Source organism: Euprymna scolopes, chromosome 10, assembly GCF_053919585.1.
Source record: "Euprymna scolopes isolate OS-2025 chromosome 10, ASM5391958v1, whole genome shotgun sequence".
Taxonomy (NCBI): domain Eukaryota; kingdom Metazoa; phylum Mollusca; class Cephalopoda; order Sepiida; family Sepiolidae; genus Euprymna; species Euprymna scolopes.
In genome coordinates, this window is record NC_136491.1 from 44,875,225 (window position 1) to 44,947,313 (window position 72,089).

General features: G+C 33.9%; 1 protein-coding gene across 1 annotated transcript; it reads right to left on the reverse strand.

The window, feature by feature from the left end:
• Positions 1-4,854: 4,854 nt before the first annotated feature.
• On the reverse strand, positions 4,855-56,422 carry LOC145285962 (ribosome production factor 2 homolog). The gene is made up of 10 exons (XM_080134488.1): positions 56,270-56,422; positions 43,089-43,221; positions 23,645-23,682; positions 20,354-20,393; positions 18,559-18,640; positions 16,309-16,385; positions 9,951-10,050; positions 9,224-9,326; positions 5,593-5,737; positions 4,855-5,062 (listed from the first exon to the last, which is right to left on the reverse strand). Exons 1-10 carry the CDS (start codon positions 56,287-56,289, stop codon positions 4,904-4,906), a joined length of 897 nt encoding a protein of 298 aa, XP_079990614.1. The 5' UTR covers positions 56,290-56,422; the 3' UTR covers positions 4,855-4,903.
• Positions 56,423-72,089: the final 15,667 nt, after the last annotated feature.

Consider the following 72,089-nt stretch of genomic DNA (forward strand, 5'->3'; position numbering starts at 1 on the left):
GTCAATTTATCACTGCCAAGGTCAACTGCGTTTTATCAATTTTGTACCCTTAGCAGTTACTTTTACAGGCTAAAAACCTAATTAAAAATGTGCTTACAGGTCTAAATACCCTATATATCAAATTTCAACTTTAGACCAAATATTCAGAGAGGAGTTTGGCAGGGATTTTTCAAACATACACAAGCTACCATATATTTTATAGATATGCATATAAAAATACTTTCATGTGCTAGAACAGTTTGATCTTGAATTCTACACAATTATGCAGAATGTAGAAACTATGCACAAATAAAATTCAGTGAAATAAAAACCACTCATCTAATAAGAAACCATCAAAAATGAATAAGTAATTAATGCTGGTTTTTCAAAGGAATATGCAAATTAATGTTCATGTAGTCGCTCGCATATCCATGACAAGGTGTATTAAGTTTTTAGAAATAGTAGACTTAATATCAATGTCAGAGCGATAAAAAAAAAAAAAAACTAAAAATAAAACTCAAATTTATAGGTATATCAATTATATATACTTCAACTTTCAGAGGTAAGTTCTGATTATTTACACCATGTCTTTCTGTGATATTTGTGAATGATGAGATCTGTTTGGAATAACAAGGTGTGATATTAATTCACAAACGTAATTTTTGTTTCCTTCCGGGTGTTTGATATATTTTTATTACATCAAATTAGATGTGTGAAACTTTCCAGATCAGTTGTTATGAATTTACACTGCCTATCCCCATCCCCCCCCAAACACTTTTACCTCTTTTAGATTCAAATATTTAAAATTAGACCCATTCTAAATTGATCAAAACTAAAGATTTTATTTAAAACCAAATTGTATTTTTTTTTTTTTTTTTTTTTTAAATTTTATTTCAATTAAAGATAAAAAATGTGACTGTACGAATATTTCAGATTCTAAAAAGCTCTCATAAGATATTGTACTCTGTCAAACCAAGAGGTGAGAATTCGGAATATAATATTAAGGTTAGCAATTAATTATAAAAACAATACTTGAATAAATTGTTAAAAAAATTTATATATCTATAATATAAAGCTGAACGTCTGTGTGTGTGTGTCTGGTCACGAATAGGCTCCTATATGGTTGACTATTTTAAAAAACTGATTACATATAATGATAGATGTATCGAGGATCAGGAATGGGTGTTTGATCTTGCAAAATGGTGGTTCATAAAAATTCTGGGGTCTACGTTCGTGCCTGGCCCCCAAAGTATAGAAATAAAAAAAAAAATGAAAAATAAAAAAAGTTTACAAGGGTTTTTGATATAGATGTACATAAGAATACTTTGATAAGTATGTTTCAACTTAAATAAGGATGGTATAATAAAATTGTGAGGTCTGCGTTCACGCCTGTACTCCATGGAAATAGGGCACAAAGATTAACAAAGACTTTTCATATCTATTTGCATAAGTATACTTTGATAATTATGTTTCAATTTGAAGAAATATGGTATAATAAAATTATTGGGTGTTCATTCGCGCCTGACCTCCATAGAATGTAAATATGTCACAAAGTTTAAAAAGGTTTGAGGGTCCACAATAACACCTTAACTTTAATCTTAAATAAATAAAAGCTAACGTGAATTATTTTTTTAGTTGAATCATATTGTGTCAAATAATTTCACCTCATAAATTCACGTTCTTATTAAAGTGAAAGCCAAAAAAAAAAGAAAAAAGTCGGAACTTTAGACAATTCTCAACACAAATTTTGCATAACTGTTTTTTTTTTCCTTCTCCACTTGTACGTGGCACTCTTTTATAAATAGACTAGCAGGGAGTATCCGGCGATGCCCGGGTGTTTTGAGGTAAATCAAAACTTGGGGGGGTAAAATAATTTTAAAAAATGTTTTGGTAGGTGAGTATGAGGGTCGAACCCGAACCCTTGAGGCAAAGTTGGAAATTAAAGTGTGAAAAAGAAACCGTGCGACGTTCACCATTGAGCCACCTCGACATACAACGGAGACACGTTTGAATTTATTTATTTATTTAACTATTAATAACAGGTGGCCACAATAAAAATTATCTCTGCTGCTTCCATTTGACCTAATTAAGAAGGTCAAATAGAAGCCACGCAGTTAACTTTTGCGCCGAGGCAGCGTTTGGGTTTGTTTACCCAAATTTGACTTTTTTTTCCCCAGCAGATGTTGGGGAGGGGGAAACCAGCTCCAAATTGTCCAGATTGAGTAGCAATTGTCTGATATACAAGATTGATCAAAGCTGATTGCTTCTGGACGTTTTTCCCGGCGCGATGCCGAAAAACACGTCCGTTTGAGTTTAGTTTCACTTTATTTATACTAAAAAGCCCAATCAACACGCGATAAGCCAAAATAGCAATAATTTTGTATAATTTTAAAAGCTGATGTAAATAAATCTAGACGCTACATGCATTCTCAAATCCTAGATAGATTATCTACGGCCTATATAAATACTTCTAAGCATGTGCGAGAAAAGCCTTTGTGAGACATACACAAAATGGTCACACACATTTTACCTTTTATATATATATATATAGATAAATAGTAAAAAATAAGAACGTTACTTGTTATCGTGTCAAAAGAAGGAAAAAAATTCTGCTCACGTGATTGTGTCTTTTTAAAAACATTTACATAACCTTTTTATATCTGTTTAAGCTTTTTTTTTTCAGTGTACTAGAAGGAATTCTGTTGACTACAACCCTTTCTGCGTGTTCTTTACATTACAATAGTATAAACCTGAATCCGACTGCGCAATACTACACCGTTCAATACTGTAAAACTGAAATGAAGCTGTTCTGCTTGAAAAGGGCGCCATTTTCTTATTCATGTCGATTCTTTGCTTTAAAAAAACTAAAGTAATTACGTGTTTACTTTTTTAATATCCCATTTTGCTGTTTCGGATTATTTTACTAAAGTAAGTAAAGCTTCATTATTTTACAAAACTTTTTGTTTTTCGATATTTCGTTGATATTATTTAGTAAGAATGTTTAGCAGAAAAACCAACAAACGACTACCCAAAAAAATAAATATACAAGAAATAAATGTTACCATAGTCAATAAAAGTTCAGTTTATGTTTTTTTTTGTTTTGAAATAGTTTTTAATGCTCTTTACTTGAAATAATTTCAGCAAACCGAAATTAAAACAAAATTTGAGGCGATAACTACTTAAAAGAGTTTTTATATAAACTACACATGCCATAATCGAATATTCCTCAAGCACAAAATAACGGAAAACATTAAAATATGTTTATAAATATTCCTTACGTTGACGGAACTCTCTTAAATTGTTAACATAGAATGCTCAGGTGCCCCTTCTTCAAATTGAAAACAGGGCTCTACATTTCAAAATCGCTGCCATTTTTTTATTTTTTTTTTTTAAACCAGTTCGTGAATTAAAAAAAAAAAAATTTTTTTTAAAAATACAAACCAATGAACTTTTCTACCATAAAAGTAACTTTTATTGACTATGGTAACATTTATTTCTTGTATATTTATATTATTATATATAACATTTTCTCTTTGTAAGGAAACATCATTTTGTTTGGTCATTCTTGGCTACGAATGGAAACAAAGTTGATATAAAAAATATATTTTCGCGAAAATTATCTTTACTTTCATCATATTTTGCTTAGGGTAAAATTTTTGAGTATCAAAATCTATTTCTTTACAACCCCCTCCTTTTCATAACCTATCATACTTTCATCAATCAGTCCATTTTCTGTAGGCTGTTTTTGAACCCAGTCAACGACGGGTACTTCTGCTTATATATATATATATATAATAAAGTTGAATGTCTGTGTGTGTGCGTCTCTGGTCACGAATAGGCTCCTATATGGTTGACTATTAAAGAAAACTGATCACATAATGATAGATGTATCGAGACACAGGAATGAGTAGGTTTGATTTGGCATAGTGATGATTCATTAAAATTTTGGGGTCTGCTTACGCGCCTGCTCCACAAAGTATGGAAATAAAAAAAAATTTTTTAAATGCTTACAAGTGTTTTTGATATAGATGTACATAATAATACTTTGATAAGTATGTTTTAACTTAAATAGGGATGGTATAATAAAATTGTGGCGTCTGCGTTCGTGCCTGGCCTCCATAGAATGGAAATAGGTACAAACTTTAATGAAGACTTTTCATATCTATCTGCGTAAGTATACTTTGATAATTATGTTTCAGTTTGAAGAAATATAGTATAATAAAATTATTGGGTGTTCATTCGTCCCTGACCTCCAAAGAATGGAAATCTGTCACAAAGTTTAACAAGGTGTTTTAATATAAATCCACAGAATATTGTGATAAGTGTTTCAGTGTGAACAGGTATGGTATAATAAATTATGGGATTTATCTATTTTATTTTTACTTTGGTTTTGATACCCCCCCGACTTAGAAGCTATCTCTTTACAACCCTTCCTTTTCATAACCTATCATACTTTCATAAATCAGAGTCCATTTTCTGTAGGCTGTTTTTGAACCCAGTCAATGACAGGTACTTTTGCTAGTATATATATATTCAAGTATTGTAAAGTGAAAATCCAACACTTAGTTGGTTTTAAAAGTAAATACAGCTATCAGTGCGTGTATACATACATACACACACTAGCAGAGAGACCTGACGTAACAAGGGCATGCTACCCTTCACCATGGATCAAATAAAGGGTTCCATTAGAAATTCTGTGCAGATCCTCAGGATGGACAGAAAGACTATTTTGACAAGGTACACTTGAAGATGTAGGGTTCACACAGGCTTGAAAAGGCATTATTTCTATTATTACCTTTGGAAAGGTTTGGAAATCGTAAAAATTTGTGTCAGAATATTAAAATCTAAATAAATACTATCCAAAAAAATAAATAATTTTAAATTTGTTACAAAATTTTTATTTACAAAAGTCTGAAACCAAGTATCAAGTTTCTATTTCTCCTTTCTCTAGCTTTCCTTTATTTAAAGGCTTAAAACCTTTCACTTTTCGTGTTTGAAGCTTGCTATAGTCTTGACGCTCCATGTGAATACGGCCAGTCTTGTTACGGAATGGATCGTGAGCAATGTTCTTCGTTTTCTTAATCTGGAAAGAAAAAAAAAAATTTAACTTACAAAAAATGAATACTTTTTTTTTTTTTTTGTTAATGACATTGCCCAGGAAATTTTATACGATTGATAGGTTTTCCAATCCTATGTATTTATTGGCTGTGTGAGCAAAAACACACACCAACACAAACTCTAAACAAGCAATTTTTCAAGCAAAATTGGTTCTAGATGAAAACAAGCTGAGCATGTGGGGAAAAATTCGTTTTGGCAAAAATTTACTTTCACCATGACTAATGTTTGTGTTGACATGGCGCAGTCGCTAGTAGTAAATAAAAAAAATTCCTATGACCGAAAATCAAAACAGATTTTCCACTGATTTATTTGGATTTTTCATGAATTCAAATGTAAATGAGAAAAAAAAATATTTAGTCTAATAAAAATATCACAATTAGCTTTACATTAGCAAATTCAACACTTAAATTATGTATGCAAAACTATACAACCAGAAAGGGGGGGGGGAGTATATTTTCGCTCATATAGTAAAGTTAGAAAATGAGTTCTACTTACTTTAGATTCTTTGGGAACTCTGCAAGCTCTCTTAAACAAATCATCTGATGCTAACTTTTTACGCCTCATTACCAATTCAAATGAAGGTCCAATATTTTCAAGTTCAACCCGTGGAATTTTACAACCAGAATTCTTAAGAATAACCCTGAAAAATGAAATAAAATAGAAAAACATTTAAGAATTGGCCAATAAATACAAATTACAAGATCTATAATAAAGACCAATGTATAATTATGTATACATAAGGAGAGTAGTCTCATAATCCTTGCTTGCCTCGCATTTCATGAGTAACGTTTCTGACAAAGAAAAAATAATTGCTGTTTTCTGGGTTGGAATCTATTCATCTTGCATGAGGGGGGGAGGGGAACAACAGTAGGTAGCTTGGGTGGAGAGAGAGAAAATAAAATGTAAGAGTAGGCAGGCAGGCTAACACGAAGGGGAAAAAAAAGTGAAGTCTTTACTGATGTCTCCATCGTCTGACCGGAAGTTCAGAACGTTCAAATTAAGCAAAGTCAATCCAACCGATACGATGACTTGCAAAAATAGCGATGCAAAAAACAGACTCCTCCTTGTAGAAAACTGCTCAGCTTAGGGTGAAAGAATTGATGTTTTTGGCCAATTTTTTTATATTTGTTGTCCAAAGGGTTGAGTTTTAAAACAATACCGATGTTGTGAGGATTCGTCACCTGCGAGACATACAGATACACACACATTTTGTCTTTTATATATTAGACTAGCGGGGGTGCCCGGGTGTTTGGAGGTGTGTGTGTGTAGAGGGGGGGGTAACCCTGTCTAAATATTATTAAAAAAAAAACACAATGTTAAAAAAATTGGAAAAAAAAACAAAATAGTGAATGAATGTGAAAAAAAAAGAAAAATGAACGGTGAAAAATGGCATAAATAACCCTGTTTCAACCTGCAATCTTAAGATAACAACTGATGACCACATGTTTGGAGATGTTTGTGTGGGGAGGGGGGGGGGAGTAAACTTGTTACATGATAAGGGCTGTCCCCTTTTCATGTAAGTATAAAAATAGAGAGATTACTTAAAATGAAAATAAAATGAGAGAAAGCAGAAATCGAACCTTGGATATAAGTTTTAAAGAACAATAGGTTTAAATGGAATGTCCAGTAAATTGTTAATTCTGATGAAATAAATAATAAATAAACTATTCAATTGTTAAAAAGGATGTGGATAATAAAATATGGGTTAAATAAATTAGATATGTAGGTTGAATTCCTTTGTGAAAACAACAAAGAAAAAAATAGGTTATTGGGAAATCATAATGTCGGAAACGTGCAAGTCGCGCATGTTGGTGGCACGTGAGTTTGGTCACGTGGCCGGATATGCATGGATTTCTCAATATAGGAAGTGAGAGTGGGTTAGTTAGAGTTAGTTAGTGAGAAACTCAGAGGGAGTTGGAGAACGACAGACGATAGTCTGGAGTTTGGAATTCGAACGTCTAGGAAGCGAGACGGTCACTTTGAAACTTAATATGTGAAGCTTTGAATTCTTGGACGCAAAGCCCCCAACCGGTCAGGGAAGAATGAATGTTCAATGTGCTTTTACAACTGCCGTCTCCTGTGTCCATCATTACATGAAAAAGGTATTGCCTATTTATGTGTACAATCTATTTGAAATTCATCATCTAAAAAATATATGTGTTAGAAAGTAAATGTGTCTATTTATGTTATACAAACACTCCCGTTCATACGAACTGTCAAAGCATAATGCCAACTTGTCAATCCATCGGCATAAATGCAAACCTCTCAATTATCAGTCTGTCTATCTAGATATGAAAACACTTTCTCAAAATGTATTTATATGCAATCGCACACATTTATAAACTCTCACTTTCACTTTATATATACCTGTTAATGTCCACATCACTTCTCTAAGAATGTTAATGATCCCATCTCTCACAATATGAATACTTATAAGATGAACTCTCCTAAGACTGTCTATCACTCTTAAGACTCATATCCTTTATAACATGAACAACAAAAGAACATTCATCATCTTAAGTATAATAAGCGAATCGTTAAAATATAACAAACTAAAGAACAAGCGAAGTTATAATCCTGTTTAAAAAAAAAAGAAAACGTTACCTGGGTGTTTGGAGGTGTAAAAAAGAAAAAAAAATAAGTTTGGCTCAAATCCGAAGCCTCGAGACTAAAGCGGAAAAAAGCCTGACACGTTACCCCTACATCAAAGAGACATACAACCAAGAACGGACAAAATTAAACCTTTATAAAAAAACTGCAGGTGGTTTAAACTAATGTCAACGTTTTCTAGGTAAAACATGACATCATTGTCGTAGTAGCAGTAGGAGAGAAAATGAAGGAACAATTTTTTTTGCCACCACTCCTTGTAGAAAGTTTAGGATGAAAAAAATGTTTTTTGCCAATTTTTCGATATTTGTCGTCCAAGATGTCAAGCTTCAAAATGATACCAATCTCATGAAAATCCGTCATTTCTGTCGAAAGTTTTTGCGAGACATACAAACAAACACACACACATCTTTGCTTTTATATATTAGACTAGCCGGGGTACCCGGCATTGCCCGGGTGCTTGGAGGTGTAAAAGAAAAAAAAAAAGCTTTGGTAGGTAGGCTCGAACCTGAATCCTTTGGGTTAATAGAATGAGGACTTACCCGCCACGCTATGATGGCAGAGATCTGAGAATGTGAGAATTAAAATCCTTAAAAAGTTATGTGACAGGTGCATGCTTAATGAGGTCAAACATCACACCAGAGTGAATTAAACGTTCCTAACAGCACAAGTGGCAGGTGCGTGCAGAAATTAATTCTGCACTTAATTCTCACTGCAGGATAGTTCTTTTGAGTTTTTACCCAATTTTGTCGGTTTTGTTTCTCCAACTTCTTTATTAGGGGAGGTTCTAAATGAAAGCAATTGTCTGATATGACGGTGAAAACCAACATTAACCAAACGTTCATCGCTTTCTGGCCGTTCCTGGCCTGTAGCCGAGAACCGCTCATTAGTTTCACATCAGTTTTGCTTTTATACAAAAAGGCTGAATCAACACGCGAGAAACTGAAATAACAAGAACTGTGTAAAACACGATATAAATAAATTTAGATGAACACGCGTTCGCAATTCGTACATATTATGATCTATACTGTATATAAGAAGTTCTAAGCGATTAAGCCCCCTAAGGAGCCTGGCAAAAAAAGCCTTTCTTGGACATACAAAAACTTGCACGCCTATTTTGTCTTTTATTAAGATTAGCAGGACCCGTTAACAGGCGTTGCATGGTGGATTGGTTGTTTGTTTTTGTTTTATGGCATATCAACCCTTTTCAGGTTATTTAATGCCGAATCCAGTGATTTTGAAGAAAAATTTTTTAATAGAATTTTTTTTTTTTTCCAAGTTATTTTCTATTTAACCCATAGTTGGGACCCTAACAGGTATTACCACACTGGGTCAGAGTGGACCTGAGAATAATGACAAAGGGTGGTTCCACACTTCCCAAAGCCTGCAAGCTGGGGCCTCACCATCGGATATAGTTTAAGGTTATATCCAGGACCATGCATGGTGGAAGCCTGCCTCCACCAAGCATCAAAAACGGTTTCATTTTAACGAAGATCAATAATAATGCCAGAAAAATTACCTGTAACTTCTGATATAAATTCTGCCATTCATGACAACAAACTGAAGGATATGCTCTAAACCTGTCAAGCGGACAGTATCTATAACAGGACCTCGGAAGAAATCTGGAAAAAAAAGAAAAGATTTACATGTGTATTACAACTTGAGAACTATCATTGATCTCAATATACAAAAAAAAATTTCTTGTCAAGAATTCCACCTATATTAAAACACTTATGTTAATAAACAAAAATCTACATAATGTATGAAGCCTTGACGACACACAAAAATATCATATTCCAAAAATCATGCAAATTGTTGTTAAAGCAGTTTTCATTTTTAAGCGATTAATGGGAATCTGGGCATAATATAAATCTCACAAGCTTGAATAGTTTTCTCCCTTCATTATGTGTTTATTAGATTAACTCATAAAATTCGATTTTCTTATTTAAAAATAAAACTAGACTAATTTATGTGATTTTTGGGACATGAGGTTTTCATTTTATCATGGCTACATACATCATACATTACTTTTGTTTTTTAATATAGGGGAATTCTGAACAAAAAAAAAAATTATAAGAGAAACAAGAGGAGAGAGAGAGAGAAACAAGAGGAGAGAGAGAGAGAAAGAAACAAGAGGAGAGAGAGAGAGAAAGAAACAAGAGGAGAGAGAGAGAGAAACAGGAGGAGAGAGAGAGAGAAACAGGAGGAGAGAGAGAAAATGGAGGAGAGAGAAATAAAATTTTTACCGATGAAGACATTTTTCAAGCGTTTGTATTCTTCATCTCTCTCAAATGCTTCTCCCGCAAACAGTAAACATGGTTTAGTTTCAGCCGGGACTTTTGAGCCCTTATAAAAAAATTTAAAAAAAAAAAAAAAAAAAAGAAATTAAGTGAAGAAAAAAATTTATGTATTTATGTGTCATGTAAAATAACCAAAAATTTATTTTAAAAAAAAATGATCGAGTAGAGGATTAATTCCATGTAAAAATCAATTTTATCCTAAGTTGCAGTTTCATCGTATTGTTCATTTTTACTTGCTTAAATGAAAGAATGACGTCTCTCCCCTGCTTTGATAACTTCTGCTGTTTATTAATGGAAAATTGAAAAAATAAGATAAGACAGATGTTTACTTGTAATAAAAAGTTCTACAAAAGCTTCTACTTTTTTCTTTCTAATTTTTGGTTATTTTTCAAAAATTATTTGTTTTTACTTGAAATATGATTTTCAATTGTAACTAATAGTACCTATTTACTATGCCTCCCCACGGGACAGAGTTAGACACCAGGGTCGTTTTTTAACGTGGAGAAAAGGTACAAAAATAAAAATTGTCTCAGTCGTGAAGGATTTCTCCTCCACCGAAAGAGAACAAGAAATAGAAGTGCAGCATCTGAAGAACAGATACTACACTTTGATTTTGTTTATATATTTTATTGCTTTTAAAATTTTGTAAATACAAAAAAAAACAAAAGATTATCAAACAACAAAATTAGGCACAAGGCCCTACAAGAAATTGGGGAGAGGAAGGGTTCAGGGTCTTTGTGACTAAAGTGATTAAAAAGTAATAAATGTAGACTTTGGAGTCTTACTCTTGACTGGCAACATTTACCAAAATACCTCATTCACTCTATGGATCTTAAACTAACTAATAAATCCCCAGCGTTTAAGAATCAAAACTATATTTACAATTAATAAATAGTTGTCTGTGTGTTTGTGTATGCATTTTTTTTTTTTTTTTTTTAAATATATTAATTTTGTGTGTGTGTGTGCATGTGTGAAAAAATAAAGTTCAATTTCATTGGTAAATAAAAAAAGTTTTTGAATTAAGAAAAGGATTGCTCGTGGAGAGGGGAAAACTAATTAAAAGTGTTCATATCCAAAACAAAAAATAAATCCTACTGGGTTGTTAGTGAGACCCCCCTGTACTAATCTAGGTGACTAGACCCCCCCCCCACTGTTTTCCGGGGAACCGAAAACAAGCAGGGCGATCCCTAATGGGGATTGGGGAAAATATCTTAATGGCAGTGGGAGAAAACAAAGCAACGGGTGGAGGGGGGTTGGAAGGTGACCTCTGAGTAGGGGAGTGACCGGGAATGTTGAAAAAGCAAGGATGTAGCACAAAGGGGATGGGCAGAATCAGAGGTTCTCTAGTACCAAAAAATAAAATCAGGAACAGGATCTCATTTATACCACCAGTCAAGAGTCTTCTTAAGTTTTTCTTAGCTAGAACCTAAGCGGGATGGGTTCCGAAGGCCCCAGCACCGCCCGTGCCATGCTTAAGGAGGGAACACGTATTGAAACCTGGCTCCTCGACGGATGCACAAACTAGTGCTGTGCACCCACCTCTTGTCAAATTCCACTCTAGGCAACCTCCTCCAATCGCATCTGATCTTTACTTTAAGCAGATGCTTAAAGTAAACGATCAGATCCCGATCCGGAACAGATGTCCCTTCGCGGACCAACTTGAGGCGCGTGATCCAAATCACCATGCGCGCTACTGCCAGGATCACCAGGACAACCATTCTTTCCTCCCTGGGGAACGGCGGCTCCATGTTGTACACAAAAAAACCTTTGTCGAGATCGAGCGGACATTCGGCATTGATGCGAGCCGTTACCCCCTTGACGTACTCCAATAAGGGCTGGATCCGGCTGCAACTAAAAAACGCGTGCCCGATCGTTTCGGGCTCGCGTTCGTCACAGCGCGGACAGAAGCCGCTCATATTTTCTTTATACCGGCAGAGTTCGTCGAGAAGGGGCAGCGCGTTACGGACCAGTCGCCAGGTGAGGGAAAATTCCGAGTTGTTCAGAATCTCCCGTCCCGGCGCCCAACTCCAATGAGAACGGACAACCTCCATCGACCATCCCATCCGCCTACAAAGTGGATCCTTCGCGGTCCCCTCCACTAGCTCCCGATATAGTTTCTTTCTTGGCTGATCGAGGACACTGGTCCCCGGCAAAGCTCTAAGAGCGGTCTGGCATTCGGAGAAGAACTTAGACTCCCCCCTCGGTCTACGACGACCTTCTACCGAGGGGTTGGGTTTGAGATTGGGAAACGAGTTCTCAACCACAGAGACCCAAGGAGCGTCTTCTTCAAGCGCTGACCCAGGCCTCCCTCGCTCGGCCTCTGGACACAGACCTCTCTGCAGACATAATGCTTACCATCGTTCCACAATAGTGAATCGAGGCGCCCTTGCAAGCGGGTTAGTCGTTCTGCAGGGAGAGGAAGTACAGACAATCAGTAAAGGATGAGCGGAAAGACGTGTGTAGCACACGCCTCCGCCCGACCCTTCAAGGACAATTTCCTTCCAATCCAAGTCTTCACCGACGATTTGACCTTGCCATATACTTCCGACCAATTCTTTTCCAGCTGAAGTCCCGGTCCAAACCAGACACCGAGAATACGGACCGGTCCAGCTGAAAATACCTGGAAGCGAGTTTACCCCGGTCCAGGCCCCCAACCGCAGGCCGACAGACTTGCTGCGGTTGAAGATGGCCCCTGTGACTTCTTCGTATCGAGCGAGCGCCTCGACCACCGCTTGAACGTCCGTGTGGCAAGACACGAACACGGTGACGTCATCAGCGAACGCGGAAACCCTGGCTCGTGTGCCTCCAGGGAGGGCTATTCCGCGCAGGACTGGTGTACCCGCCTCGTCCCTTAACTTGCGAAGGAGGGGTTCCAACGCCAGGACGTACAACAGAGGCGACAGCGGACAACCCTGACGCACCGACCGAGAGACAGCGAATGACTCCAACCGCTTACCGTTGATCTGCACCGCTACCATCGGCCTATCATACAGGACAAAGATCCACTTGCGGAAGTCCGGATTAAATCCGGCGGCCTCTAGCACAGCTCCCAGGAACCGATGGTCGACCCTATCGAATGCCTTGGACTGATCTAAACTGATCAGCGCGGCTTAGGCGTCGTCTTCTGTCCCCTCTATGATCGAGCGTATCAAATGCAAATTGTCTTGAATCGATCTCCCCTTCACAGCATAAGTCTGGTCTGGTTCGATCAAGTCAGTGATGACAACCTGCAAACGATTCGCAAGAATCTTTGCCAAAATCTTTAACTCTGTGTTTAGCAGAGTCAAGGGCCTAAAATCGTCAAAATTTTCCACCCCACCATGCCGTTGACCTTTCCTCAGCAATGTGATCACTCCCTTGGTCACCTGTCCAGGGATGGAACCCTGAGCAAACCAATGGTTGAACATATCCTTCAGAATAGGGACCAACATGGGCGACAGCCTCAAGTAGAACTCGTAGGGTAAACCATCAAGCCCCGGGGATTTGTTGTAGCCGACCTGCTTCAACGCAGTAATGACCTCATGTTCAGTAACAAGACCATCACAGCTAGCCGCCCGAGCCGCCGTGAGGCGGGGCGAGTCAGCCAAATAGCTGCCAAACTCCTCGACCCTGAGTCCGGGTAGTTGGGTGAAGCGCTCCGATAGATGCTCCCGAAACCCCTCGCAGATCTCCCGAGTCGAAACTAGGGCGTGTCCTTCCAGGTTATGTACTTTACGAATGTACCCGTCCGAACCGCGCCTTAAAGCAGCCTTACGCTCAACAGCGTCAACATTCACAGCCTCGTTGGAAACTTTCATTAATCTAGCCCTAACTACTTGACCTTCATACCGCTCGCTAGCCAAGCGGCTGAGGTCTTGTTTAGCTAGTGCTACCTCTAGTGGATCCCCCCCCCCTCCACCGCCCGGGTCAGCTTATCCTCTAAGCGCTTCTTTGCCTTAGCCTTATCTAACGCGAGGCGTTGGCTGTATTGGACTGAGAAGCGCCTAATTTTGGCCTTAAGACTAACCCACCACTTACTCCCTGTAACCGCCCCCACTAAAGCCCGCTGAATTAAATCGGTAACCTTCAATCGGTAGTCCTCCAACTCCAACAAGGTGCTGTTGAACTTCCAGTATCCAGCTAGTTTAGGCCTAGCACTTAAGTTCAACCGGGCCTTGTCCCGAAGGCCAAACTAATAGTAAAGAAGAATGTAAATATACTTAAATACAATGTATGTAAAACTCCCTTTGGGAAGGGCACCAAAACCACACATTTTTCAGAAGCTATTTTGCCCCTTTACTAATTTGTAAATGTGTAGTGCAACACGTTTTGTTAGTGCAAGTGAATGATGGACATTGCAATGATAGAGGTTTAGTCAGAGAAAGAAGAGGGGGGGGCAGAGAGCTGAAAATATCTAATCAGCAAGCCCCCACCTCTTCCCCAAACTGAGATTCTCTTTTTTAGGAAAAGTCCAGCTGGGATCACCTTATCACCTTTGTAAGAAAAATAATATCCAGGTTTATTTGAAGGTAAGCCCCAAGAATGGAGACAGTTTTAGATGTTATCTTCAGTAGAGGTCTGGAGCAGCTAACTCCAAGGTAAACAGTGATCACTAACAAAGGACCAGAACTAGCAAAGAATGAAGATATCTCAGGAGGATAGAAGAGGCCCCACCCCTCCTCGGAAAAGGAGGAGTTGAACATTTGGAGAGTGGGCAGTTGATTTTCTTGAGAAACAGGAAGAGAGTGACTTTTAGTGATCCTCGAGAATAGGGAGTCTATCGTGTAGAGTTAGATTGGTGCTTTTCAGTTAGCCGAAATAGAAAGGAAAGTATCTCCTTTCTGCAAATTTACCATTCAACTTTGGTGAAGTGAGTGCCACTTATTCAGAACAATAACCATTGTTGCTTGTGTTATGTTGACTAATTGGACTATTATTCTCATCTTGGGCGTTATTAGCACAATGTTTCGGTCGCTGCAACCTTCTTCGGGTGTTGAAAACATGCTTCTTTTTCTCTACTAAGAAAAAGAGGGTTGGCTCTGTATTACAAGAATCTGAACCGTGGGTTTGAGGGTGTGACCGTAGATCATAAAGAAGGTTCAATCTTCAGGGATCACTAAGATATTTTTAAAAAGCCTTTCCTATGCATCAATTTTTCGGGATATCTATACTGATTGTTAATATTAGTGAAAAAATGTTTTATGAAACAGAGGATCAATATCCATGCATAATTTTTTTTTTGTTTTTTGAAGTTATCTCCCTTGGGCTGGGCATATGTCATGTTTTCTTTTTTTGTGATTCCAATTAATCAACATAACACAAGCATTCAAATCTCATCTCAAAAATTCAGAATTGCAATAACCATTGTTATTGTTTATAAATTGGACTTCTTTGTTCTTTTGTTTTGGACGGAGGACTCTTAATTGCAGCACCGATTGGAGAATCAGCAAACTGAACAATGGAGACAATTACGACCAGGTGAGTGCACACATGCATCTTCACATCTTTCATTTAATAATGAAAAGGTAAAATCTCACTAATATAAAAAGAGTGAATCTTTTTTTTTTTTTTTAATATATAAAACTTCAAAGTCAATATTGTTACATCATCTATTTGTGTATCGTCTATGCATTGTAGTTTTCAAATAGATTGCCTGCTTTAACAAAATCAAAATTAGATAAATTTCAACTCTAACATTAAAAGATAATTTATCAAAAATTCAAAAGAAAAATCACTTTTTTTTTTTGTTTTTTTTTTTTTAAAGAAAAGAGAATTCAGCATTCTTAGAAACCAAATATTGAAGGTTGGCAGTTATATTTTCTTAGTTTCAAAAGAAAATTTGTTTATTTTCTGACTTTTTTTGCATAACAGTATGACCAATCATTGCCCAGGACTGAACGAGAAAGCCAATACTCTTTTTACATCTATATTAGTTTATTCTCATTTTTGACATCTTATTTTATTTTGAGGGTGGAATTGAAGTAGGTAGTCGAAGTATGCAAACATGTGCAACATGTTTTGCTAGTACATGTGGATGGCAGATGGTGTAATTGTTAGCTTCTTAGCCAGAGGAAGAGGAGGAAGACAAAGAGAATTGAAAATATCTCTGGTCAGAATCAGACCACCCAAGAGATAATCTCTTTGTTTGATAAATTAAGTGCTGCATTTAATGAGAAAGTCAAGCTGCCCAGTTAAGGGTGAAGGAATTAATGTTTTTAGCCAATTTTTCGATATTTGTCGTCCAAAGGGTTGAGCTTCAAAACGATACCGATTTCATGACAACATGCAATTGCCATTTAAAAAATCATTTCGGAGATATACTTACAACATGTTCTGCAATGGATTTGAAGTCAAGAATTCCTAATTCAATCATGTCCATCACATGGTGGTCAAACATGCGACCTAGAAACAAGAGGAAGAAAAACAAAGACAAAAATTGAAACAACTAAATAATGCCGCAGTATTTTTGCGACTGCATTATTTCGACAGTTATCTTCATCTCAGTTGTTATTTTCACAACGTTTTAGCATAAAAATTATCAAGTTTGAAAAGATACACCTGAAGAAGATTAGAGGTTACATCGCCTCAAATAGTGAGCATAGGATGAGAATAGTAGTCTGAATGATAATTATGTTGATTTGTGACCCTATGTGGCCCCCACTGATAGGCTACCAAGCCCAGACGTCGTGTATGTCACAGATTTTTTGTTCATCTTATGACCGTATCGTCATTTTCTCATTGGCGACTGTCAATGAGGATACACGCAAGTCCACAAATAGAAAAAAAAAAAGAAAAAAACAGACGCCAATGCTTCACATATACGTCAGTTGGACTATGCGACGTGTTTCTACATGCTGATTCACATGCATATTCTGTTGAGGCCAACTGCTCTCAGCCATATTCAAAATCCAACTGTCCACCTCAGAGTTCAGGCCGCGGCTAACTAAGCATCCAACTGCCCCCCACCCCCGAAAATATATTCCGAAAATTATGTAAATTAATCAAGTAATTTTATTTTTAAATTTTTATTTTTTAAGAAAATCGAACTTTATAAATATCTAAGCAATGATTTTTTTCATCTGCCATTTTGAAAAATTTTTTGGAAAAACAAAGGGAGATAACTCAACAATTCATAATTTATGTTGGAATAACTATAAATTTCCAATAATTGCTTAAAAATGATTTTCTTTATAAAAACAAAACTACTTGATCAATTTATGTGACGTTTGGAATAGGATATTTTTTGTTTGTCATGAGCATGTATATTATACAGATTTTTCTTTATATTCTTTTTTAATATAAGAGAAATTCTGGACCAGAACAAATTATTGTGTCAAATTTTAATAAAAAATTTAAATTAAATCAGCATTTGTATCAAACTAAGCTTGTCATATAAGATTATCTCCATTATAATTTAACAACATGTTTGTCGTTCAAAGTTTGTGGATTTTAAATGACCAGCAAAGATATAGTGACGAGGATGTCCACATACCCCTCCCTTCCCAAATTTTTGAGTGACCTTGTGCTAAATGTTTTTATCTTTTTACTGTTTGGTTCTTTTTGTAACTCTTCAAAGAAAATAACAGATATATAATTTGAATGAAGTATATAGGAAGAACAGGAAGCTTTGATGGTATTAACACAAAAGAATGAAGGAGAGTTCCTGAGTTAATCGATGTAGAACAGTTACGGTAGCAGGAGAAATGAAAAGGATTTACTTGAGAGAAAGAGGGCTGAATGGAGACCTGACCAATGATAGGTTAGCTTGGAATTTTTAAAAATTATCCAACACATACTACCATGTAAAATGGATGTTACACCAAATATGACAAAAATTCTGACCATGAAAGAAAACTTATAACCCTGAAATTGTTAATCAAAACCCTTACCAGTCAAGAAAGGTTTGTTAAAATTTTACTTATATTACTGTATCTAGGAAAAACAGTGACAATAGAAACATTTTTCAATAGTGTCCTAAAAACCTGCATCTCCATACGATATTAATTCTACATTAATCTATTTTTTGCTACTAGATAAGCAATTATATTTGTTTACAATAAATATTAACCTATTTATTTCTTACCATAATACAAGGTTCAATTTATTCATTCTAGCATTTTTTCATCATATATAAACATTATATATATTCATTTTTAATACTAATGGCTTACACATACAAGGCAATTCGAGGATAAGAATTAATGAGATGGATACATTGTCAATTGAACAGCGAAGAATATTAGGAGAGGATTAAAAATGATGAAAATTTGATTACTTACGAGAATGGCTTATGACAAGTATTTGATGACATTATTTTGAAAATGACCAAGTTGTAGCCAAAGAGAAACAATTCAGTAATAACGTGTTCCACAGTTTTGCTTTCAGCATTTTGAATATATCAACTGGCAACGTGAGCCTTTTCCGGCTACCTACTGTAAATTGTTGGAAGATGTCTGGTTCCTGATCAGTCCTCTACTTTTCAATTCTAATGGAATTTTCCATTCTCTTAATGAAAATTTTCCTATCCACGCAGCTGTCCTCTAAATATTGCTACAAATGTAAGAAAATAACTCACCAATGACGAGATTATGAGGTCTTTTCTTCGAGTGAGAGCCAAATAAGAACAGAGAAGAATCAGAACGGTCAGAGAAAAATTCCTGGAAGAAGAAAAAAAAAACCCTTTAAAACACTTAACATTAACTGATATGAATTTTTCATGCAATATTTACCTTAATCTTATTTTAATGACCACAGTCTTCTTCAAAATTTTTTTCTTAATATTTAGACATTTTTAATTGAAAGAAAATTTTTTTTCTTAATATTTAGACATTTTTAATTGAAAGAAAATTTTTTTTCTTAATATTTAGACATTTTTAATTGAAAGAAAATTTTTTTTCTTAATATTTAGACATTTTTAATTGAAAGAAAATTTTTTTTCTTAATATTTAGACATTTTTAATTGAAAGAAAATTTTTTTTCTTAATATTTAGACATTTTTAATTGAAAGAAAATTTTTTTTCTTAATATTTAGACATTTTTAATTGAAAGAAAATTTTTTTCGATAAATCAACATGTAACATTATCAGGATTTTATTTTAAAAAACTAGCAGCGGGAAAGGGAGAGACTCCGATCTTGATGGTTGTAAAATACGCTTAAATATATTTTAATTCATGCAGATTTCATATTTATCATCACAGTTGTACCGAATATATAGTATGGATTTCAAAGTAAGAAAAAAAATGACTTCGGGGCCATCAGCTAAAATCAAAACATTTAGCGTTGTAGCCATATTCCCTACCATTTAAATAAATCAACCTGACAAATAGAAAAAAAGTTTTAAGATTAAACCACTTTTAGCTTTTTTTTTTTTCTTCCTTTGAAGATTGTAATGCTGGGTATGGGGGCAGCCAAACCAGCTGCCGACATTGCCCCGCTTTTTATTGAAACCAACAGAGAGCTCTTTTTAGTATCCTTGTTGTTCCCTTAAGTGCAATTGTCTGGATCTCTTTTGCGCTTGGTTCACCAGGAATATTAGTTAGGTAGGACTTTGTTGGCAAGTTGAAATGAACATTTTGCCAACTTTTTGTACACGTTATTCATCCACCCAAACGAAGATTTCACTCATTATAAACCATCCTTGGTATATGATTACTAGGACAACAGCATATTCTTTTCATTGTTTTAACTCTAGAGTGTGTATTCGTTGATATCTTATATGATTTTATATAGAGTGATGTGGTTCTCGGTTGATTAACTGTGTTGGATATATACTTGAGAATCAAAGAATATGCTGTTGTTATAGCCCTAATGATTACTATTTCCTGTTAATTTAAGTGTTATGTGACCAGTAGTTTAAGAGTTTCATGGTTAAATATTCACACGCACACATACACATACATACATCTGTTTTATTTATATAGATAAGGATTTTTATAGAATTTCATGAAATCATTTTTATGTTGAACTCAAAAATATATACATATCAAAGGCAAATCTTATTTATTCTATAAACATCCAATCATTGAATCTTAATATTGCAGAGGATGCGATTTAAAACAAAGACATAGTAAGTTCAAACAATTTTTCAAGTAAAATTATACAACAAATACAATGATGACATGGATCTTGTATTAGGAAGTTTTACAATAATATTGTGAGGTCTCATTTGTGCTGATAAAATAACATGTTGTATTTGATGTTTATTTTAGAAATTGAAAAAAAATTATATATAAAAAAAAAAGTAGTTTTGGGAGCATGAGTACCCCAGGTTTACACGACTTCCAGGGCAATGCTGAATTGCGGTGTTGCTTCCAGTACCAAATAAGACTCATGTTAAAATGAATACTAATACAAAATGTTAAATAATTACCATAGAATGTTCACTTTCAAATGGTCTGACGATATTTTTCCTAGAAGAAAATAAAGAGATAAAATTAATTCATGTTCTTTTTTTCCACATATAATGATTATTTCCCATGCAAATATTTCTATAAAATGAAATTACAAAACACTTTGTATTATTCAGACTAATTCTCATGGTTATATTTTTCACATTTTGGCTGATATATCTTCAACATGTACATTTTATGAACTTGAGAGTGTAAATTTTATTCAAATTAACTTGATATTTTTGAGAAATACAAGAAAAAAAAACAATGTACCAAATACTGTTGCTACTCACTGTGAATATACCAGAAAATATGTATCAATTTTTCTGATTCTGATACCATTGAATGGTATAATTTTTCCAATTCCAGTTAATCATCCCAACACACACACACATTTTATATATATATATATATATGTATGTATAAATTATATATTCATGTTGGGACGATTAACTGGAATCTGAAGAATTGTACCATTTAATGGTATCAGAATCAGAAAAATTGATACATATTTTCCAATGCCAAAAACAATTGTTTTTTGTTTTATTTGCATTTCTACAAAACTCAATTTTCCATTGCAGATCATGACGATAAATATTTACAGATATTAAACTACCAGTAAAATTAAAATCTATAGATCCTCCACTAAACAAGTGTATTTTTATGTTTGCGAAAACATATGCAAATATATATTTGAAAATATATGGTAATCAGAAAAGAAAACCCAGCTTCATAACTGAATATTTAGAAATTTCAAAAGAATCAAAATCAGAAATTGTATTGGGATTGGGAATAGAATCGGTAATTGCATTGGAATCATCCCATCACTTATATATATATATATATATATATATATATATTACATACACACTACAAAATATATGCTCCCTCCAGTCGCATATTTTTGCTAGTTCGAGAGGATGGTATTATGATGAAAGAACATACAATACAATACTCACCCCTCCCTAAAAAGGAGGAGTTAATGCCTGGGAAGATATCATGACAACAGAACAGATATTACATTATCCCTTTTTCTACCCGCCCCCAAAGAGAAGATAACCCTGTAGAAGATATGTACTATACTGCCCCTTCTCTCTCCTAAAGAATAAACAATGTCTGAGAAAATGTATCAAGACAAATGAAAATATACTAATGCCAAGGAGAAGGTAAAGTCTGGGAAGATTACACACACAAAAATGAGGCTTGGGGATGACCGACTTGACATGTCATTCCAAAGCCAAGAGACTGACTTTCCTTTTCTGCATGGAACCGATCGATATTATCTTTACCAATCTCATTCTTGACAATTCAGACAAGAGCTATCGTAAACTGAGGGGTAAATCGCAGTTCTTGAAAGAGTGCCGAGTCACACTCAAGAAGCTTCCCGGAAGAAATTCCACAGGAGGGCTGCTGATTCATCTCAACAACTTTGAGTTCTCTGATCTAGTGATTGGCTCAGAATACTTTACTTTTCAATGCTATACAAAACAGTTGTGGAATGGAGGACTCGCTAGAGCATCCCCACTGCAACATCTGTGAAGAAGAGACAGCATACTTCCTTCAGAAGTCATAAATTCCGGTAGTTTGGGGGGGAGGGTATGTCAAGAAGGTGACAGCTCATTCATTGATACAGATCAACCTCTGCCACTAAACGTACGCTATGTAACAGACAATGTCAGACTGGTGTGGGACACGGAGATATGCATGGTGTTTCTCACAATCCTGGCTGTAACATGAATGGTAGTGTGAATGTTGTGCTCGAGAGAAGACCAAGGGTTTGAAACGTTTGCTGATCAAAATCTGATCGCGTTGCTAAGCAACAGCTGAATGTCAAGATCAGATGTGATATAAAAACATTACATTCCTCTGTTTTTGAAAAAAAAAATTGTGGATACAAGTAGTGAGCTCATGTGTACGAAAAAGAGTCAAATACAAGTACACATTCCCTGCATATGTGATTTCTAGTTCTGTTGGATCCCAACTTCAGATAAGCTTAGCCTCTTACTTAGTCAAGTGAATGAGTTATCCCCTCCGGCAACAGAAATCCTCCAGGATGCTCACTTTTAAATTTTTGTCCTCAGCCTCTTTTAAATTGTATTTATCTTGGTAGAACACTACTCATTCTCTAACTTCATCTCTCCCATTCTTTTCTCTCCCACTTCTATTTAGAGAACAGCCTGCTTATTTTTGTATTTTTTTCTGCAAATAAATGATTTAAAGTGTAATATCTGTTCACATCCCAGTAACAGATATTTTATTAATGCTGTAAATTTAAAGCGGAGGTTTTCATGTGAATTAACTCACTTGAAATGAAATTTCAAATGCTTTTTTCATTAATTACTTTAATAATTATATTATTATCGACAAAACTACTGCACATATATATTATATATATATATATATATATATAATTATTTTCAGTCAAACAATATTGCAGTTCACATAAGCCATGAAAGCCAACAATCCAGAAGTTCAAGATTTGAGTTTCACCCTCATTTGGACTCATCAGTTGAACACATCCAAACTCAAGATTTTAAGCTGAAAGCAGTTGCTCAGGTGGCAGGGTGCTTGCCTCGCATGCAAGAGATTCAGGTTCTGAATCTCAAGAAGTCTTGGATTTCCAGTTTGTTGGCTTTCATGGCTTATATGAGCTGCGATGTTGTTTGTCTGTGGAAATAATTATATTTCACATTCTGAAAATTTTAATATATATATAGTCTGTGGAACTGTCTTCCGTTTTCCTGTTTTCCAGCTGACTACCATATGGTTGTCTTCAAGTTCAATGTAAACAAGTTTTTCATGAGCCGTTCCACTTAAGTTAACAAATTTACCGAACTTCCATTACTATTGATTACTATATTGTCCAATTGGGGCTTGATAAGTGGTGATGCCTATGTAAAAAAAAAAAAAAAAAAAAAAAAAAAAAGGTATATTCAAAAACAAATTTATTAAAAACTCTTCATAACATATGCAAATGAGGACTGCAGACAAGAGTTTAAGGTTGTTTATAGAGACCTTAGATTGAGGTGTTGTCCAAGAACAGAAGTTGAGACATAGTTGACCTGCCATTCATACATTTTGTGAGATGTTTTTCAAGATCTTTTATTTTTTTTTAATGAAAAGTTGAAATCAAATTATCAATTAAGAAGCATAATAAACTAAACAAAAAAAAAAAAAAAACTATGTTTGAATTTTACAAATTTGTAACATTCAAACAATGGCAAGGTATCCTACTAAATAATAAAGCAGATACACAATAAAAAGTTACTTACCTTTTATACGTTATTGCATGTGGCTTTTTTAAAATACCCTGTTAGAAAAGAATGTATATTGCATAAACAAAATATGTAAATTTAGCCATTTTTTATCAATGTATGACAAAGCATGAAAAATAATTTGAAAGAAAAAGAATTGCACAAATTGTTATATTTTTAATTATTCTAAATTTAGATTTTGTACTAATCATGTACAACAAATTAAGGCACAATAAATGTACGACAATGTATAACTGCTCCTGCTAATTCTCTATGTGTGATATTGAGACATGACAAATTTAAGCACAACAACTTGTTAATTTTTTTTTCACTAAAAATCTTTGAAAAAACAATTTTTTTTCAGTTAGAAGGAATATTAAAAAAAAAAAATTTGAGTCCAACATTGCAACAAAAAAATGTTCCCTAAAGTTAATAGAAAACATTTTACTTTTTAAAATCATGTTTTTATAGTATATGTTTAATAATTACAAAAAAATAAATAAATAAATAATGGAAAGTAAATATATTAATAAATTATTTATCCCCCCTTTAAAAAAATAAAAAAAATTCTGCTAGTCTGCATAAGAAAAATTAATAATTATTTAAGATTTTTACAAAAAAAAAAAAAAAAAAAAAAAACAGCATGCCAGCCCATCCAAATTAAAATCAGTTGCTTCTTGTTCTTGGCATAAGAATTCTAGGATACTTGAACAGGGTTCATACAGATTTTCAATGTCTATTTTCAAAGTTTTTCAAGGCCTTCTCCAGACAAAATTCAAGTTTTCAAAACAAAATTTGGGATTTGCTTTACAATCCACAGTGATTTAAAAAAGTGTTCAAAAATCAAATATACAGGAAATAAATGTTACCATAGCCAATAAAAGTTACTTTGCAACTTATTGGCATCATTTTTTTTGTATTTTTAAGTGCTTATGATTTCATCTCAAATATTAACTTTCTTTACAGCTTTTAATTTAAATTAAAATATGACTGCCATCTTGCCCATTTTGTTAGGCCTGGCTGACCTCATTTTTGATTCTTCACAATTTTATTTTTTTTTGGGGGGGGGCACTATTGGAGAGTCCCGTCTGTGCAAAGGTTTTTTTTTGGATGAGAGGGGAGTATTTTTATTTATGACGGCCGCCACTACACCTCCGCCACTCCACACCACATAAAATTTTAAGGTACTTGTGCATTTAACGAACCAGATGTAACTCAAGATTTGCTTGGCTTTGTCCGACGCATGACGTCAACAGCCGGATAAAACCGAGCGAGCAGACGAGAATTTTGCTATCAATTGGAAGAGTGTTAAAACGTAAGAGAAACACTGAATTGAAGAAGTTGAAAAAAAGTTTTGTAAAAAGAAGAGACGAAAAATATGAATATTACAAATCTTGCGAACCAGCTCCAGACCCCAGAGACTGTACTAAACTTTTGCCAGCAACGGAAATTGTTGGCAGAAGCGAAAAGGTGTTTCCACTACGGCCAGAATTGCTTACTTGCCAAGAGAACAAGCCTTTCCGACGGTACTGTTGGCGGTGTCGAAATGTAAAATGCCACCGTTGGACCTCCATCAGGATTGGGACCTTTTTCGAAAAAGCAAGACTAACTATCGCATGTATCATAAAGCTAATATATTTATGGGCGTTCGAAATGGCCTCGACAAAAAATCTCCATCGGGAATGTGGGTTACGTTCTTGCCACACAATTGTGGACTGGAAAAATTTCCTGCGTGATATATGCAAGGACTATTTTCTCAGGAATCCGCGGCAGATTGGAAGCCCAGGCCATACGGTAGAAATCGACGAATCTGTTTTTAACCGCAGAAAACACGTCGGCAGATTTTTTAGACCAGTCTGGGTCTTCGGTGGATACGGCCCCGCCGAAAAGGAGGGGGTTCTGGGTAGTGTTGGGACAATTCCTAATTTTTATACGATTCCGATTCCAGGAAAATATTGATTAACGATTCCGATACCAAGTACGATTCCGATTCCTAGGGAATTATTGTTTTGAAATATACCAGGTAGTTTTATACTTATGGTCGGTAGTTCCCAAATATGTTCCCTAACTTTGGAAGAGATATTTTATGTCTACACCGTCGTGTTTTGGTTTAAATAAAATTATTATATAGTAAACTAAACGGAAAAATTAGCAAAATTTATTTTAGAGAAAATTTATTTTACTTAATTGGAATACAGAAAAAAAAACTCCAAGAAAATAGAATTTATCCTTCAGAGAAAAAACAAATAAAATAGAATTTATATAACAGAACAAAAACAAGAAAATTAGAGAATAAATACACACGATTCATTATTTTGGTCCTCATAATTAACAGATTTAATGAATTAAATAAAAAAATATAGCGGAAGAGAAAGAAAATATATACTAATTAAATATAAAAAAGATAAATATTTAATTTAATAATTTATAAATGAACGTGCGTAATGAAAAAAAAACAATATACCACGTGACATGGCGCCGTAGATACAAAATAACCTTTCCAAAGTTAACGACCATATATGAGAAATACCATTAATCGAAAGTTTTTGTGTTTTATACCAAAAGGTAGGTATAGCGAAAAGTTACAATTAAAGGAATTTCAAAAACGATTTTTTGTTTGGCTATTGATAGTTGTATTTGTGACGGCAGTTCTTCAGACCTCCATAATTCACAAGGAGTAGTTAACACTAGTGGTGGGACGATTAATCGGAATCGTTAATCGTAAGAATCGTGTATTTTGGGAGGTATCGGAATCGGAATCGCATCGTTAAAAAATACCTTAATTTTCCGATTCCTTCATTACGATTCTTTTAGTCTGATGTTGAAAAAAAGAACAAAAAAATTCCTGATATTTCTAACCGCAAGAGAGAAATAAAAAGAAACCAAAGAAATTCATTATTAACAGGGCAATGCTTAGTGCCCCTCCCTTACAAGGTTCATTCATTCAGATCGATTGTAATCAAAACTACAAAAGAGTTAACTTAAAAAGAAGTATGCAGGGCTCTACATTGCGAGTAAAAACAAAAAAAAAAAAACGCTTATCTTTTTGGCGATTGTTTTTTTTTACTGAAAAATCTCCTAATAGTGAATGAAAATGCTTTTTCAACTTATATTTTCTTAAAATAAAACGAGCAAAGTCAAATTATTTAAACAGTAAAATGTTTAATAGAACAATATACTTTTTTTCTTTTTTTAAAAGAAGGCTTTTGAAAGAAATATCTCTAAAATGAAATTGATTCCGTTGTATTATTTCGCAAAGTTTTGACAGCAGTCGGTTTCTTTTGAAGTTTCAAAAAAATCGACCCCATACCTATCTCTTCCAAACCTAAAGTTATTAAATAACCCCTTCGTTAATTTAAGGGTAATTAATTCAATTCAGTCAAGTTTTTTTTTTTTAATTTCATTGAAATAAAATCCATTATTTTTTTTTCTCCAGAAAGATAAAACCCTGAATTTGATTATATTAAAAGCAGAATAATATAATCTTTTTTCTAGAATTTTAAATTGAAAATTAAAAGTGTTTTGCGCAGATTTTTGCCGAACGAAAAAGAAATTAATATATATATTTTTAAAAGGTTTTGTGATCAATTAATTTTTATGTCGAAATGATATTTACGATTAATTAAAAAAAGTATTTATAAATAGAATTTTACTAAGGACTTATAATTTAGCAATATTGAACCGCATCAACCATGTGTGAATTGAACACAGTCAACCAAAAAAAATTCAAAAGAAAATGCTGGTTTGTATTACTGTACACATAGATTCGAAAAAGTTGTCAAAAACAAATATATAACAAATAAATGTAATCAAAGGCAAGATAAGTTATTTTTCTACCTAACTGGATATATTTTTCGGGTTTTTATTCAATGTAACATGTTTATTCAGCTCGAAAAGCATACAGTTTTTACTGATGTATTGGAAAATTCAAAATGGCGCCCGACACTCTCTTTAACACGGTAAGTTCAGGAAAAGATGTTATAAATAATAAACTATACAAAATACTGCTAGAAACTCGCTCAATATATGTTACCGTGACATATTTTGACATATATTCGGTGTTTTTTTAATAGTATTTTGTCTAGTTTATTATTTATAACACCTTTTCCCGAACTTACCATGTTAAAGAGAGTGTCGGGCGCCATTTTGAATTTTCCAATACATCGGTAAATACTGCATGTTTTTCGAGCTGAATAAACATGTTACATTGAATAAAAACAAAACAAATGTATCCAGTTTGGTAGAAAAGTAACTTATCTTGCCTTTGATAATATTTGTTTGTTATATATTTGTTTTTTGACAACTTTTTCGAATCTATGTGTACAGTAATACAAACCCGAAAATGCATATTTGCATTTCATTATGTAAACTTTTATACATTGGTTTCAAAAATTAAATTCTATAAGTTTTTTTTGTTAACTACCGGTTGGTACAATTTACCGCCCCATTCCTTTATATATTTTTTTCTTTTTGTCTTTTTTAGCGGATTATTTTCAATTAATTATCCAAATAAGTGACTAGCTTTAAAACAAAATTTAATAGTAAATTATTTGTTTACAGATAAACTGAATTTTCTAATATGGCCCAAAGTCCAAAAAAAGTCTTTTTGAAGTTGATGAAGATGATGAGTTGAAAGCCGTTTGCAAAGTCTGTCAAATTAAAATATCGCGAGGAATAAAACCATCTAACATGACCACAACCAACATGTTAAAACATTTAACTATGAAGCATCCAAATAAATTGGAGGAGCAAAATAAAAAAGAAAAGGAACAAAAAAATTACCAACTAGTCACTCAGAGCAGTTTTATTAGTGAGGGTCGAAATCGCAGTGTCTTTTTTTTTTTGCCTACGGCACCATCTAGGTGTCACTATTTTTTTTAACCCTCCTTAACTTCAAAGAGTAAATACAATATATACAACTAAAAAAATAATTTTTAAAAATGCTGATTCCATTCATGAAAAATTCTTTTAACTAGAAATTAAAACTTAGGTAAAGATAGCTGACTGACAGCAACAGGAGCACTGGTTAACTACTGAAGCACGTGGAAAGGTGTGGGGGTGAGGAAAAAAAAGGAAATTAAATGATGATAATAAATTATGATAACCGTCTTTGAAAGGCACTAAACTCCTAAAATTTACTTCTTTAAAATTTTAGGCGGCACTCCCCGGCGATTTTAAAGCACTCTCTCTCTCTCTCTCTAAAAAAAAAAAAGATTTAATTTTTAAATTTGGGAAAGATATATTTATTATAACCGAATCCCTGTATGAAGACTGGATCTACTTTATTGGACGTTAATTTGTGAGATAAGTAATTTTTCAATGTTTAATATGTTTTTAAAGTTTCAATTATCAATTAAATTTTTTTAATTGCATTTATTTTTCAATTTATTTAAAAAAAACAGGGTTTTAAATGTATTTTTCAAGGTAACAAGCTTCGAAAGAAGTCTAATAAAAAAAAAATCACTTAATTTTTAATTTTGACAACCCTGAGAATTTAATTATTAAAAAAATATTGAAATGTGACATTTTTTTATTTAACATTTCTATTAGTTCAATTAATTTCCTTTCAATAATTCATTTCACTCAACAAACTTCACCATTTTTTGTTTGTTTTTTTTTTAATTTTTTCTGTAATTTTGGTAATTATGTTTGCTCAATTTTATCTAGTATTTCATTTGTTTTTTATAGTGGTATCATTTTTATATGTGTTCCTTTGATATACCCTATTTCCAAATTAGTTTGGCTAAACTTATTCTTCACGTTAGAAACAACGTGTAAAAGCAATGAAAAAGTAAGAAAAAATAATAGGCGTTAACTACTCCTTGTGAATTATGGAGGTTTGAAGAACTGCCGTCACAAATACAACTATCAATAGCTAAACAAAAATCGTTTTTGAAATTCCTTTAATTGTAACTTTTCGCTATACCTACCTTTTGGTATAAAACACAAAAACTTTCGATTAATGGTATTTCTCATATATGGTCGTTAACTTTGGAAAGGTTATTTTGTATCTACGGCACCATGTCACGTGGTATATTGTTTTTTTTTTCATTACGCATGTTCATTTATAAATTATTTAATTAAATATTTATCTTTTTTATATTTAATTAGTATATATTTTCTTTCTCTTCCGCTATATTTTTTTTATTTAATTCATTAAATCTGTTAATTATGAGGACCAAAATAATGAATCGTGTGTATTTATTCTCTAATTTTCTTGTTTTTGTTCTGTTATATAAATTCTATTTTATTTGTTTTTTCTCTGAAGGATAAATTCTATTTTCTTTGAGTTTTTTTTTTCTGTATTCCAATTAAGTAAAATAAATTTTCTCTAAAATAAATTTTGCTAATTTTTCCGTTTAGTTTACTATATAATTTTATTTAATCAAAAACACGACGGTGTAGACATAAAATATCTCTTCCAAAGTTAGGGAACATATTTGGGAACTACCGACCATAAGTATAAAACTACCTGGTATATTTCAAAACAATAAATTCCCTAGGAATCGGAATCGGAATCGTACTTGGTATCAGAATCGTTAATCAATATTTTCCTGGAATCGGAATCGGAATCGTATAAAAATTAGGAATCGTCCCAACACTAGTTAACACCTATTATTTTTTCTTACTTTTTCATTGCTTTTACACGTTGTTTCTAACGTGAAGAATAAGTTTAGCCAAACTAATTTGGAAATAGGGTATATCAAAGGAACACATATAAAAATGATACCACTATAAAAAACAAATGAAATACTAGATAAAATTGAGCAAACATAATTACCAAAATTACAGAAAAAAAAAAAAAAAAAAAAAAAAAAAATGGTGAAGTTTGTTGAGTGAAATGAATTATTGAAAGGAAATTAATTGAACTAATAGAAATGTTAAATAAAAAAATGTCACATTTCAATATTTTTTTAATAATTAAATTCTCAGGGTTGTCGAAATTAAAAATTAAGTGATTTTTTTTTTATTAGACTTCTTTCGAAGCTTGTTACCTTGAAAAATACATTTAAAACCCTGTTTTTTTTAAATAAATTGAAAAATAAATGCAATTAAAAAAATTTAATTGATAATTGAAACTTTAAAAACATATTAAACATTGAAAAATTACTTATCTCACAAATTAACGTCCAATAAAGTAGATCTAGTCTTCATACAGGAATTCGGTTATAATAAATATATCTTTCCCAAACTTAAAAATTAAATCCTTTTTTTTTTTTTTTTTTTTTTTTTTTTTTGGAGAGGGAGAGTGCTTTAAAATCGCCGGGGAGTGCCGCCTAAAATTTTAAAGAAGTAAATTTTAGGAGTTTAGTGCCTTTCAAAGACGGTTATCATAATTTATTATCATCATTTAATTTCCTATTTTTCCTCCCTCCCCACACCTTTCCACGTGCTTCAGTAGTTAACCAGTGCTCCTGTTGCTGTCAGTCAGCTATCTTTACCTAAGTTTTAATTTCTAGTTAAAAGAATTTTTCATGAATAGAATCAGCATTTTTTAAAATTATTTTTTTAGTTGTATATATTGTATTTACTCTTTGAAGTTAAGGAGGGTTAAAAAAATTGGTGACACCTAGATGGTGACGTAGGCAAAAAAAAAAAAAAAAAAAAAAAAAAGACACTCACTAATAAAACTGCTCTGAGCGACTAGTTGGTAATTTTTTGTTCCTTTTCTTTTTTATTTTGCTCCTCCAATTTATTTGGATGCTTCATAGTTAAATGTTTTAACATGTTGGTTGTGGTCATGTTAGATGGTTTTATTCCTCGCGATATTTTAATTTGACAGACTTTGCAAATGGCTTTCAACTCATCTTCATCAACTTCAAAAAGTTTCCATGCAAGACCGTTTTTGGACTTTGGGCCATATTAGAAAATTCAGTTTATCTGTAAACAAATAATTTACTATTAAATTTTGTTTTAAAGCTAGTCACTTATTTGGATAATTAATTGAAAATAATCTGCTAAAAAAGACAAAAAGAAAAAAATATAAAGGGATGGGGCGGTAAATTGTACCAACTGATAGTTAACAAAAAAAACTTATAGAATTTAATTTTTGAAACCAATGTATAAAAGTTTACATAATGAAATGCAAATATGCATTTTCTTTTGAATTTTTTTTTTTTGTTGACTGTGTTCAATTCATACATGGTTGATGCGGTTCAATATTGCTAAACTATAAGTCTTAAGTAAAATTCTATTTATAAATACTTTTTAAAATGAAATTATTTAATTAATCGTAAATATTATTTAGACATAAAAATTAATTGATTACAAAACCTTTTAAAAATATATATATTAATTTCTTTTTCGTTCGGCAAAAAACTGCACAAAACACTTAATTTTCAATTTAAAATTCTAGAAAAAAGATTATATTATTCTGCTTTTAATATAATCAAATTCAGGGTTTTATTTTTCTGGAGAAAAAAAAAATAATGGATTTTATTTCAATGAAATTAAAAAAAAAAAAAAACTTGACTGAATTGAATTAATTACCCTTAAATTAACAAAGGGGTTATTTAATAACTTTAGGTTTGGAAGAGATAGGCATGGGGTCGATTTTTTTTAAACTTCAAAAGAAGCCGACTACTGTCAAAACTTTGCGAAATAATACGTGATCAATTTCATTTTAGAGATATTTCTTTCAAAAGCCTTTTAAAAAAAGAAAAAAAAAGTATATTGTTCTATTAAACCTTTTACTGTTTAAATAATTTGACTTTGCTCGTTTTATTTTAAGAAAATATAAGTTGAAAAAGCATTTTCATTCAGTATTAGAAGATTTGTCAGTAAAAAAAAACAATTGCCAAAAAGATAAGCGTTTTTTTTATTTTTACTCGCAATGCATACTTCTTTTCAAGTTAACTCTTTTGTAGTTTTGATTACAATAGATCTGAATGAATGAACCTTGTAAGGGAGGGGCACTAAGCATTGCCCTGTTAATAATGAATTTCTTTGGTTTCTTTTTATAACATACTACATTTCTCTCTTGCGGTTAGAAATATCAGGAAATTTTTTTCTTTTTTTCAACATCAGACTAAAAGAATCGTAATGAAGGAATCGGAAAATTAAGGTATTTTTTAACAATGCGATTCCGATTCCGATACCTCCCAAAATACACGATTCTTACGATTAATGATTCCGATTCATCGTCCCACCACTAGTTCTGGGTCACTGTACCAAATAGGAACGCGGAAACCCTCCTTCCACTAATAAAAAAAATACATTTTGCCGGGGACCATGGTTATTGGAGGGCTTATAACAAAGTGGGAGGAGAGGGGTATCACCATTTGACGGTGAACCACAGCCTGAATTTTGTTGATCCCATAACACAGGCAACCACAAATCATGTGGAGCGAATGTGGAAGGAAGCCAAGCAACGAAATAAAGGAGAATGCGGTACCAACCGGGAACTTTTGGACACATATTTTATTGAGTTTATTTGGAGGCAAAAGTTTGGTAGGCAACCTTTTGACTCCATAATTAACCCATATAGCCGAAAGCTACCCAGTTGGTAAGAAGGAGCTTCCTATCACAATCGCTACCTCTTCTCCGTCTACTTTGTCGTCTGAAGCCCTCCAAAAGTCTGAGGAAAATATATCCTCCTGAAAAAAAAAAAAAAAAAAAAAAAAAAAGTTGTATATATCACGCAGGGATTCTGGGTAAAAAAAAAAAATCCTTGTTTCTGGCAAAAAAAAAAAAAAAGGGGGGGGGGATCCTTGTTCCTGCCCTCCCCCCCAAATGTTTTTTTATTGCCTTTTTTTTTTTTTTTAGGCTTTTTCTTTTTATTACGTGTTTAACAAATAAAAAATGTTTTTGTTCGTTAAAAACTAAAATAAAAAAAAAAGGTTCATAAAATGAAAATGTTTTTGTTTCGTTATAAACTGAAAAAAAAAATTTACTATTATTTAAAAAAAAAAAAAACTTGTTTTATATGTATTTATTTTGCAAACAGAAAACAATTTTAAAACAAAATACTAATAAAAAAAAACATAAATGAACGGTAGGTTTTTGCTTTTTTACTTATTTAGTTTTGGATGTTTCTAGATTTTACAATTTCATTTTACAGTTATTTTGTTGTAGCGTTGTTTTTATTTTATCGGCAACGCTCGGTTTTATCCGGCTGTTGACGTCATGCGTTGGACAAAGCCGAGCAAATGCTGAGTTATGTCTGGTGCGTTAAATTAGCAATACACATTAAAAAATTGAAATAGCTTAAAATATTTCAATATTGGTATGCATAGAAAGAGCTTGATGAGCTAAGAAAGAATCTTTTTAAATTTTTAAAATCTGATTAAAATTAAGGAAATTATGGCTATTTTTGTGCCTTACACGTTTGGATATTTTCCCCTCTTTAAGACCATATGCGTTTCGTCACATTTTTTACACTACTTTTTCAGTAAAAATGTCGTATCTTTGTTAAAACACAAGACTAAGAAATGAAATTTACTGTATAAGTGTATTTTTGTACAAGGAATCAGAATATGCAACTGAAAATCTCCCAAAGTTTATGGTTTCCAAATAATCTGCAGTAAATGTGCATAAATATGCAGCAATTCCTTAAAAATGCCATGTATCCATAAACAGAAAAGAAGTTGGAGAACTCAAAGTTGAATTGTAATGTGCTTTATGTACAAAAAACTTAAATCTAAACATAAGACCATTTAAAAATTAATATATTGCAATATTTCTTTGGTATTATTGTAGATTTACACCTTCTGTTTAACCCTACTCAACTCCTGACCACCCCTCCAAAATGTGATTCTACCTTTTTAGGAAATTATGTATAAAATGCCATGAAAAACTTTAATGAAAGATAAACAAATTATTTTAGAATTGAATGTAAAATAATTTCCTATTACAGATCATTCTAGCATTTTAGGGCAGTTAACTGTTTTTTTTCTATGGGAAAATATGCATGCTTTTTTTTTTTTTTAAGATGATTATGTGTAGTTTTAAGAGGGTTTCTATGCAATGAGAATATGTGGAGGGTTGCCATTCAGACTTTGAATTAATTGTAGGGCTAAGGAAAATTATGTGTGAACATACTGAAAACTTGACAGAGACAAAGCTAACAAAAACAATATTAGAGGGGGGAGCGGTTAGTTTCACAAAAATTTAATGTAAAATAATTCACCATTTCCTGGCCATTCTAGCATTTTAGGACAGTTAACCAATTTATTTTTATGTGTATTTTTCTTTAAGGAAAGATCTATTTTTTGTTTGTTTGTTTTAGATGCTTGTATGTGGCTTACAGAGGTATTTTGTTGGGGGGGGGCTTGCCACTCGAACTTAGTGTTATTGTTAGGGTTAAAGAGTGTTTTAGGAGGAGACTTGCCACACATAATTTGGATTAGAGGTGAAGTTAAGAGAGCTTTTTTTCAAAGAGAGCGTTCATCACTCATATTTACTGTTAGCGGTTCATAATTATTGGCTTTATATTATATATTTAGTTTTAATTTAATAAGAAACTGCGTTGCGAAATTTCAAAGAAAATTCCATAAATTTGTTGATTTCTATTTTCGAGGTTGAAGGTGTTAATTCCATAGGCCGTTTATACTACGCTGGAGCAGGTTGTAAAAATATCTTTCGCTTAATAAGTAGAAAAAAAATTTACGAAATAAAAAACTTCCTAATTGTAGTTTGATGTGTTTTCTAACTGCTTTTAAAATTTCAAGAATATTGATATAGATTTTGAGGGTTTGTATTACTATACACATAGATTCGAAAAAGTTGTCAAAAAAACAAATATATAAATGTTATCAAAAGCAAGTTACTTTTCTACCTAACTGGATAATTTTTTAGTGTTTTTATTTAATGTAACATGTTTATTCAGCTTGAAAACAGTGTTTACCGATGTTTTGGAAAATTTTGAAACGGTAAGTTTGTGAAAAAGAGTTAAAAATAAAAAAGTAGACAAAATACTGCTAGAGACTCGCTCAATATATGTTACCGTGACATAGGCTGACATATATTCGGTGAGTTTTTAACAGTATTTTGTATAGCTTTTTTTTTTAATTTTTAACTCCTTTTCTCAAACTTACCGTGTCAAAGAGAGTCGGGCCGGGCGCCATTTTTAATTTTCCAATACATCGGTAAACACTGTACGTTTTTCGAGCTGAATAAACATGTTACATTAAATAAAAACACTAGAAAATTATCCAGTTAGGTAGAAAAGTAACTTATCTTGCCTTTGATAACATTTATTTGTTATATATTTGTTTTTTGACAATTTTTTCGAATCTATGTATAAACGAGATTTTGATACTTATTTTGATTTTGAAAAAAAAAACATTTGTGGCTGTTCGCAGTAAAACATTGTTTTAATTCGCTGTTCAAAACTAATTTAAAGAATAAAAGTGCATGCAAGCTATATATCTACAAAAGTTTATTTTGTTTTTTTTAACCATGTTTTTAAATTTGACGAAAAATGTGAGAAATTGCAACAGATTCATAATGCCGAATTGGTTGGGATTGTTGTTATTATACATTCTGAAAACCGAATAGTTCTAAACTAATGTTATTCTGATAACAAAATAGCTCTAATTAAACATAAGAACATTTATATTCATATTTTCATGTTTTTCTTAATTCGTTCTTGAATAAAAATATAAAAATTAAAGAACGAGTGTTTGTTTATACACTGTGCTATTGCTGATTCTACAGGCTGGAGCTGCTGCTGCTTCTAGTAATACTAACTTCATTTGACCAAATTGGAGAAATAGAAACAATTTTTTTTTTCGGGTAGGTCCTTTTAAATTATCAATTACCGCGGTCCTACTCAACATAAAATAATAAAAAAATTGATTTACTTACTACTGGGTGTCCGAAGAATTTTTTTTTCAAAATGTTCGATACTCGGCATATTAAAGTTTTATTTTTAACACGACAAAAAAATGGTCAAAAATATTTCGGACACTTGACAGTATTAAGATTAACACCTCTTCTTATTGATTCCCAAATTTCATGACGAAATTCTACATACAATCACGGTACGGACCTTTAGAAAACAGGGGGGGTCATTACAAAACCTTACCGAAAACGCAATTTTATGACGTTCACATTTTTATCACTTTATTTGCTTAAAACTCTTAAAATATATAATGTACATTCATATTTATTAATTCATTTGAAAGTATATTCATTTCCGAACAAAACAGTAGTAATTTGAAGACTTGAAGTGCTTTGGTTTAAAAAATATGACTATTTTAGTAGAACTACCTTGAAATCTGTGATTATCCAAAGCGTTTTTTCGTCCGTGTGTATTACTAGTTAAATGCACAAGTACCAATTTTAAATGAAAGCAAAAATAGAGTGAAATTTGAATCCCTCTCCACTCAAAAAAATGTTGGGGAAAAAAAAATGTTGATAATTGAAAACTAGGCGGATTATGTCGCTTTATCACAAAACTACTACTTATGATGAAGGGACATAACTCTTATATCCACCATACAACTATGCAAATTCAGTAAAATGTATTTTTTTTTTTTTTTTACACAGGCATCACCACATTATCAAGGCCAAGAGGCCACTCAAGGATAAGGGTTAAAGAGTGTACAGTAGAAATTGGACAATATAGTAATCAATTTGGTAAATTTGTTAACTTATATGGAACGGCTCATCAAGAACTTATTTACGTTAGACTTGAACACAACCATATTGTAGTCAGCCGGAAAGCAGGAAAACGGAAGACAATTCCACAGGCATGCAGTTTTAAGAAAGAAGCTTTGTTCATGGAATCTACGTTTAGGTTTAGGCACAGATAAAGAGTGGGGGGAATTATTGATAGTGTTTTCAGCTACGGTATAACTGGAAATGTTTTCTCAATCATTAAATCATTTCTCTCCGATAGGCTCATAAGAGTAGTGGTAGATGGACAAAAATCGGAGGCCTGCAATAGAAATGCTGGAGTCCCTCAGGGGTCAATCCTCGGCCCAACTCTCTTCCTGATCTACATCAATGACCTCCCTAAACACATACTTAAATCATTCGTTGACATCTATGCTGATGACACGACCATCTACGGCAACACATCAAAGGCTGTAAATGACGAAGTTCTCTCGGATTCTCTCTCCTCTGATCTCGAGCGCGTGGTTCAGTGGGGGAAGATGTGGCTAGTTACCTTTAATGCATCTAAAACCAAACTCCTATCCTTACATCATCAACGCTCTGATCCCCAGCTGGCATCAATTGTGATGGATGGCTCTCGTCTGGGTGAGGCCCCGTGTTTTGACAAGCTTCTGGGTTTGACCTTTACTCCTGATCTGAAATGGAACACGTACATCAAGTCTGTTGCCAAGGTCGCAGGAAAGATGGTGGGATCCTTCTACCGCTCAAGAAGATATCTCACTACTGATGCAATTCTCTATCTATATAAAAGCCAAGTACGGCCAAGGATGGAATACTGTTGCCATATCTGGGCAGGAGCTGCCAAAAACAGCCTATCATGCCTTGACAGAGTACAAAATAGACTTCGTGGTTTAGTGGGGGATGCCCTTTTCTCTACCCTGCAACCCCTCTCCCACAGAAGAGACGTTGCGAGCCTATCCTTGTTTTATCGTTATTTTCATGGCAGGTGCTCGTCTGAACTCCAATCCCTGGTCCCCCCTCGCCAAACTTTCACGAAAAACACCCGTCTAGTTGAATCCACTGTGAAAAATTTCCCCCACTCTATATCTGTGCCTAAATCAAAACGCGGATTTCATGAGCAAAGCTTCTTTCTTAGAACTGCACGCCTGTGGAGCTCTGTTCCGTCTGCCTGCTTCCCTCCGGACTACAACTTGGATGTCTTCAAGTCTAATGTTAACAAATTCCTAATGAACCGCCCCCCTAATTAAACACTTCATAAAATCTCCTCACTAACGTGATGTACTTGCAATAACCCTTATCCCTGAGTGGCTTCTGGGCCTTGATAAGTGGTGATCACTGTGTAAAAAAAAAAAAAAAAAAAATTTAAGATCAGGAGTAATGGTCAAGCCCAGAAGCTTGTCAAAACTTGAGGCCTCCTGAAGACGAGAGCCATTCATTTCAATTGATACCAGATGTGGATCAGAATGTTGATGATGTAAAGAGAGAAGCTTGGTTTTAGATGCATTAAAAGTAACCAGCCACCCCTTTCCCCATTGTACTATGTGCTCAAGATCAGAGGAGAGAGAATCGGAGAGAACTTGGTCTTAGATATGCTACCATAAATGGTAGTGTCGTCAGCATAAATGTCTACAAATGATGTAAGGATGTGATTTGGAAGATCATTAATGTAGATCAGGAAAAGAGTTGGGCCCAGGATCAACCCCTGAGGGACACCAGCATTAATACTGTGAGCTTCTGATTTTTGCCCCTCAACTACTACTCTTATGAACCTATCAGAAAGAAATGATTTAATAATTGAGAAGACATTTGCAGCTATACCATAGCTATAGATCTTATGAAGTAAACCTTTATGCCATACCCTATCAAAGGCCTTAGATATGTCAAGAGCAATTGCCCTAGAAAGGTTGCCTCCGTCGAGAGATTTGCTAATCCTATGAGATATAACTGTAAGCACATCTGCTGTAGATCTAGCAGAACGGAAACCATATTGAGTGTCACTAAGAAGGTTATTTTTGTTAAGATGGTTGATTACTCCTGTATTTAACATAGATTCCAGCAACTTACTCATGACGCAAAGGAGACTTATTGGCCTGTACTGAGAGGGAGATGAGCGATCTCCTGAATTCTTAAATACAGGGCATACTGATGAAATTTTCCAGGGAGATGGGAAACTATTCTCCTTAAGACAACGTTTAAACAGTTTTGTAAGTATGGGCGCTAGTTCAGGTTGAAGTTTTTTGAGTACTATAATTGGAATACCGTCAGGGCCAGTTGCTTTACTAGAATCAAGGTTTTTGATTAGCTTGGCAACATCACGTGCAGATATACATATATCACATAGCGTGTTTTCTGATACAGGAAGAAATATTGGGGGTTGGCGGCCTTGGTCGCATAGGGTAGAATTAGCTGCAAAGTTCTTGGCAAAGAGTTTGGCTTTGTCTGATGCTGACGAGATTACCTCAGGTCCATTGATGATAGTTGGGATAGAGCACATGCTTCTGTTAAGGATTCTGTTTGCAATTTGCCAAAACTGGTGGGAACCAAGCCGCTGCTCTGCTACTTTGGACTTAACGGATTGAGCATACAACTCTCTTGCGTTCTTTATTACTTTCTTACAATGATTGCTGGCAGTCCTGAAAGCGGCTTTAGTTTCCATACATCTATTACGTTGGAAGCAGTGGAAATAGTGATTTATGTGCGCAATGGCAGCAGCACATTCTGGAGAGAACCATGGCTGGCTGTTAGGTTTTTGCTGGAAATTTTTCGAGGGTATTTCTATTTTGTTTTTAAATATTTTTAAGATATTTTACTGGTATATATAATTTAATAGTATTCATCGGTATTTATTTTGATTTTATCTCTCTATATATATAATGAACTCATTCCCCCCCCCCGCCGTGTGATTTTGACCTTAATAGGATTAAAAAATAAAGACATTTCATGCAAATATAATATGCACAAACTGCAGCACAATATCTAAGGTGTGTTATAGGCATATTACCTCTCCACTTCCTCAATAATTTTAGATCCCTATATTTTTTCTGCTGAGAGTTTACGGCCAAAATCGGTTAAACTTAATGGAAGTGGTAAAATCTTTTCTCTCTATTAAATTCCTCCTTCCCCCACGACCACTTACCACCATTGCTGGATCGTTCACAAGGAACAGTTACGAAGGAACACCAGTTTCAGTTTTCTTATTTATGCCATTTCTTTCTTTTTGTTTTTTGGTTTTCCGCACATGTTTTTCCATGAATTTTTGCTTTTTGTTTTTCTGATTTCTTTTACAAAGAAGCTTTACGTTTGTTCGCCGTTTTCTTTTTGTTTTGCCAATTTTTTTTTTAAGAAGTTTAACATTGTTTTTCATTTTTTTTTTTATTAATACAGGGTTATTACTTCGCTTACACACACACAACTCCAAACAACCGGGCAATGCCGGGTACCCCCGCTAGTTTTAAATATTTCAACACAATTTTTTACTGGATATGCAAATTTCAAGACATTTCCAAGAAATTTTCCATATATGTGGATCAGCAAAGTTTTAACAGGACTGAACATATTTCTTCTTTACGCTTTTTTATCCCAAACAAAGCATGTTGCCACTTGGACATAAGGGGCTACAATTTGTGATTGTGTCTAATTGGGAACTGTGGGGAGTTGAGCAATGAGATGTCTGTTTACATTACAATTAAATTTCTGTAGGTTAGTACAATCAGGGAAGCAGGAAACAAGGAAGGAATTACAAAGTGTAGCAGTCCGAGGGAAGAAACTATTAGTGTAGAAGACTTTCCAGCATCTAGGGACCTTAACAGTGAAGGGGTGGGATCTCGCTGCTTGTCAGGTTAATTGTGAGATGTGCATCTAGAGGGCACAAGTGCTAGTTCATCAGAGCACATTTGATTAAAGTATTTGTAAAACAAGCACAAAACTGCAACATTGCAACAGAGGTTAGAGCTTTTAGACTGTGTAGGAGTGAAAGAGTAGAGGTAGAGGCACTAGCCCAGATGTAGCAATAAGACCAAGCATAGGTACGGTGCGAGTAATTTTCTAGCATAGTGGAGGGAGCCCACCTTCAAAAATCTAGATTTTACTCATTCAAAATTGTTTCCAAATCAACTCAGAAATCATAAATAGAATTTTGCCATTTTCGATAGAAAATAGATTAAACGTGATATTCAGTTTATTTAAAACATTTAGTCAATTATTTTTTATCGTAGAAGAGATGCTGGTAGATACGAGCTATGGTATTTCCACAAGGTCTGACTAGTACATATAATTATGCAATATATTTTTTATTTTTGTATTATTCAAATTTTCTACACAATTTTTAAATAAATAAAATAAAAGTTAGGAGACTGTCAGCGAATGTTAGGCACCTCCAATTTCTTGTATAAAAATTATATTAATGTTACATCATGTTATATATGTGACACGCTATGGAGGTACCTAGTGAACATGGTTACACATGGAATGTAACATACTATTATAATTCACTGTTAGCTAGGAAAGTTCCATTATAAGATAGTAGAAACGGCCACATATAACAATTTGTAGTTAAATATTAAAGCAGGGTTCGTACAGACTTTCAAGGACTTTTCGAAGTTTTTCAAGGCCTTCTCCAGACAAAATTCAAGTTTTAAAAACAAAATTTCATATATAATATGATATAATAAACCAAAAAAACTTAATAATTGACAACAGGAAAAGTCATTTTCATTTGCATACAAAACATGTCTGTCGACAATCATATAATCCAGGCTAGTTCATTAATAAAATTCACAATCTTTACTGTATTCCAACAGTATTTGGTACAAGTAAACTTCAGTCTATGACTTGTACACCAATTTTCAGTCTTAATGTCCAACAATTAGTTTTATGCCCCCACCCCAATCTATATATCTATAAAAGTGAAACTGTCTGTCTCTGTATGTGTGTGTACATTTCCTTACCAAACTACTGTCAATTTTCAGTCTACAGACTCGAGATTTGACATGGGGGGGGGTATTGAAATTTGGGAAAATCTTTTTAATCAGTTTTTGGCCAGAAATTTGGCTGTCAAGGGGTCAAAGTTCAACAATTTGACCTTTGAAAAGTACCAAAATCCTCTGCCAATTTTGGGTCTAAACACTTGAAATTTTAGATGTAGGTTACTTGAACACGAGTCAAACTTTTTAATATATATAAATATATATGCACATAAAGTTATGAACAGTACATAGGGCCCGAGCAAAGCCTGGCTGAACTGCTAGTACTTCAAATAGTAGATATACAAAAACAAGTATCTAGTCTAGTAGCATGAAAATGCATTTTTTTTTTTTTAATTCACCAAAAATATCCTAATTATTGTATTTTAATAAAATTTTGCAATATCGGAAGTATTGAGAGATAATATTTCAATGAGGCAGATGCTTTACTCTGCCCACTAACAGAAAATGCATTTTTTTTATCTTTGAAATTTAATATATTCTTGTATACGTTAAACCAAATCGAACTATATAGTTCCATATGTGAAGGGGAAAAAAAAAAAAAAAAAAAAATGTAATTTTATATTGACTGAATATTTTTTTTTGTTTCAGAAATACTCGAAGAGGCCATGAATGTCAAACTGTATAAGTACCTTTAATATCAAAAAATATTAATATTGGAGAAAAAATAAATTTTAAAAAATTCAGAAATTTTTTTTATTTTTTAAGTATGGATCATCATACATTTGTGCTTCCATATCTTGTAAAGAAAGGAGGCATGGCTCAATAACACTAGTAACATTTTTGTTCATTCCTATCAAATAGTAATAAATTTAAAAGGAACAATGGATAACATTTTGATCAAACGAAAATCATACTCTTTTACAATAGAAAAAATAAATTAACTAAAACAAACTCACCACATCCTTCAAAGCCTCTGTAACTGTTTGACTTGTATTGCCACCTTTGATAAGCATAGCAACTTTAGGATTTTCAAAGACTTTCGGTTCTCTCTTCTCTAGGGCTCTTTTCCCTTTATTCGTTTTTGGTGGGCTAAAAAGAGGGGGAAAGAAAAATAATGAACAAATATATACTAGTACCATAAAAAGTATTTTATATAATTCATTATAAATAATGGATTACACAAATATCAGAAAATACATTTGCTCAAATAAAATAAAATTCTATTCATACATTGTCTTTCTATAGGATGTCTAGGATAACTCTGACAGAATAGCATTTGTTTGGTTTTTTTTCCAGATTTTTTTTAATTTATTCAGACCAACTTGGCTTAATTTTAAAGTTTAAACGTTTCTTCATTCATATACAGGATGACAGATAGCCACCTGAATCGTAGAATAGAATAACTTGTATCATGATTCACGCTGACCATCAAAATAAGGAGATTATGATTGCTGCTCAATGCTCTCGGACCACTAAAAACCATCCAGCATAAATTAGAGAATTGCAACAGAGACTACGAGGCTGTGGCTAAAAGAAAGCGAAATAACAAAAGATCTCCTTGCTCTTGCACAGCAGAATTCCTTGAAAATCTGCAGAAAAAGTGGCGTTGAAATTTGGGCTTTATCTTGTGAATCGAATGTTTCACACTCTACCATGAAGCTTGTACTAAATGAAGACCTTCACTACTACTCATAAGCGTCGTAGAGGTCAATTTCTCACAGAAAAAGCCTGTGATAATGGTCTGATAAAGATAAAGAAACTTCTGAGCAAAGTGAAATATCCTGCGGAAATCTGGTTCTTTTCCGATGAAAGAACTTTTGGCAAGATTAAAAACACAACACACAGAATAACTGTATTTCAGTTAATTTGCTAATTGCTAATGGAGAGTTATTCAAGTGAGAGACTATATTTGTGAGTTGTAATGATTGTCTTAACAGTCTATTAGAAATATAATGAATCATTTATTAAGAGTTGCAATGTATGTATGTATGAAGCATGATAGTGATTTTAAACCACATTCCCTGACACCAGCATATTTGTTCCTGAATCCCACAAGACTAAGAAAACTTTGATTTTATACTCATCCAGTACATTGTGCAATTCTTCAATATGTGCACCAGAGAATGGAAAAAAAAAACTAAGCATAGCTCTGCACTGTTCAAAGTCATTTGAAAACCTGTCAAACTCAGAAAAGGAGCATTATCTGTTGTAGCTGTCCAAATGTCTGTAGTCCATAAAATGCTGCTAATTTCAGCAAGCGACAATTGAATTTTTGTTTCACTTTTGTAAATATATCGAAAATTATTTTGCAGTGAAGTACATGTTTGATGGAATGCTGTAATTAGAACAAAATTTTGCAATAAGCCTATTAAATCCAATGTCAGATGTTATATAATATGGTTTAATATCAACAGCAATCATTTCTCTTATCAGATAATGGATCTCTTGTGACCTGTGGTCATTAATATCTCAAATTTTCTTTTTGGCCAATATTGATTCTGTAGTAGCTGGTGTTTTGCTGGAGACTCGTAGTTGCTGCCACCTGTCCCTGAAATGTCTACCCTTGAATATTCATTGTATTTCCTTATTTGCAACTTTTGCTTCCTTTAGATGAACTTTTCTAACATGGTTTAACATTAGTTGTAAAAGTTTTTGCTGATTTGCCACCCTTTAATGTGACGCTTTGACATAATTTGCAGGCAGCTGTGTTTTTATTCTTAGGATTGATATCAAAATACTTCCAGCAGAAACTGGTTGCCATAATGGTTGAAGGTTGTTGTCAAAATTTAGTTAATTTTTTACGTATTTAAATTACTTATCTAATCTAATTAGTAATCTATCTCAATAAAATATATATTCTCGAAATCAGAAAAATAAATATGTATATAATAGTAGCAAGAGTCCAAAACTGAGGAACAAGAGTATGACTGATGAAGAATGCTTTATTTTCAGTTCACATGTCATCACAATTTACTGTACAATTCTTCAACATGAAAACTGAAAGATGAAGTAATAATTTTCTTTGGCAGTGATTTAAAGTAAAAAATAATAATGATAATTAGATAGGAAGGAAAAGGAGGGAAATTTTCTATATTCTTACATCTATTTGCCTCAAATGGAGTGCAGTTGTTAAAGTCTACATGTTAACAGTGTGTCATGCCTGTTATTTGATAATATGGTGTAGATGATGCATGTCTCTTTGATAAATTTATTTGTAAGCAAAAATGGGGGTTAACGTGTCTTCTTTTACAATATAATTTAAATTAATATTTTATTACGACAAAATTTGCTGATAAATCAGCATTAGAAGACCTATTAATCAGCCAATTAATCTGGAATTGGCCGATTATCAAAGGCTGATTAATTGGTAATCAGCCAATTTGCTCATCGGTACATCCCTAATTTTGACAACAAAAGTTGATCAGAAGACAACATCCAGACAGTCTCTACTCATACGGGTTTATCTGGAGGCCATCTAGGAAAATTAGTTTCCTCACAATGCCCAATCCTATTTAATGAGACAAACAAACAGACTATCTTTTTGAGTGGTCTGACTGGTTAGATATTTTCAGCTCTTTACACCCCCTCTTCTTCCTATGGCCAAGCATATATCATTGCAACGTCTGTCATTCTCACATGCACTAGCAAAAAAATGTGATTTTTTTTTTTTTTTTTACATATCTATTTAACTACACCACTTTGTGCCACGATTTACATTGTACATATTCTTTACATTAATTGTGTTCTGAATACTTTTGTGCATACCATTTGTTTATCAAATTTCTAACTTCTCCAACCTACTTTGAAAACATTTGTTTACCAGATTCTAATTATCCATTGCTTGTTGACTTACATCATAGTCAAAGTTTTAATACAGAATTGCATTTTTAAAAATTCCTGAGTTCTAACAATTTTGTGTCTTCATCAGTAATTTATGCTAAATTACACTTCTAGCTATCGTATTACAGTAGTTTATAAATTTATTCATTTACACTAACCAACAGGCAGCTTTTAGCTTTGCTTCTGCAGAGGGCTGTTAGGTTTTATTTAAGCAACATAATTAGCATTACTATGATTTTTACCTCCAACATCCTCAGGGCTTCTTTGTGCCAAATTTGGTTTAATTTTTATAATTAATATTTGTAACTAGCCATGCAACATTGTGAAAATTAAATATAATTATGTCATACACGTCCATTCGTTGACTTTAATTTTCACAATGTTGAATGGCTAGTTTACTCTAAGAAGATTAATGAGGAAAGCAGATTCTGGCACTTGATGAGGAGTGTGGACCCTGCGCAAACGTTTGCTTTCTACGAACGGCTCCTTTACCGGAACTGCGCAGAAAGTTTTTTTTTTTTTTTGTATCAAGCACGTTCTGTTTTGACTTGTTTTTTCTTTGAGTAAATTTCATTTATACTTTTATTTTGTGCTGGTTTTTATTTTATTTGTTCATTTTAAATTTATTTTTATTTATTTAAAATTATTTTATTTCATTCTAAATTAAATAAATTCTGCACCGAAAAATCTGCGTGTCACAATACTTTTTATGAGAGTCATCTTCTGATGACAAACATCGTAGATACAAGTATTTTCCATTCTTTGAGAAAATTATAAGAAGAATCCAAGTCCTTTCTCCACTCAAATAGTTGCATAAGCATTTTCTTATTATAAATGTATAAAAAAAATATTCAGTGGAGAAAATAAAATAAAAATGAATTTAAAATTAAAAATGAAATAAAATAAATTTAAACTGAACCAAAATAAAAATTTAAAATGAACCGAAATAAAAATTTAAAATGAACCGAAATAAAAATAAAATGAACCGAAATAAACATAAAATGAACCGAAATAAACATAAAATGAACCGAAATAAACATAAAGTGAACCGCAATAAACATAAAATGAACCGAAATAAACATAAAATGAACCGCAATAAACATAAAATGAACCGAAATAAACATACAATGAACCGAAATAAACATACAATGAACCGAAATAACCATTAAATGAACCGACATAAACAATGCCATGAACCGCAATTCCCCGCAAAAAAATAACATGACCCGAAATAAACAATAACATGAACCACAATAAAATAACATGAACCGAAATAACATACCATGAACCGAACTAGCATACCATGAACCGAACTAACATACCATGAACCGAAATAACATACCATGAACCGAAATAACATACCATGAACCGAAATAAATACAAATAATTTGAACCGCAATACAAATAAATTGAACCGCAATACAAATAAAATGAACCAAAATAAAAATACATTTACACTGAACCAAAATAAACATACATTTAAAATGAACCAAAATACAAATAAATTTAAACTGAACCAAAATAAAAATAAAATGAACCAAAATAAAAATAAATTTAAATGAACCAAAGTAAATAAAAAAAATTTAAATGAACCTTAAAAAAAAAAAAAAATTACTGAACCCAAAAAAAATTAATGAACCAAAAAAATATTTACCATGAACCACAATAAAATAAATTTAAACTTACCCCCCCCCCCCCCCCCAAAAAAAAAAAAAATTTTGCATGAACCAAAATAAAATAAATTTAAAATGAATCAGAATAAATTTAAAATTAACTGAAAAAAAATTTTAAATGAACCGGAAAAAAATTAAACTGAACCGAAAAAACTTTGCCATGACCCGGAAACATTTTATAATGCCCCGAAAACCTTTTACCATGAACCGAAGAAACTTTAAAATGAACCGAACAAAAACTTTGAATTGAACCGAAAAAAAACTTTAAATTGAACCGAAAAAAAACTTTAAATTGAACCGAAAAAAAACTTTAAATTGAACCGAAAAAAAACTTTAAATTGAACCGAAAAAAAACTTTAAATTGAACCGAAAAAAAACTTTAAATTGAACCGGAAAAAAACTTTAAATTGAACCGGAAAAAAACTTTAAATTGAACCGAAAAAAAAACTTTAACTTGAACCGAAAAACCTTTAACTTGAACCGAAAAAACTTTAAATTGAACCGAAAAAACTTTAACTTGAACCGAAAAAACTTTTAAATGAACCAAAATACATTTAAAATCAACCAAAAATAATTTAAAATCAACCAAAATAAATTTAAAATCAACCAAAATAAATTTAAAATCAACCAAAATAAATTTAAAATCAACCAAAATAAATTTAAAATCAACCAAAATAAATTTAAAATCAACCAAAATAAAAATAAATTTAAAATCAACCAAAATAAAAATAAATTTAAAATCAACCAAAATAAAAATAAATTTAAAATCAACCAAAATAAAAATAAATTTAAAATCAATCAAAATATAAATTTAAAATGAACCAAGATAAAAATTTAAAATGAACCAAAATAAAAATAAATTTTAAATGAACAAATAAAATAAAAACAAGCACAAAATAAAAGTATAAATGAAATTTACTCAAAGAAAAAAAAAGTCAAAACAGAAAACACGCTCGATTAAAAAAAAAAGTGTAAGAAATGTAGTTGTGAAATGAAATAGCGCACGAAAAAGTTAAAACCTTCTGCGCATGTCTGGTAAGGTAGCCATTCGTGGAAAGCAAACATTTGCGCAGGGTCCACACTCCTCATCAAGTACCCAGGTTGTCATAATTATTCCCTTGAATATGAGCTTACTCAGATTGTTGACAAATCCAGCCGTGTGTCTGATACCGGAAAACTTACTACGAACAGCAATTAGATGAACTTGTATAATTTTTTTAAAACCTAACACGCAAGTAAATCATAAAATTTTTGTGTCATTTTGAAGCAGATCTGAATGAGAATCACTCGCCCCCCCCCTTAATTTTTAAAGCATGTTTTAGTATGTAGTACAGTTTTCAAGATTGAGGGTGTTCATCCTGAAAGCCGTTCTTAACATGGGGAGGTAGGAGGTGTTTATATTACATTGGGTTAAGTTGTAGAACACCAATTAAAATTATAGGGAGGTGGGATTCTTATTCAGGTCTGCCCATTTTGATTATTTTCTTTGTGCGAACAATTTTTAATATTAAGGTAAAACTGGATGCCATTTTTTTTCTTTTGCTAGCTGATCAGGTTTCTTAAATTTACATTTAACCTCAACCATAACTGAATTAGGATCAAATATAAGTCATTCTCTAGTCATTAAGTAGTGTCGTGATCGCACATGTAGTTTTACTTTTTTTTGGGGGGGGGTTGTTTTAGAGGTTGTAATTAGTGTTAAATTATCTCCTCTTTAAGTTAAACACAAGGTCAAGTTTTGTTTTGAGAAGTACATTCTGGCTAACAAAACAAGTACTTATGCAAAATATGAACCGTGCAGAAATATTATGTAGAAACCCATTTCTAACATAAGAGGGCATTTTGTAACAATTTTGAACTTTTACCTCACAATTTAATAAACAAAAAAATATGGTAAAAGTTGAATTTAAATTGAAAACAGTATCGTACCTCCGACCAAGTCAGTTTTGCCTTGGTTCATTCCGTTTCACTTAATCTTGATTTTTAATCACAAGGTCAAGGCTGCTACTTGCACTACAAAATTCCAGGTGTCAGCCATGTTAAATTTTATTCATTCAATGTTTGCACATTTTAATCGTGCATTTCTTGAGTTTCGATGGGTAAAATTGTAGAGGTGGAATCGAACCCAAGACGCCCAGTTACAAGACCAGAGTGGTCTTGGTGTCACACCTCCATAGAAGCTTGCATGAGAGGCGAGAGCGGGCTACTTAAAGACATTCCCGGCAACGAGTGTGTTTCCAAATATACGTTGTCTTGCCGACACTTTACATGGCGTCACCGATATAGGAAACCTGCTAAAACAACGTTGGAATATGGACGAACAAACACAGAAGACATTACTGCAACGGATCCTTGAGCTACAGCAAGAGAACATCGCCCTGCGAAGAGACGGAGGACAGTCCAGCAAGCCTCTTACAAGGAGACCCGACAGATCTACCATAAAACTGAACTCAAGTGATGGTAACTGAGTGATATTCATTGACTCCTGGAATAGATACAAGGAGATGTGTGGGTTGACGGAGCCAACAGCGTTAAGAAACGAGCTAAGAACAGCCTGTTCCCCAAAAGTGAACAGGCTGTTGTTCGCCATGGTAGGAGCAGAAATACTGAACTTTGTCATGGAAGAACAGCTGTTGCAACACATAAAGCTCGTAGCCATCAGAAGCCTACACAAAGAAGTGTACTGGCAAGAATTCCATTCCGTAAGGCAGAAGGAAGGAGAATCGGTTACAGATTTCATGGCACGACAATCAGTCACAAAATTCTGTGACTTTTTAGTGACTTGTCCAAATGGGATAGGATGTGGTCGGAAAGTCAGTTACTCCAACGATATGGTAACAGGACAAATGATGGCAGGGCTGGCAAACTTGAAGCATCAAAGCAAGGTGCTGTCGGAGGCTGCAACACTTACAACACTGGAAGAAAAATTCAACAAACTTGTCAGCCTAGGGATCACGGTGTGGGAAGAGCTCATACTCTGACTACTCAAAAGTATGAGGGGGCTGCTTAGCAGGAAAGATGACTTGTCACAATTGCGGCTTGACCAGACATTTTAAAAGAGTCTGCTGAAAACCGAAGCAGAGGTCCAGCAACAGATCTACAGCGGGAGTGGTTGGAGCAGAATTCAGAACTTTCACTACCCAAAGACACAAAAAGGGTTGTAACCGGATGATGAGCAAATAAAAAAGAGAGGTGAAGCCAACCTGACGAAACCAAAGGCCGTGCCGCACCTTATTTGGAACAAAAATAAGTTCCGAAGAGGAACTCCTGATCCAGCACTAACCCTGACAGTAGAGATAACTCCATTTCAAGAGGCCCATGCAGAATTTGGGCGCATCTCCATAGAGCTAGCTGGCCTCCATACTCACCACATTGATGCAATCGCAGACACTGAGGCACAGACATGCTCTAGCGGATCAGAAATCAAAAAAATTCTGAAGTTTCCAGACAAATGTCTAGCACCGACCAGTCACCGAATTCGGGAAATCACAAACAACCTACTCAACAGAAAAGGCGTGATATTTGCTAAAATCAGAGTAGGATCGCGGGAAACACGTCAGATTATATATGCATCAAAAAAGACCTTGGTCTGGTACCAGAGAACTTTCCAGATCCAACTTCCCAGCAGAACGTGGCAACTAGCGACGGCGGAAAGGCACCATGTGGGTGCCCACAAAGAACTAATGTCCCACCTAAGTTGAACAATGTCCCTTTTGCCCCTATGGAAGAAAACAGACCCCGATTGAAACGCTGGATAAAGGAGCATTTTGAGTCAAGCGCATTCAATATATGCCCACATCAACAGTTGCAGGCGATGAAAGGAAAACCCATGGACATCACGTTCATCTCGGGAGCCAAACCCTCAGCTGTCCACACCCCAATCCTGGTCCCACACCATTGGAAGAAAAAAGAATTGAGCATCATAGAACCTGTACCAGTGGGTACACCTACAACATGGTGCTCCAGAATGGTGGTTGCACCGAAAAAGGATGGGTCACCGAGGCGTACGGTAGACCTACAAAAGCTCAACACCGCTACCTTACGAGAAACCCATCATACACCATCTCCTTTCAACCAGGCATCGCTGATTCCTGCACAAACTAGAAAAACCGTCTTGGATGCATGGAATGGCTATCATAGCCTAACTCTCTCCCCATTGTCAAGAGATGCAACTACCTTTATGATGGAATGGGGTAGATATCTTCAGGCACCACAAGGATTCCAAGCGTCAGGAGACGCATATACATGCAGGTTCAACAATATGTAATGTAGATATGCCTAGAAAAACAAGATGTATAGACGACACGATACTATGGGACGACTCTATTGAAACATCATTTTGGCATACTATGGAGTACTGGAGTACATAAATAACTGCAGCAAAAATGGTATCGTATTCAACCCTCAGAAATTTCACTTTGCAGAAAAAGAGGTGGAATTTGCCGGGTTCTTGATAACGGAAGATGGGATGAAACCCACCAAAAAAATGACTGAAGCAATACAAAATTTTCCAACACCAAAAAAATAACTGACATAAGATCCTGGTTTGGAATGGTAAACCAGGTAGCGTACGCTTTTTCTCAGGCCGAAGTAATGGCCCCGTTCCAGGAGCTGCTGAAGGCAAAAAATTAAAAGTTCTACTGGGACAGCACACTCGATTGAATCTTCGAAGAGTCGAAAAGAAGCATCACAGAAGAGATCGAGAACGGTGTAAGAACCTTTCAAGCGAACAGACCAACTTGTTTGTTGACAGACTTCAGTAGGACAGGCTTGGGATATTTTCTTTTCCAGAAGCACTGCAACTGTGCAATCGAAGCCGGACCGAAGTATGGTGAGAATCACTGGAGATTAGTCCTGGCCGGCTCCCGATTTACTAATGATGCAGAGTCCCGATATGCACCAGTTGAAGGAGAAGCATTGGCATTAGTCTACTGACTGGAAGCATGCCGCATGTTCGTTTTCGGATGCCCAGAGTTGTTAGTCACTGTAGACCATAAGTTCTTGGTAAAGATCTTCTCGGACAAAGCCCTGAAGGACATAAAGAATCCAAGACTGTTCAACTTCAAAGAATGGTCCTTGATGTACAAATTTCGAATAAAGCATTTCCCTGGCAAACTCCATGCAGCACCAGACTGTACATCAAGATGTCCAGTAACGTTAAGCCAGGAGGAAGCAAATGAAAAAGACATTGCACAAAACATGGATGATGCCATAAGAGTGTCATTTAACTCCACCTATGAGCAGGACCCCAAATTAAGGGTAATAACATGGAATAGGATTGTGGCAGTTGCTGCTACTGACGAGGAATGTCGTACCCTTCCCGAATTCATATGAAATGGTTTCCCTAAATCTCGGCACGAACTGCCGGAGACAATTCACCGGTTTTGGCATATGAAAGGAATTATATTGCTTAGAAGGGGTGATGATAATGGAAAATAAAATCCTCATACCCAGAAAACTACATGTGCAGGTACTGGAATCGCTCCATTTGGCGCATCAGGATGTCAATGGAATGTTGGCCAGGACTGGACGCGAGCATTTGTCAGACCCAGATCCAGTGCAAAGTATGCAACGTAATGGCTCCGTCACAACCTAGGGAACCCCTAATGCCGCCCTCAAACCCTGAGTTCCCATTTCAGAAGACGGTGACGGACTTTTTCGATTTACGAGGGAAGAACTACCTAGTATATGCAGATAGATACACCGGATGGGTAGAAGTTACTCTGATGTCGTCCGGGAATGCCAAGGCCACATGTGACGCCCTACGAAACTGGTTCTGCACGTACAGCGTCTTGGAGGCACTATCGACCGATGGTGGACCACCATTGACTCCAGTGAATATAACCGGTTCCTAGATAATTGGGGCATAAGAAAACGAACATAATTGGCATATTACCTTCAAAGCAACGGGAGTGCAGAATTTGCCATTAAAACGGCTAAAAGGTCCTTATTGATAGCACAGACAGTTGCGGTCGCCTATGCCATGACCGGGCAGGTCCCTATTGACTCATCGCAACAGCCCGATACAAGACCTACATATGTCTCAGTCGAGGATGCTCTACGGTTACATGATAAAGGACCATATCCCAGTGCTCCAGGACCGATATCGAATCCATAAACGCTGGAGAGAAATCAGTCGTTATAGAGAAACAGCGATGGCAAAAATACACTTACGGAATGAAAGGGAATACAATCTAAAATGTCACCCATTTCAAGAACTGAAAATCGGGAAACAGTGCAGGTTCAAAACCAAGTTGGTCCACACCCGCACTGATGGGCAAAGACGGGAGGGTGGTGGAAACACTGGGTAACCGGCAGTATAATATACGCATTGATGGGAGTAACCGGGTAACCCAACGCAATCACAGATTCCTCCGAAGAATAAACTCAGTGGTAGATACCCTTGTCACTCGATACCTGAGGAGCCACCAGGAATATTGGATACCATAGACAACTTAACAGAGCCCGAAGTACCGGGACAATGGTCCCCCACGTGTACGGATCAACACCAGCCCGAAACATTCGACACTCTGCCAGAACAGATGGAGGTGGATAACACAGTATCCCCTGAGATGATGGAGGTTGAGGAAGACCAACCGGTGCGTCGTAGCAGAAAGGTGATGCGACCACCCAGGAACCTATCCCTACAGACATGGGACATGTCGCACGACTACTCCAGAGCCTCAAAACATTGGACCACAACACGAGTATCTTGTGGCCCTGGAAGGGGGAGGGCTTGTAGAGGTGGAATCGAACCCAAGACGCCCAGTTACAAGACAGGAGTGGTCGGCATCACACCCCCATAGAAGCAGACTCACCCACTTGCATGAGAGGCGAGAGCAGGCTACTTAAACAAGACATTCCCGGCAACGAGCGCGTTTCCAAATATATGTCGTCTTGCTGACACTTTACAAAAATAAATTTCTTACTCAAAATGACGGCTCGTGTAATAAAGTTTAAGAAAAGAAACATTTTTAATGACTTATTTTTCTCATATCACTCGCAAACCCTATTTAGTGGCATTACCAAAAAGGAAATATCGTATTCCAAAATGTAAGTAAATTGATCAAGTAGTCTTACTTGTGGAAAAGATAAGGGAAGTACCAGTGCCAAGAAGGGGGTGGAGATCCGAGAAAGTCGGTTCTATCCTGATTCTGCCATTTTACGTTGTTACTGGGAGGGGGGGGGAGGCTGGCCCCTGGATATATATTGAACATGCCTTGGGCCAGGGAGATGGTTATTGGTGCACGCGACTTCATTCGAGAGAGTTCTGAGGGGGTGCTAACATTGTCCGTGTTCTGCGGTGTTCCCTGTCTGCCCAGTAATTTCTTGCATTGCGTCTATTTGTGCTATGTGACAAGGTAAGTTGCTAGCAGTACCTCGGTGAGCACTTTATCTGTTACCAGTTGCTTGCCAACGTGCATGCACCTTTTCAAGTCTGGGCGTGGTAATTAAGTATGCTGTGGATAAGGATGAGGGTGTCATTAGCTCCTTTTGGAGCTTGTCCAACATCTCACCAGAGAGTCAAGGCGTGATATTTCTTCTACTAGCGGTTAACTGACTCCTGAGTTGGAATCACAAAATAATGATTATTTCGCAACCTTTATACTGGCCCCATCTCGGACCATCCAGCCCAGCAGAGCTCTGGTCAAAATTAAATTTTCAACATATTTTATAAATAAATTAATTTTTAAGCAATTAATGAGAATTTGTAAGCAACAAGAAAAATTGATATTTTTTACGACCTGCTCCAACGTAGTATAAACACCCCCCAACCACCCCATGTTAAAAACGGCTTTCGGAATAAACCCACTCCCAACCTCCCCATGTGAAGAATGCCTTTCGAGGTTGGAGGGGGGGGTACTCTGAAAGCCGTTCTTAACATAGGGAGGTTGGAGGTGTTTATAATACACTGGGGCAGTGGGGCATGTAAAAATTTACCGAAAAATTTGAAAGCTTGAATTATGTTGAGTTATCTCCCTTGTTTTTTTTTTATTATTATTTTTTTTGTTAAATGTTTTTAAAATATCTCCTCGGTTAGCCATAATATTTGATTTACTAATTTACATACCACTTGATCAATTTATGTGATTTTTTTGGAACATGACATCTTTTCTGTCACGAGTACATACATCATACAGATTTTTCTTTATTTTAGGGCAAATTTAGACAAGTTCATAATTATTATCCAACGATACAGAAGAAACCAGAAATTAAAAAAAGACAACAATCTTGACTTATATAATCCATATTTTCATAGTCATTGAAAAATAAAACTTTACGAAATAACACCAACAATTGGATGATGAGGGCGTGAACACGTGTTTTGAGCTTTTGGTCGTTGTAAACAAATAAACAGAAAGAACAAAAGTGTATATTCCAAATTCTTTTCGGGGATATAAATAGATAATTCTAAAAACATTCCATATTCTAAAAGTTAATATAATTGCTTGTGTCACTATATTTACAAAATGATCATTACCCGAAGGAACGAAAGATATGAATCAACATTTTCTTAAATTAAATAACAAATAAATTAACATTTCCTGAAGTATATTTAAAATTGTACGCAGTATTTATTTATTTTTTTTTTTTAGAATACTTAAAATGAATGAAATACATACACAATTTTAGGAACAACCATCTTCTTTTCGTAACTGGTCTGTCTTTTTTGGTTTTGTTTTTTTTTTTCAATAAACGGGAATACGAAATAAATTGTAGGAATTCGTTCCTCGTGGACCGGAAGTGACGTTAATTGTATTTAACTACTGCCACGAGATTCATCTTCCGTAAACTAGTGTAAAAATTGAACAAACCTCAAATGAATGAATATATATATATGCCCACACACACACACACACATATACATATATATATATATATATATATATATATATATATATATATATATATATATATATATATATATATATATATATATATTAGTGCCCCCCCCCCCAAAAAAAACATTCATCCCAAAGCAGCAAAACTAAAGCTAGTTTGCCAGGGCACTATATATACAAGTGCAGGCTAATTTGGGCATATTTTATTGGTTTGAAAATATAGGTTCTTTTTTAACAATTGTAATAAATCTCAGCGACTATTGATCAGAATTTAACAAATGAAGGCTCATTGGAAAGCTAATGACCTGGATTGTATAGTGGGCTATGTGACATTTGTTCTTAAGGTCGCACATTAAGAGGATTATCCATCATCCAGAGCATATTTTTTGCACTTTTAACAGCCATAAAATGTTTCAATTATAGTCATTTGTTTTCCTAGTGTTGCATATGAATTACAAAATATCTGTATGTCCCCCAAACCTCTAGCCTTGATGGACGGAGATATAAATTATGAGAAATATTTGAAATCAAGTCTCCCCTTGGTATTATTTTAGATCATTTGAAATCATAACAGCAAGTTTTAGTCTCCCCTCCATCAATGCCATATATATATATATATATATATATATATATATATATATATATATATGTGTGTGTGTGTGTGTGTGTGTGTGTGTGTGTGTGTGTGTGTGTGTGTGTGTGTGTGTGCATATTAGTGGCCTGGCAAGGCCACAGGGAAGACAACCAACAAAAAAAAACTCTAAGCAAAATGTAGGTAAATTTGTGCATATTTTATTGGTTTGGAAATATAGGTTCTTTTTTTGCCAATTGTCATAAAATTTTAATCATAGAATAATATTAATAGAGAAATATTTGGAATCAAGTCTCCCCTTGCCGTTCTTTCAGATCAATTGAAACCATAGCAGCACATTTTAGTCTACCCTCCATCAAGGTTAGAGGTTTTGGGGAAATATCTGATATTTTGTAATTGATATGCAAAACTAGGAAAACAAATGATTATGATTGAAACATTTTATGGCTGTAAAAACATGCCAAAAATAAGCTGTGGATAATGGATGATCCCATTAATGTGCGACCTTAAAGGCAAATGTCACATAGCCCACTATACAATTCAGATCATTAGCTTTCCAACGAGTCTTCATTCATTAAATTCTGATCAATAGTCACTAAGATTTGGAACTTATAATATTGCTAAAAAAGGTGGTCTATTTATCTATCTATCTATCTATATATATATATATATATATATATATATATATATATATATATATAAGCTCGATAGTTAATTAATTAAACTAGTAATTTCACTGTTACATTAAAATACACGTAGCTCTTTAGACTATTGTTCTAATCTCCTTTAAATTATATATATATATATATATATATATATATATGGACTAGCAGGATGCCCAGCCTTGTCCGGTCATACAATATGCTTAAACATGATATTTTAATTTATGCAGATTGCATATGTATTATTAGAGAATCAATCCTATATTGAATATTATATATTACAAGAAATAATTCGCCCGGTTGACTAATTCACAAAAAAATTTTAAAAATAAAAAAATAGTAACGATACTGTCGTTCATCAAATTCCGTCTGCGTTTGTTTACAATATCACATCAGCTGATATTTGGGATTAATGATGAATGCCCTGGAAAAGTCACTTCTGATTAATGTTTAGTTTTGAAATATGCAAATGAAGTAGTGATTTGTGGCAATTTTAAATGGTACCTCTTCTTTTCTCATGAATTGAACTCATTAATAAGAAAAAAAATGAAATGGTGAGGTACACCCAGGCTTGAACAGGGGGATCACTCGAGCTGTAGTTGAATGCTCTACCACTCAGCTATATCTCAAGATGTTAATAATTCAGCTTTTTTGTAATAGAAAACCTTTACTAAGATTTTATTATCTCCCCTTGCTGGTGTAATATAAAATATTTTCCTGTAAAATTTCTTCTTTTTATCTATAAGAAAATAATGATTTTTGGATGGGATTTTTCTGATCTGCACAAAACATATCTAAGAACATTGCCAGACATATAAATTACCTTTTTTTTTTTTTTTACATAGGCATCACCACATTATCAAGGCCAAGAGGCCACTCAAGGATAAGGGTTAAAGAGTGTACAGTAGAAATTGGACAATATAGTAATCATTAGTAATGAAAATTTGGTAAATTTGACAACTTATATGGAACGGCTCATCAAGAACTTATTTACGTTAGACTTGAAGACAGCCATATTGTAGTCAGCCGGAAAGCAGGAAAACGGAAGACAATTCCACAGGCGTGCAGTTCTAAGAAGAAGGAACCTTTGTGTGAACTTTGCAAAAGATAGGTTCAGCCGTTTCAGAACCTATAAGGAAGGAACTCACACACACACAAAGTGACTTTTGTATAATAATTGAGATATATCTATACTGGTAGCCAAATTGAATATTGAAATGCTCATATTTTTAGTTCTATGGGATGAAACTACATGAAAATTTGCAAGCTTTTAGAGATTATAATACTATTCCTTGGTTAAAATTTTGTGACGATTGGTAAAAAAGAACCTATATTTTCAAACCAACAAAATATGCACAAATTTGCCTACATTTGTATATAGTGTCCTGCAGGCCAGCTTCAGTTTTGCTGCTTCGGTTGTCTTTCCTGTGGCCTTGCCATGTCACTAATGTATAGATAGGTATACCAGAAAAATATACCAGAAAAAGATAAAATTTGCGGCAATAGGTATCAGGGTCAGCCAGAGTAAGAACTGGTGTCTCGCGTGGTTGAGATTCTTGCATCCCTGAGGTAAGATAAATGTGCCTCCGGTTTATCTGAATTGTATGGACATGATCTTGCTGGAGCACTGAGCTTATATAAACAAAACACAGATTCAAAATCATAAACTGCAAACTGTCACAAAACGATGATATCATCCAGTAATTCTCGCTTCCCTTATTTTGTCCTTTAGTCCTCACATTCCATGAGTAATGTTTCTGACAAAGGGAGAAAATTTGTTGTTTCTAGGTTGGAATCTATCCATCTAACACTTATTGTTAGCTAGTTGGGTTTTTTTTTTGTCTTTTTTTTAGCTCCTTATATCAAGTGGCTTCCTGCCATGTCTGAGGCGATTTTCCTAAAAAAAAAAAAAAAAAAGGCATAGGGCTATTAAATCAAGGAGAATTGAGTATGTTGGTCTTTCACATGGTCATTTCTTGTTTTAACAAACTTAGCTAGTCTCTTCTTCTGAGAGAAATAGAATTATATTTGATCACATGAATGTAAGAAAAAAAAAACAAAAAAAAATCAACATGTGGCACAAAGCTGAAAGTGGAAGTGGGCAAATGGCTGGTTATCTCTAACTTTAACTAACAGTCTAACTTAGCTCAACTCATTCACTAACCCATTTACCAAAACAGCAGATAGTAAATTATTCACTGTAACAAACTCATAAAGAAACTACCCTACTTAAAACCCCCATATATCACATATGCAGTGGAGAGATTGGCAAATAAAAAATAAAAATAAAATTATATACAAAAAAATGAATATTTACAATGATTTAAAAAAGAAAAAAAAAAGAGAAATATAGAGTTAGTCATTTGTTATATCCTGTTTGAACATGTTTTTTTCCTCACATACACAAACCCTCATGTACGCACACACACACATACACATACACACGTACATATATTCACGTTCACATACATGCACTCACATTCATGTGCATACACACACACGCTAACGTATACACATGTACGCACACATACACACACATGGGCAACGTCACTTCCCTTTAAAGGAAATCCAGACATGCGCAGTCAGAACACTGACCCCGGTATAAAAGTCAACAACAACGTTCAACTTTTTCTCTTTCTTCCCTTTTGCCTTGGTTTGTCAACCAGATAAGTTCGCATCCACAGCTTGTGGCCTGAAGACACTTCCACGTGGATGACTGCTATCATGCACACGCGGCTTTACCGAGGTCAACCTCCTTTCTCTTTCTTTTTCTACATGCTGGACTGCCCTTTCTCTTTCCCCTACTTTATTCCTCTTTTTTCCACACACGTAGTCGTCAACGACTGAACTGAACACGTGTTCCACCTAAACCATTTATTTTCAACAGAAAATAAACAACATGTTTATTTTATTCAGCAATTGAGTTTTTTTCCTTCCTTCCATTCATTTCATTATTTTCTTTTTGTAGCGAGTAAGGATTATTATATCCTGGTCCGCAACAATCCTTTTTCATTTCACAATATGTTTACGTGTGTATCCTGTGATCATGTAGCAGCTGTCCTACAAGTAGCAGCAGCAACAGTTATCATTACGATTTTGAATCTATGCTTACTTTCTAAACTGATTCGTGCAAGTATTTAACTTCCTTTCTGACTTGCTCAATCAAAGGTAGCGAGACGAACTCTCTTCTCCAAGCTGAGTACTCAACCAAAGTTGATAAAAGGCAAGACACGTACTGACAACAATTCCACATTTCTCTAACCAATCTCCAAACTTCTCTCTTAGGGCACAACAGAAACAGAACCTGCCCCTGGGCCTCTGGCCTTGAGACTTTGCCAAGATGACTCTAGAATCTCAAACGACGAACATTGACGTGGGTAGACTACTTAATATAACACACACACACACACACACACACACACACACACACACACACACACACACACACGCACACACACACACACACACACACACATCTACATGGCTCTGATTTCAATACTTGTGTACTGTGTGGGGATTGATGAGAGTTGGCTGCAAACCGGATGTTGACACATAAAAAAAAACGTTTTGTACGCACCGGCTTGATGCAGGGCTTCCGGTTGAAAAAAAAAGAAAAAGAAAACGACTGCAAACCAATGGGAAGCTTTAGCACCTTTTAAAAACACTGTCGACTTCCATCGCTGCTGGGAGCCCCGGAAAAATATAAAAGCCCAAGATTTTATGAACCAAGGAAAGAATTCAGCAGGAGGATTCAAGAGGAGAGTTCGTCTCGCTACGTCAGTGAATGCATGGACAGATTCTGTCACCAAACCTTAAAAGATGTAAAGCAGAAAGAAGACACTAGTAGACTGAAGCCAACTCTGCTCCCATGTTACGGGCCGAGCACCTTCATTTACTAACCGTTATCTCGTTATCTGATTCACACCTAAACCAATAAGTACAAACCAAATGAACATTCTTTTTTTGTTGATTTCTGACTTTTCTCTCACACATTCACGAACATTCTCCTCACCACTAAAGCAAACACTTTCCACTTACAGTCTGTACGAGCCTTTTTCAAGTCTCACACAAAACACACGTTCATATTTCAAGCTGTCATATACATACGCGCACACGAACATACGCACCCACGTCCATACATGTACACTTATTCACGTTCGCATACATACACTCACATTCACGTATATATACACACACACTTACGTATACACATGTACTCACACACGCGAACACGAACACAGCACATGGACGACGTCACTTCCGCTTTCTAGGGAAATACACATGCGCAAAAGACACTCCAGAAGCGAGTATAAAACATGGAGAAAAAACTGTTTCTAACTCTCTTTAGGACCAACTCTCAACGAGAGAGGTTGGGCTAACAAGCCACCACCGTTTCGGCGCGCGCACGTGTACCTCACGCCCACTTCCTACTATGTATGGGGCACGAGCTAAAGACTGTATGTATACATTCTCACTCTTTCCCTCTCCATCTACTACTGGCCACTAAGAACACCTTCGCGTCGCTGACTACTAACTGATGACAACTCTAATATCCTCTTCTTTGTCTACACGCTGGACTACCATTCTCAATTTTCCTACAACATTTATTTCTCTTCCCACGCGCGAACAAACAATAGTGACCCGAACTTGAGATGAAAACACATTTCCTATTCTTGCTACAACACCAGTCCTGTAACAAACATGGGTTACATACGCGCAGACATGTTATAACTAAAACGTTCATTTCTTTCAACAGCAAATAAACGACATTTATCTTATCCATTAATTGAGTCTTTGTTTCCTTCAATTCCCATTCGTTTCATTATTCTTTTGTAACGGGATTGGGGTATTTATATATCCTAGTCCCCTACAAGTCCATCAATAAATAAAGCTGCTTTTCTCACTTTTAAAATTGAATGTCTGTCTTATTTATTTTATGGAGTCAGATAATTGCATGTTAAAATACAAACCTGATAAACCAAGTGCCATAATTGTACAAAAACATTCTCATTTATGAATTCTTTCCTGTTCCTTACTAACAGGACATTTATTTACTATAGTCCCCCCTTGCCAAACTTTCATGAGAAACACTCGTCTAGCTGAAAACACTATCAATAATTTCACCCACTCTTTATCTGTGCCTAAACCTAAACGTAGATTCCGTGAACAAAGTTTCTTTCTTGGAACTGTACACCTGTGGAACTGTCTTCCGTTTTCCTGCTTTCCAGCTGAGTACAATATGGTTGTCTTCAAGTCCAACGTAAGCAAGTTCTTGACGGGCCGTTCCACTTTAGTTAACAAATTTACCGAATTTCCATTACTATTGATTACTATATTGTCCAATTGACTACTGTACACTCTTTAACCTTTATCCTCGAGTGGCTTCTTGGCCTTGATAAGTGGTGATGCCTATGTAAAAAAAAATCAAACATAACTTTCAATTCAAAATATTCTTTTAATAACACTTTTTTTTCTATTCTTCCTTCTTCTTTTTTTAATGACGACTTAATAAAGTTGTTTTTTTTCTATCAAGAAAGAAATATATATATATATATATATATATATATATATATATATATATATACACCGATGAAGACTGAAGGATCGGTCGAAAACTATGTACCTGTAAAAGAAGTTTTTTTATTTTTTTTTCATAATATTATTTTGTATTCCTGCACATCACCAATTGAAAACGAATAAAGAAAAGTTATAAGCTTTTATACTTTTCATATTCTTTTACATATATATAAATACATTAAACAAGACGCAATCTACTTTGGTTCCACATCTGGACTTATTAAGCATAGGATTTCAACCCATAAGCGTTCTTTTAAAAACCACTCCCTGTTGAACCAAACTACTCTATCCAAACATATTTGGCGACTCTAAGACAAGAATATTTCGTTCAATTTGAAATGGCAAATAATAGTATCATATGAAGGATATACACCAGGAGATAGATTCTGTGCACTTTGTACACAGGAGACTCTAAAAATTTAAAATATGACGATATCAAAAATAGAACAAATTCAAGAAAGGAGCTTATATCCTCATGCAGTCATAAACGTTGGTTTAAATTTAACAAATATAAACCACCATAAGTCATTAAAAATGTTACTTATTAATATTTAAACTTGAAATTTAAGTTTAACTTGATACCCTTATTAATAAAATTTTGATCATCAATATTATTATTAATATTAGTTTATCTGATATATTTACCGTTATTGTATATTATTTAAATAACCTATACTATATTTATTAATTTCAATAAATAAATAAATAAAGTTCCAAATATAATATATTTTAATCTAAATAGAATAAACACTAATTATATCCCTTTGATTATTTAATTAGAAAAATAAGACTATCTCCCCCCACTTTTTTTTTAAAATATTTGCTTAATTTTAAATTAAGCGTTTACTAACATATTCTAACCGCTAAAAATATTCCATTGGCGTTCTTTTGGAAAATTCAACATTTCGTACATGTATAAGCTACAATCAACATCCAAATGAATGCTTTGATGATAATTACGGTTTTCAAAGAGCGAACAATTAAAAAGTATATATATATATATATATATATATATATATATATATATATATATATATATATATATATATATATAAAAGTGATCGTGTCTCTGTGTGTGTGTGTCTGTGTACATTTCCCTACGCAATAACTCTGTCAATTTTAAGTCTACAGACTCGAAATTTGATAAACAGGGTATTGAGATTTGGGAAAATCGATGTGATCGGGTTTCGGCTAGAAATTTCACTGTTAAGGGGTCAAAGTTCAATGCTTTGACCTTTAAGAGCTCTACCAAACTCCTCCGACAGTTTTGGGTCTAAACACTTGAAATTTTAGATATAGGTTCCTTGGACATGGATCTAACTTAATATCTTGATTTGAGCCCAAAACAATAAATAGTAAAGGGTCATAATAGGGGTCAAAGTTTTAAAAAATTACCGTTTTTTTTTGTTTTTTTTTTTTGCCCAGCATACACCTCAAACACCCGGGCAACGCCAGGCACCCATTACTAGTATATATATATAAAAGTGAACATGTCTATGTGTGTGTCTGTGTATGTGTCTGTGTACATTTCCCTACACAATAACTCTGTCAATTTTTAAGTCTACAGACTCGAAATTTGATATACATAGTACTGAGATTTGGGAAAATCGATGTGATCGGTTTTTGGCCAGAAATTTGGCAATTAAGGGGTCAAAGTTCAACGATTTGACCTTTGAGAACTCTACCAAACTCCTCCAATAATTTTGGGTCTACGCACTTAAAATTTTAGATATAGGTTCCTTGGACATGGATCTAACTTAATAACTTGATTTGAGCCCAAAAACAATAAATTTAAGGTGTCATAATAGGGGTCAAATTTTTAAAAAATTGACCTCTGCGGTCTCTTCCAAATTACTCAGACAATTTCTGGTCTAAATATTTGAAATTTTACATAAAGGGTCTTCAGAGATAGGACAAGCTTTTTCATCAGTTTGGGTTGAAAATTTTTAGTTACCAGTATATAAATGTATGTATGTATGTCTGTTTGCATGTCTGCCTTAAACTTTCAATAGAGGCGACGGATTTTACCAAGATCAGTATCAAACTTTAAAAAGTTCGACCTTTCATACGACAAATATCGAAAAATTGGCTAAAAACATTAATATCTTCCCCTTCAACTAGGCACTTTTCTACAGGGTGGGGGGGAGATCACTTTTTTCGCCGATATTTTTAAAAGTTATTCTCTCCTTTAGATTGTCTAGCCTTAATTTTAAAAAATGTCGCTTCCGGTTTGGCGGTGGTCGTAACAGCATAAACGTTAGGTTTTACCCCGTTCTTTTCCTCCTTTGCGGTACGGGTTCGAGCCTACCTTCCTACTACCACTTTTTTTTTTTTGCTCAACATACACATCCAAACGCCTGGGCAACGCCGGGCTGAAATGCTAGTATATATATATATATATATATATATATATATATATATATATATATATATATGATTCTTAACTTTTATTAAAAACATATTATTATAACCTTATATTAAAACCAAATTAAGATTTATAATTTTATTCTATTTTTTATTCTCAACCCATATTACTTTGCTTATCAAGTAAATATTTTCCTTTTTATTTTAATTTTTTCCAGATACATCTGCCTTACTTAAAAATTGCTAAGTTTATTTATGGTGTCTTTTACATATAAAAAACTCCACCCAATACTTTTGCTGATGAGGAGACTTTGTTTAAAAAAAAACTATATGTCAAAATTATGGTCCGTGGCTTAATGTCTATCACAATAAAAACATCGTTTCCGAAACGATCGTACAAATTATTGACTTTGTTGTTGTTCCTTCTTATGAAACAGATTTTTAATTTTTAATTCTAATTTGAATTTTAAATTATATATATACTTGCAAACAGATGATGTCATAAAGAATGAATAATTGTTGCCGAAAAACAGTATGACGTCATAAAGGATGAACAGTAGCTTGTAAAAGCTGTGGGCAAGTATGTGTGTTTGGAAGCAGTAGTCTCCCTCCCAAAGTATATCCGCCTTGACTATGCTAGGGGGAGATAGAAACATGGTAGTGTCAGAGCTATGCTGTCTGGAAATCTGGTTCTTAGCACAATCACTAATGGTGGACGGCAACAGAGCTTAGGTGAAACCCCAAATGGATATTCATGTTCAAGTAAATACTTACTTGTAAAAACATGTTTATTAATCAATGTTAAAATTAACACACATATATATATATATATATATATGTATATATATATATATATATATATATATATATATATATATATATATATAAATATTAATTATTAATTACTAGCCGTTATAGGTTCGATCCTTGTCAATAAAAGTCTAGTTATACTGATGACGAGTAAACTCTGAAACATGTATATATATATAGATGACTTACTTTTATGCACGTAGTAATTATTAATTAATAATTAATATTTAAATAAAAAATTTTAAAAAAGTAAAAACGTCCTAAGATTTGGGCGAGAAAAATGTAAACAAAAGGGCTAATAACTCCTTTCTTACAATAAGAGAAAACGCTCAGGGAGTGAAATATGAAATTAATCGCTAATAAAAAAATAAATAAAAATTCAAACAATCCTATATATATATATATATATATATATATATATATATATATATATATATAAGTTCGTAATAATTTTAACATCATTTTACTCATTATCCTTACCTTTAGTTAGATTAGTTTTGTTTTTTCAGTGATTTTATTTTGTGCATATGGGAATTTCCCATACTCCGAGTTCACAAGGTAAGCATTGATGGTAAGACGATGTTGAGTGTACTTGATGTTGAGTGTACTCGATTTTGTGTTTGAGTCAGTGTTGTGTGTGTTGACACGGTGCAGCTGCTAATTAATAATATATCAATGCAGCCTTTTATAAAAACCCTGGTGTGACTTGCATGTTGGATAGAACTTTCATTCTTTGGAAAACATGCCCCATTTAACAGTTCTTGATAAGGTGCAGAAACGTATCTGCAATTTAATTGAGCCCCACTCTATCTTCTTCTCTGCAACCTTTCCCTTACAGACGTGATGTTGCTAGTCTCAGTCTTTTCTATAAATACTATTATGGCATGTGTTCTTCACAATTGTCTGACCTATTCCATGCTTCTTTTCTTCTGGCTCGTTTGACTCATTAGTCTAGTAGTCTCCATCAATTCACTATTTTGATACATTCCCATACAGCTTCCCATTCCAGTAGCTTCTTCCCAAGAATCACAGGCTTGTGGAACTCCCTTCCTACTGACTGTTTTCCCCTGCTTTTAACTTTGGTCTTTTCAAGACTAAGATGAATAGGTATCTATTGTCTTTGCTATAATCATCTTTCGTTCTTGTTAGCTTCTTACATTAAGTGGCTTCATGTCTTGTCTGATTTCCATAAGAAAAAATATTTGAGCATTATGTGGGATGTGTGTTTGAAGTCAGTGGCCTGGATATGCTGACAGTTTAGTACTGCATAAATAGTTCCTAGCTTTATGGACTGTTGTGTTCAAGTAAAACTCGAGCCTCTCTCCATGTTCTTGAATATGACAATGGTGAGATCTCAATTAAAGAGCTTTTGGGAGTGAGGAGTCACTCCTTGGTTGCCATTACTCCCAAGTCCACTATGACCCAGAGTGATAGTGTGATGACTGATTTGCAAAGTGATTCGAATGAACCCTAAAAAGCAAATAGCTCTCATAAGTTACTCTCTTTTGTTCTCCAGTTTGTTTTGATAGACCCTCTTTGTAATCGCCTAAAGCTAGTAAGTTTTCACAGGAACGTGTTAATTCAAATCATTTTCAACCAATGAAAATCGTTTCAAACACCAAAAGGTAACAGGTTTATGTCAAAATGACAGGCTGATGCAAACTTGGAAATTCCTATAAGACCTGGTCAACAAAATCAAGTTTCTATAGAATTCTCAAGCTGGTTTCAGTACCAAAGCACTTTAATAATATATACTCAACCTTCCCGTGCCTTCAGTCATAGGAAGCAGAATGTAAGTTGAAAAGAAATCTTCAATGACTTACATATAAGCTTTCTTCATCTTGTGCATACATTTTTATACAATAGTAACAGTCAAGCGAACAGAAATGAATTGCTATTCACGGCTAAAAATGGACTAACAGAACAAGGTAAACCAACGCACACCCATACACAATGCCACACTGCCAAATACTCACATGCATATATTACTTACGCATGCTTATTCACACTATGAATAAACTGACCTTCATAATTTTAAGCTTTGTAAGTACTAACCTTTCTTTACCAAACACAAGTTTTCATAAATGAAAATAACTATATATATATATATAAATCCCTGAAACAGTGGTTCATGGTAAACAACTGATGATTCCTTAAAAAATAAATTAGTACTGGTACTATAATGAATTCCAGAGAGCAAGTTTATGCAGTGATTGCAGGTGATTGAATGACTTACTGACTAAATGGTTTTCTAACAAATAAATTTTTTTTTCTTTGTATAGTTTTAAAGGTTAAAAACTTCCAAGACTATATATATATATATATATATATATATATATATATATATATATATATATATATATATATATATATTATTGCTATTTTACCTAAAACAAGGCACAGTGGCACTTGGATATAGGGGACATAATTTGAAGGAATACTATGTAGGGAGTTAAGCAGCAAGATGTCTGTTTACATTACACTTGAACTTCTGCATGTCAGTACAAGCAGGAACCTGGGAGAGAATTCCAAAGTCTAGCAGTTTGAGGGAAGAAATTATTAGAGTAATCAGCTTTCCAGCATCTAGTGATCTCTACCATGTAGGGGTGAGATTTTGCTGCTTGTCAGGTTTGTCAGGGGTATTTATGCTCATATACTTGTAGAGATAAAAATGTTTTGTTAAAAAATTTCGTTTTTCTCAAAGTTATATCTACAAAACCTTGCACTTGCTAACTGGCGACCCATTCCTGTATTTGTCTATCTTTTTCATTTGCCAATTTCACCAGATGTATTTTAATTGTTAACACTGTGCTTTGCACTTTTTAAAGATGTTACTATAGCCAAAATACACTACCTTATTTAACTAGAAAGTATCATTTACAGACAATTTGATGACAAAATAAATGCCTACAGAACAAATTAATCTACAAAATAACTGTATATAAAACAATTGTACAGATTTAGCGCAAAATGACTCAGTGATGATTGATATGCCATAAAGCACGTCAGTCAACACTGATAAGCATACAACTTCACAGTATAAACAAAATGGTAGTCAAAACTAGTTAGTCAGAATCAAATAATGATTAGTCAGATTAAAAAGATATTGATGACAAAATAAGAGAAGTAGACTGACTTTACTTTATTGTATAGAAAGAAGAAGAAAAATAACTTTTCAAATTTTGATAAGTAACATCAGTAAAATACTAGACATTTTAGTTCATTCAAAACGGGTACAAGTTGTAACCCACAGACTTACAATGAGCACTTTATGCCAAATTGATGATTGATTATGGTTCAATTTGTGCTCATTTTTGCATTAAATACTAATCTATATATTAATACGATAGTGTGTGTGTGTTATTTTCTGTGTCACGATTACATCCCGGTAATTTAATTGTTATGTACTTCCATTTCTTGTCATAAATAACTTTACCAAGAATTCTTCATAAGTTTTGGTTTCGGTTTCGATTATAGCTGATGGCACTTAAATAATCCATTTTTTTTAATAAATTATTTTTTCAAGAATTCTTCATAAGTTTGATTTCAGTTTCAATTATAACTTATGGCACTCCAGTAATCTATTTATTTTATAAATAACTAGTGAGGAGTACCCGGCGTTGCCCGGGTGTTTGGAGGTGTGTGTGAAAACTCCGAGGGGGGGGGTAAAATAAAAAAGAATGTTTTGGTAGGTAAGTATGAGGATCGAACCTGAACCGTTGAGGCAAAGTTGTAAATTAAAGTGTGAAAAAAACAGTGCAACGGTTTTAACCATTGGGCCACCGCGAGATGCTAATGGAAACGCGTTTGAATTTATCTAATTACTTGGATTTGGCAGGTGCACGTTTTAATGACTTAATGAGGTTAAGTTTGACTGCGGGATAGTATTTCATTTACTGCAGGAACGCTTTTTTTTATTTTTATTTTCCCAAGATGTTATAGGAAAAAGACTAACCCACATGCGGCGAGCGACAAATGTTGAATATTATCTTCCTGAAGTCGAGCAAATTAAATAGACAGGCGAGCTTTGTTGTTAACTGTGAGATATTATGATTTATATGTGATATAAAAAGTTTTTAAAAGTTGTGAACCGACCGACCGCTTCTCTGAAAAAAGCCTTTTGTAGACATACAGAAAAAGCGAACACACATACAAACATACATACATTTTCGCTTTTATATTTATAGATTTTATCAAGAATTCTTCATAAGTTTTGGTTTCGGTTATGGCTGAAGGAACTCAAATTATATATATATATAGATATACTTATATTTTTTTCATAAGTTTTTATTTTGGTTTCGATTCAAGCTAATGCACCCAAGTCATATAGATATATGTTTTATTTTTGAAATCACAACTTTATAATATGTAAAAATCGATAGAACACTAACTCTATAATAATATATACGAAATCAGCAAGAATTAAAATATCATATTTAAGCATACTTTATGATCGGGCTTTGCCAGGTGTTCGTGCTAGCTTAGATAAATACTTTTGCAGTTTTAACAAAAAAGCTACAATAATATCAGAGTGTCTCCATTTATACTGAACATCTACAGAATGCCAACATCAATATATTACATATGAATGAGTCCCCTGTGGAATTTCCACAGGTCCCGCTAGTCCTTATTAATATCATAATATTTAATTTGTTGCACTTTATTATAAAACAGGTTCATACAAAATTTCAGCCAGATCGGCCAGTTTATTACAAAAAGTGGAATGGGCAAACAATATAATATATATAATATAGATTATTTAACTCCTTTCCATGAGGTTCGACACTGAAAGTGTTTCTGTGGAGCAGACTGGATTTGAACTTGGAACATCCAGGTTTTCATTCTATGCCATTAACCACTTTACCACCATTATCAAATGTGTATCAAATGGATACCATAATACTTAGTTTTCTGCACTTTATTATTACAAAGATCCATAAAAACATTTCAGCCAGATTAGTCCAGTGGTTTCCTAGAAAACTTCTAGTGTAAATGTGGTATTTTGGTGATTATATTATTATATAGCCGTGCATGTATTTATATTTATGTTTATACATGTCATGGATTTTTATACATATTTGTATCACCGTCCATATCATCTCTAGGGTGTTGAATGTATGTTTATATGTCGAGACATGTGATCGTTTATGTATGTGTATGCTAAATATATTTATGACAGTGTTTCTGTGATCGTCTAGTGTGTATAATGTGTCAGTTTGTATTATTGTGATGTTCTCTTTCTGTATGTGTAGTGTTCATCAAGTGAATGACTGAGTATAATAAACAGTTCACCAAATGCAGACAATACTATACAATGACAGTTCTGTTTAACAAGGGGACAAATAACATTTTTTGGTTGGGATACATCAGGTCAAAAAGGGGACATACCTTCTTTCATTGGTTGGTTTTGACTTACACCTGCCAAAGCTGCAATGATTTCTTCCATCCAGAGAAACAACAATTGACATGTGGGTTAGATTTTACGCAACTTTATTTTCTGAAGTTCCTCCATCTTGGAGTTGCATGCTTCCTTGGTCTGTACATCTTGCTATAATGTGTTCATTAGCTTCAACAGATCTCAGATGATTTGATGATG

Bases quoted from the DNA above. Each gene is read 5' to 3' on its own strand.
- LOC145285962 (XM_080134488.1), bottom strand. From the start codon at position 56,289: ATGGTTGTTCCTAAAATTGT. The intron at 16,386-18,558 runs GTGAGTTATTTT...TCTTGTTTCTAG, and splicing joins ACCTCATAATCTCGTCATTG to GTCGCATGTTTGACCACCAT. The intron at 5,063-5,592 runs GTAAGTAGAACT...TTTTCTTTCCAG, and splicing joins GAGTTCCCAAAGAATCTAAA to ATTAAGAAAACGAAGAACAT.